General features: G+C 39.7%; 5 protein-coding genes across 7 annotated transcripts; 3 read left to right on the forward strand and 2 right to left on the reverse strand.

Moving 5' to 3' along the window:
• The first annotated feature begins 15118 nt into the window (after nt 1-15118).
• On the forward strand, nt 15119-21089 carry LOC142631361 (F-box protein At5g39450). Of its 3 annotated transcripts, none has more exons than XM_075805502.1 (2): nt 15119-17679; nt 20345-21089. In XM_075805502.1, exons 1-2 carry the CDS (start codon nt 15821-15823, stop codon nt 20397-20399), a joined length of 1914 nt encoding a protein of 637 aa, XP_075661617.1. In that variant the 5' UTR covers nt 15119-15820; the 3' UTR covers nt 20400-21089. The 3 variants fall into 3 exon arrangements, with proteins under 3 accessions (XP_075661617.1, XP_075661616.1, XP_075661618.1); XM_075805501.1 differs by having other exon boundaries at nt 15213-17679; nt 20778-21089; XM_075805503.1 differs by lacking the exon at nt 20345-21089 and adding an exon at nt 18152-19335 and having other exon boundaries at nt 15213-17679.
• Nucleotides 21090-34533: 13444 nt separating this feature from the next.
• On the forward strand, nt 34534-39542 carry LOC142630210 (farnesylcysteine lyase). Its single transcript, XM_075804176.1, has 5 exons — nt 34534-35217; nt 36756-36929; nt 37962-38321; nt 38444-38619; nt 39077-39542. The coding sequence occupies exons 1-5, from the start codon at nt 34672-34674 to the stop codon at nt 39339-39341; spliced, it is 1521 nt and encodes a 506-aa protein (XP_075660291.1). The 5' UTR covers nt 34534-34671; the 3' UTR covers nt 39342-39542.
• Nucleotides 39543-43442: 3900 nt separating this feature from the next.
• Nucleotides 43443-44267, reverse strand: LOC142632508 (uncharacterized). The gene is made up of 2 exons (XM_075806894.1): nt 43724-44267; nt 43443-43567 (listed from the first exon to the last, which is right to left on the reverse strand). Exons 1-2 carry the CDS (start codon nt 44265-44267, stop codon nt 43443-43445), a joined length of 669 nt encoding a protein of 222 aa, XP_075663009.1.
• A 2626-nt stretch (nt 44268-46893) lies between these two features.
• Nucleotides 46894-51263, forward strand: LOC142632510 (uncharacterized). Its single transcript, XM_075806895.1, has 8 exons — nt 46894-47017; nt 47131-47567; nt 47664-48003; nt 48136-48221; nt 48483-48746; nt 49077-49334; nt 49449-49835; nt 50520-51263. The coding sequence occupies exons 1-8, from the start codon at nt 46894-46896 to the stop codon at nt 51261-51263; spliced, it is 2640 nt and encodes an 879-aa protein (XP_075663010.1).
• A 2006-nt stretch (nt 51264-53269) lies between these two features.
• LOC142630339 (vacuolar protein sorting-associated protein 20 homolog 1) lies at nt 53270-57905 on the reverse strand. The gene is made up of 6 exons (XM_075804330.1): nt 57596-57905; nt 56438-56590; nt 56008-56160; nt 54820-54903; nt 53603-53762; nt 53270-53519 (listed from the first exon to the last, which is right to left on the reverse strand). Exons 1-6 carry the CDS (start codon nt 57695-57697, stop codon nt 53494-53496), a joined length of 678 nt encoding a protein of 225 aa, XP_075660445.1. The 5' UTR covers nt 57698-57905; the 3' UTR covers nt 53270-53493.
• Nucleotides 57906-60948: the final 3043 nt, after the last annotated feature.

Here is a 60948-nt window from a genome sequence, read left to right on the forward strand (position 1 = left end):
TGAGCAAAGCGCAACCGTCACAGCTATCGTGCCTTCCTGTCTTTCAGCAGATCCGTCCATCGTTCCTCGTCAGAAACCATCTCGATCCTGTAGGTATTCCAAACCTTCCTCCGTCTTTCTTTTAATTTCATTGTTTCAAATATATGCGCTTTCTTTAGATCCGTCGGTGTCTTAGGTTATACCGTCATAAATGTAGGTAATGTCTAGTGCGTCAAGTAACCAGTCGTTTGTCCGCGAGGGGGCGGGCTACGATGAAAAGTTTCCGTCAGGTCCAAGAGATCCTGACACTTCAAGCGAAGAGAGGAATTCGTCCAGTACCTCTTCTTCCCTTGATGGTGGTCTAGAGACGGAGAGTTCTGAGTCGTCCAGTAGCTTGGACGGTGTGGATCCCCCCGTCCAGTCAGTAATCGGCCCAGATGGCCTAAGAGAGTTCGTTATGCTGCCTCTTTGGATGGTGAATGATTTTAGGTCATCCATGACTGAATCTCAACTCAACACACTTAGGACAAAATACCAAATACCAGACAACATCCGTCTACGTCTTCCCGAAAAATTCAAGAAATGCTACTATAAGGGGGTAGACGGTGTTGGAATCTACGAGCAAGCTTTAAAGGCGGGGCTCAAATTCCCATTAAGTTATCTTCACCGTCAACTTCTTCAATACCTTGGCTTGTCCGTCACACAAATCTCCCCAAATGCCTGGAGGGTGTTCATTGGGGTTGAAGTTTTGTACGGGGCAATGTCTGACGGTTCCCGAAGGTTGACGGTAGAAGAATTTTTCCATTGCTATCGTCCAACAGAGATAGTCAAGTCTAAGGGGATGTATAGTTTTACGGCTAGAAGCCCATTATTGAGGCTCGTCAGTGATACTCCAGACTCGAACAGAGACTGGAAGAGTCGTTATTTCGTTTTGGAAGGAGACGAATGGATGTGTCGTCCAGGAGATATAACTAACATGCCCATCGACACAACATGGGGCATAATGCCTCCGTCGGGTATGTATCCCATTTGTTTCCATCCAGTCATTCTTCAAAGTTGGTTTATTTTTAAGGTCGAACCGTCTTTTGCTGCAGCTCGGGACCGTCCACAAGTTGACTTGGAGCAGTGGAATTTTCTGGAGAAAATTTTTAACAAAACAAAACTGCAAGAAAGGACTTGGGCTCAACTCGTCACACTCGATACTCTACACTGGTATTGTGACATACCCGAACCTTCATCCGCTGCCCGTCAATACGATAACAGAATTCGAAAACGTAAGTTCGTTGAAACTATACCCGTCTTTCATCTTTTTTTGTTTTACCATACCTTTCCTTTCTTATCCGTTTTTGATTTGTAGAGATGGACGCCGCCAAAAGGAGAGCCTTCATTGAACAACAGGCAGCAAAGAAGAAGCAGGAGGGGGGTCAAACAAAGGGGACGGTCCCACCTGTACCGTCAAGACGAACTCAACATGAAAAAATGGACCGTCCTCAAAAGAAGCAAAAGACCACCACTGAACCCGTCGTGGCCTTAGAGGCAGAGAAGACGGCTATCAAGCATGGAAAGGGGAAAGGCTTGATGAAGGGTCCCTCCGAGGAGAAACCACCCGTTCTCTTCCGAGAGGATTCAAGCTATGCCCTTAAGAAAATGTCGTCTATGCTGACAGCTGACGACTACGCAGACCTCAGCAACCATTCAACGGAGGCGATGGGTGAGACGGGCCTTTTCACCCTTGCACAGGTAAATTTGAATCCGTTTGGTATTGTTGCTAAGTTCCTTCACACCCATCATTATCATGACATTGTATTTCACTTCCAGGCCATGGTGATGATGAAAGGGCTCTTTGGCCGTTGTCTCAATCATGAGACATCCATGGACCGTCTGAGAAAGAAGAGCCAGACGATGGAGGATGAGCTACACGAGCTGAAGACCTACAAGATCAATATGGACAGAAAGCTCAAATGCTTGGAGCAGGTCAGAGAGGAGGTAGAAAAGGAGAATGGGCATCTTCGCAAGATTTTGAATGACAAGGAGAAGCAGTTGACGGAGACAATGTCCAAACTCAACAACGCAAAGGAGATAGCCATTCAAGAATATCGCGATTCTGAACTCCTTCTGACGGAGCTTGGGAGCTCCTTCGCTGACGGGTTCGATGACGCCATCCGTCAGGTGAAGTCATCGTACCCTGAGCTAGACGTATCCCATATATCCATCGACGCTCAAGGGAAAACACTTGCACAATCCGTCCGTTCAGAAAGTACAGACGAAGTGTTTGCCGTCACTGCTCCAGCTGACGAAGGCGAAGCTCCTCCTCCTCGTCAGCCAAACGACGGTCCATTGGTCGAGAACTCTTCCCCAAAAAATGAATAGGATGAAGGCGAAGCTTTTTTTTTTTTTTTTGGTAAAAAATTCTTACTGTTGTAAGAGAACTTTGTTGAACCGTCGTTTGTAATTACTAAATTTAGCTTATCAAATCTTTTATTGCATGTTGCTTGCTTACTATCCGTCATATATTGTATGCTTGTTTATCTTATTCAGATAACCTGTCTACAAAGAAAACTTTAGGTGTCTGTCCTTTATTCGGACTGGACATTCAAATGTATTTTTAAGACCCGTCCACTTAGTGAACTAGATTTTTCATCTCTTTGGGGCGATCCGTCCATTTTGTGGACCGGAAAGGTTTCTATCCCTTTGGGACAATCCGTCCACCTTGTGGACTAGTAAGTTTTCCCCCTTTGGGTGATCCATCCACTCTGTGGGCTTGTAGATTTTTCACCCTTTGGGTGATCCGTCCACTTTGTGGACTGGTAGATTTTTCACCCTTTGGGTGACCCGTCCACTTTGTGGACCTGTAGATTTTTCACCCTTTGGGTGATCCGTCCACTTTGTGGACTTGTAGATTTTTCACCCTTTGGGTGATCCGTCCACTTTGTGGACTTGTAGATTTTTAACCCTTTGGGTGATCCGTCCACTTTGTGGACTTGTAGGTTTTTTCAACAGCATGCATTCCATATAAAAATTCCTCTCATAAGTTCAATAAACCAAATTGTCAATGGAAAAGAAAACATGATTTAAAAAGTAAAAGCTATGACTGTCTAAAAATTAAATGTAAAATAAGGTAGCAGGTATCATCTTCTGACTGCTGTGCTATTGGTAGTACTTCTTCAGGTGCTCCGTGTTCCAGGGATGGCCCAACTTCCTTCCGTCTAACGTCTCCAGGTAGTACGTTCCTTTCCTGTGCCATGAGATGCTTCTGTACGGGCCTTCCCAGTTAGGACCTAGCTTTCCCAGGGATGCATCCTTCGTAGCGCCAAGCACTCTTCGTAACACAAGATCTCCAACCTTGAAGTCTCGGTGCCGGACCTTGGAGTTGTAGTGCTTCGCCATCATGTCTTGGTACCGTGCCAGTCTCTGGGCCGCTGCTGCCCTGGCTTCATCGACAAGGTCAAGCTCTAGACGTAATGCTTCAACATTCTTGCTCTCGTCATAGTTTTCCACGCAGAGGCTCGTCAATCCCACTTCTGCTGGTATGAGGGCCTCAGCACCAAACGCCAATCGAAACGGTGTCTCTCCCGTTGGCGTTCTTGCCGTTGTTTTGTACGCCCATAGAACACTTGGTAGTTCGTCCGGCCATATGCCCTTTGCCCCCTCGAGCCGGGTCTTGATAATCTTTAACAAGGACCGGTTCGTGACTTCGACTTGTCCGTTGGCCTGTGGGTGGGCGGGTGACGAGTAGTGATTCTTGATTCCCAGCTGAGAACAAAAATCTCGGAATGCATCATTGTAAAATTGCTTCCCATTGTCTGAAACGAGTACTCTCGGGATCCCATATCGGCAAATAATACTTCTCCACACAAAGTTGCGAATATTTTTCTCCGTGATAGTAGCGAGAGCTTATGCTTCCACCCACTTGGTGAAGTAGTTGATTCCAACCACCAAGAACTTCAATTGTCTTGCCGCTATCGGAAACGGACCCATGATGTCTAACCCCATTGCGCGAACGGCCATGGGGCCGTCATGGGTGTGAGTTCTTCCGTTGGCTGTCTAATAAGATTGCCAAACCGTTGACATTTATCGCAGGCTCTAACGTACATATGGGCATCCTTTTGCATTGTCGGCCAGTAGTATCCTGCTCGGAGTAGCTTGTGCACCAGAGACCTTGATCCTGAGTGGTTTCCACAAATTCCTTCGTGAACTTCCCTCATCACGTAGTCTGCTTCGTCATAGTCAAGGCATCTTAGATACGGTCGGGAGAATCCTCTTTTGTAGAGGATGCCTTTAATCAATATGAATCGTGCAGCCCTAACCTTCAATTTCCTTGCGTCTACCTTGCTGTCCGGTAGCTTGCCGTCCTTGAGGTACGCCACAATTGGAGCCGTCCAATCGTCCTTAGTGCTTAATTCCTGCATACGAACGTTATCTAATAGCGATGAACGTTGGACGAAGGACAATACCTGTTCTGGAGCGATCATGTGCTCGGCCGAAGCAGCCTTGGCGAGTCGGTCCACCTCTTGATTCTCTTCTCTTGGGATTTGAGCTATCGTGAATTGGAGGTCACTCGTTAGACCCTTCACTTCTCCGAGGTACCTTCTCATTCGTTCATTCCTGCAGTCATAGCTCCCATTAACTTGGCTGTCTACGATTTGAGAATTGGAGTAGACTACTGCCTTCCTAGCTCCAGCCGCTATCGCAAGTTCCAATCCTGCCACCAGGGCTTCATACTCCGCTTCGTTATTTGTAGTGGGGAACTCCAGACGGATCATGCATTCAACCTTATCTCCTTCCGGGGTGTGGAGTACAACTCCGACTCCTCCTGCATGCTTATTGGAGGATCCGTTTATGTGAATTCTCCATGTGGGCGTCTCTTCTGCCCCCTGCCCGTCAGGTGTAGTGAATTTCGTGATGAAGTCTGCCAGTATTTGTCCTTTCACAGCTGTTCGTGGCTGGTACTGGATATCGTATTCACTTAGCTCGATAGCCCACAAAGCCATCCGTCCGGCAGTTTCAGGATTGTTCATTGCTCTCCGCAAGGGCTGATCCGTCAGGACTATTATTGTATGTGCTTGAAAATAGGGCTTCAGTTTTTGAGCTGCAGTTAAGAGTGCGAAGGCGAGTTTCTCCATCCGTGGGTATCTCTCCTCTGCGCCTCTTAGCGCCCGGCTTACAAAGTATACGGGCTTTTGTATCTTTCCTTCCTCTCGGATGAGAGCTGCACTTACCACTGCTGATGAGATGGCAAGGTACAAGAATAATTCCTCCCCCGGTGTAGACGGACTAAGCAACGGCGGGGCGGAGAGATAAGCTTTTAACTCCTCAAATGCCCTTTTGCATTCGTCCGTCCATCGAAAGATCTTTTTAGTGTTCTGAAGAAAGGTAGACACTTGTCCGTTGCTCTCGATACGAATCTGTTTAGGGCTGCTATCTTCCCTGTCAAGCTTTGTACTTCCTTCACCGTCCTCGGAGGAGATGGCTCCACAATTGCTTTCACTTTCTCGAGGTTGACTTCAATGCCACGATGGGACACCATGAATCCTAGGAATTTTCCAGCGGTTACTCCAAATGTGCATTTGCTTGGATTCAACTTCATTTTGTACGTTCGAAGAGTGTTGAAAGTCTCCTGGAGGTCCCTCAGATGATCCGACACCTTTACGCTTTTCACCAACATGTCATCTACGTAGACTTGGACGTTCTGGCCAATTTGGTGCGCGAACATTTTGTTCATTAATCGTTGGTATGTGGCTCCTGCATTCTTGAGCCCGAATGGCATCACCTTATAGCAAAAAAGTCCTTGGCTCGTTACAAATGATGTCTTCTCTTGATCTGTTTTTTCCAACTTAATCTGATTATACCCCGAGAAGGCGTCCATGAAGCTCAACAACTCATGTCTTGCGGTGGAGTCCACTAATGCGTCAATGCGCGAGAGCGGGTAACTGTCTTTAGGGCACGCTTTATTTAGGTCCGTGAAGTCAACGCACATTCTCCACTTCCCATTTGACTTTTTGACCATTACCACATTTGCCAGCTAGTCTGGGTAGTACACCTCTCGTATGAAGTTCACTTCTCGTAGCTTCTACACTTCCTCTGCTGCGGCTTGGTCCCGTTCGGGGGCAAACACGCGCTTCTTTTGTCGAACTGGAGGGAAGGAAGGTGATACGTTCAGTTTATGAACTATGACTGCTGGATCTATTCCCGGCATGTCGTCATGGCTCCATGCAAATACGTCTTGGTTCTCTTTGAGAAATAGTAGGAGCGCATGTCGAACCGTTTGTTCGACCGAGGTCCCTATCCTGGTGGTCCGGTTGGGCCTCGAATCATCTAGTTGTACCTCTTCCAATTTCTCCACGGGTTCTGCTGTTGTTCTCTGTTCTTCGATGTTCATCGTTTGTACATGGTCATCCATCTCCATCATGGCCACGTAACATTCCCGTGCAGTCACCTGGTTTCCGCGCAGTTCTCCAACTCCGTGTTCAGTGGGGAACTTGATCATCAAATGGTAGGTCGAGGTGATGGCCTTCCATGCGTTGAGAGTGGGTCGTCCGAGTATGGCATTATACGCTGAGGAGCAATCAACCACTAGAAATGAAACATCCTTGGTTATTTGTTGTGGGTAGTCTCCTACTGTCACCGCCAATGTGACGGATCCTAAAGGATGGACCCGGGTTCCCCCAAAGCCAACGAGGGGTGTGCATGCCGGGGTCAGGCGCTCTTTTGCAATACCCATTTGCTGGAACGCGGGGTAGTAAAGGATGTCTGATGAGCTCCCGTTGTCCACTAGAACTCGATGGATGTTGAAATCTCCTACCTGTATACTAACCACGAGCGCGTCGTCGTGGGGGTGGTGAAAACGGCGGGCCTCTTCTTCAGAAAACTCGATACTAGAGCCGTTCCGTCGTATTTTTTCTAGAGAAGAGCCCGTCGACTGGACACTTTGAACCGTCCGTAAATAGGTCTTTCTGGCCTTTTTAGACGTCCCCGTTGAAGTACTGCCCCCTATTATCATCCGTATGTCTGCTACCGGTGGTTTGGGGCGTTCGTTTTCCCGTCTAGGATTCTGTTCTTGGGGTTGATCCGTTCTCTCCTTCCTCACGAACCTCTACAATCTCCCTTGTCTGATGAGGGCTTCGATCTGTTGCTTCAAGTCATAACAGTCCGTCGTATCATGGTCGTGGTCATGATGAAAGCGGCAATATCTATCTCGTGGCCTCTTGTTTGGATCTCCCTACAACTTGCCCGGGAACGTCAAGGTTCCTTCATCTTTGATTTGCATTAACACCTGGTCAATTGGGGCTGTGAGGGGGGTGAAACTTGTAAACCTCCCCGAAGGTGGTTTGGACCTCTGGTCTTCTCGTCGATCTCTGGTTTTTGCCATTTTTCGTCCATTATCTGGTTTCGTATCTTCCTATCTTTCCCTTTTTCTTGGTTTATAGTCGTCTCTGGCCAGCAAGGCATCTTCTGCGTTCATGTACTTCGTCGCCCTGTAATATACATCGGACATAGTCTTTGGTTCATTCTTACATAGGGAAAATAAGAACTTACCCTCTTGTAACCCGTTTGTGAATGCTGCTACAAGTGTCTTGTCATATGCCTCGTCTATCGAGAGGGATTCCTTGTTAAAGCGGGCTATATAAGACCTTAATGTCTCGCCTTCTCGTTGTTTAATTCCCAGTATACATGCAATAGACCTCTTGTGTCGATGACTTCCAATGAAGTGTGATACGAGCTATGCGCCTAGTTCCTTAAAAGTGCCGATGGAATTAGGCGTCAACCTGCTGTACCAATCCCTCGCAGGTCCCTTCAAGGTGGTGAGAAAAGCCCTGCACATAATTTCATCTGGTACACCCTGAAGATGCATTAGGGTTCTGAAAGACTCTAGGTGATCCAATGGGTCTTTGGATCCGTCGTAGTTTTCCATATGGGGCATGCGAAATTTTGGAGGAAGGGGACATGAATTCACCAACGCTGTGAATGGTGAATTCGTCCTATGGACGAGGTCGTCCAAGTTGCTGGATACCTGTCCTTTAAGGGCGCTCATCATCATATCCATGCGTTCCCTCATCTCCTGCAGTTCGGCGGCTATGGGAGTCGGTGCAGCGTCTAATGCCAATGGTTGATTGGTTTCTTGTCGCTCGAGTCTAGTTGGAGCGTTACTGCCCTCAGGTCTTTCCGCGTTCCTGCCTTTCGGACTAGTGCCCTCCTGGTTTTCCTGTGGTGCACTCGTGTGTGCGGTCCTTTGCCGCAACTGTTCTTCCAAATCATGGTTTTCCTTAGTGAGGCGCTCAACCGCTGCCGCGAGCGTTTGGACCTGCCTCTCTAGAGCGACGGCGCGCGGTTCATCACCTTGATTGTTGTTCGTTGCCATCGATCGGGTGAGTGCCATACAACTCTTTGTCTCAGGAATAGAGCGAGGCTAAAATAATCAGAGGATTTTCTTCTTGTGTTTTCTTTCCCACAGACGGCGCCAACTGATGATGCCGAAAAAATCACCAGTGAGTTGCAAGCACCCCTTGAGCCGAAGCAACACCTACAAAAAGAAAATAATAGACCTAGAGAGAGTACCAGTGTGGTGCCGGCCGAAAACCCTCCGAAGGTCAAGTTAGAATCTTGTTCCTTTAACCCTAGAGTGCCAGAGTTAAGAATATTGTGCGTACCTTCATATCTAGGGTTTCTGGGGTATTTATATTGAGTGGAATTACCTTTCTTTTAGGATACAACTTCCTTCTCAAGTTCCTTTCCATATGTGAGTCTTCCCAAACGTGTATCGCAAGAAGTCCAAGTATGCACGTTTGCGTGGGGATAAAGCAAAAGCCCATTTGAGACATATCAAATGACATGCAACCCGGAATCTGCAATTAATTCATACATGACGGATACTCAGCAAAATCTAACCGTCATAGTCGTGTCACCTACGGTGTCGATCCGTCTTCATTCTCTTCGTCCCTTCAAGTTTTATGAGAATACCCGTCTCCTATTTTTATCCCCTTCAGATATGTATTCAATTCATTGCTAATCTCACCTTATTTTCTATGCGAGTTGCTTTTGTGAATCACGCAAGCTTGGACTTAGGAGTTATTTTAATTTGCTATTGTGACCGCTTTGAAATAAGTGGATCATTTTTATCGGCTTGTGTACCATAGAAGACAAAACTGGGTTGGGTAGGGTGGGGTGCTAACACATACCTTCCCATGTTAGAAGCTTAGCCCTTCACCCGTGGCGGTCCTAAGAATTTTTCTTAGAGTAATTAACTAATTATTATTAAAAAAATTTGATTTAATAAAAAGAGAACTTGAAAGAGAAAAAAATAATTAATAGATTTGAAAATGCTGAGTGGAGAGAAGAGTTTAAAATAATGGAGAGAGAGAGAGAGAGAGAGAGAGAGAGAGGAATATTTCTCTTTGATTGGCAAAAACAATTAATACTAATGAATGGACTTTTGAGGTGTGTACCATATTTCTCTTTGATAGGCAAATACAATAACAAGACATTTATGGGCATTTGAATTATAGTACAAAATTACAAATAAATGATGTGCTACCACTGTTCTGATTCGTTGTATAAACCTGAGAGAGCTTAAGAAAAAAAAACACTTATTTGACTGTTCCCACGTTAGAAGTGTATCCCTTCACCCGTGGCGGTCTTAAGAATTTTTCCTAGGATAATTAACTAATTAGTAAAAAAATTTGATTTAATAAAAAGAAATCTTGAAAAAAGAACTAAAAATGCTGAGTTGCGAGTAATAAAATTAAAGAGTTTAAAATAATGGAGAGAGAGAGAGAGAGGAATATTTCTCTTTGACTGGCAAAAACAATTAATACTAATGAATGGACTTTTGAGGTTTGTACCATATTTCTCTTTGATAGGCAAAAAAAAATACCAAGACATTTATGGGCGTTTGAATTATAGAACAAAATTACAAATAAACGATGTGCTACCATTGCTTTGATTCTGTATAAACCTAAGAGAACTTAAGAAGAAAAAAACACTTATTTGATTGTTCCCATGTTAGAAGCGTAGCCCTTCACCCATGGCGGTCTCAAGAATTTTTCCTAGGGTAATTAACTAATTAGTAAAAAAAAAAATTTTGATTTAATAAAAGAAATCTTGAAAAAAGAATTGAAAATGTTGAGTTGCGAGTAATAAAATAAGAGTTTAAAATAATGGAGAGAGAGAGAGAGAGAGAGAGAGAGAGAGAGAGAGAGAGAGATATTTCTCTTTGACTAGCAAAAACAATTAATACTAATGAATGAACTTTTGTGGTGTGTACCATATTTTTCTTTGATAGGCAAAAACAATGCCAAGACATTTATGGGCATACAATACCAAGACATTTATGGGCATTTGAATTATAATACAAAATTACAAATAAATATTGTGCTACCACTGCTTTGATTCGTTGTATAAACCCGAGAGAACTTAAGGAAACAAAAATTACCACCGCGCACTCTTGACGTGGTGGTCACTTCATAAGTATAAGTGCTTGTGGGGTGTGGGGGAAAAGGGTCAGGATTCAAGTTTTCAGGAGGGGGTTTCACACACATATACACTTAGATTAGGCTAGAGTAGAAATTCTATCTTGTATAAAAAAAAAAAAAAAAACACTTATTTGATTGTTTGTGTACCTCCATTAAATTAACACTTCCTTTTTTTTTTATTTATATTAGTAATGAATTTTTTTTTATAAGAATCTCTTCACACAATTTTAACCATGATAAATAAAAAAATTAACTAATAAATTTAGAATAAAAATGTAAAATTGATAAAGTACCAAAACACATTTGCAATCACAAATCTCTTCATAACCCGTTGAAAAAAATAATAAGAAAAATTCACACTGAATATTTTTAAATACACCTTAATTAAAAATTAAAAATAATAATTTTTAATTATAAAATAAGATAATTTTGAAAATTTGCCCTTAAGCAAAGGGCATGTTAGTACACAACTTTGTTAATATTAATTTAAAAAAGTTTGGTCAATCAGATGTGAAAGTGGGAAAGCGTTTTTTTGCTTCAAATTTGAAATGGAATGTCATTTCTCTAAACCTTAAGGGAGGCAAATGTAATTACCTCTTTAAAAAATTTTATTTGACTTTGCGATCCGATCGATAACCCACTAGTTGAACTAGTGACTAAGTGACCCGACTTATAGACTGGTTCAATGTATTGGGTTTAATATCTATGGTTCAATGTAAGTAGACTTTGTCTATCCTCAAATCATTAGCTGCTCCTCAATGCTAGTTTCTGAGTTCAAACGACATAAAAATGGAGGCAATCTTCTTTGTATTTGATTTGAAATGTTTATGGCATGTTTGGATGTTTAAAAAAGGAGGGGGAGTAGAGTAGAGGGAAGGGGAGTAATTCAATTACCTTGTTTGGGAGTTTTTTAAGGAAGGAGGGGGAGAGATTTGGAGGGGTTTGGAGGGGTTTCAACTACCTCCAACCCCTCATTTTTAATTCCCCCAAATTGGAGAGATTTGGAGGTAGAGTAGAGCACATAAAATTATTTATAAAGTAAATTACCTAATTTACCCTTATTATATTTATAAAATTACAATGTTAAAAACAAGAGGAATGGCTAATTACTCCCTTCCCCCTTACTAATTATAAAAACATCCAAACAAGGTGGAGGGTAATCATTCTCCTCTACTCTCCTCTCCACTACTCCCCTCCCCTCTACTCCCCTCTACTCTCCTCCCTCTCTAAACTCCCAAACAGGCCATTAGAGAATTAACATATCAGATTGTCGAGATGATAATAAGCATTAAGACAAGCATTTGGGTTATGGAACGAGTTTGCTAATGTAAATGTGAGGGACATTGTATCAAAGGATCATAATTTTTATTTTTATTTTTGAATGAAGGGATCATAATAAAGTTGTGTTTGGAAACTTGGATTTGGATTTAGATTTGGATTTTAAATTAATAGATTTGAAATGTCTTGATTTCAAATCCATTGATTTTAGGAGTTATTTCAAATCCAAGTATTTTAAAGGTTTTAAATCCTTGGTGAATTTGTCAAACCTAAATCCATGACATTTTTTAAACTGTCCAAACAAAATATTTGGATTTCAATCACCCAAATCCAAATGTCCAAATCATGTCATCCAAGCACATTATTACAGGTTTTTTTTTTTGTTTTTATATATATATATATATATATATATAATACAAATTCTACTCTAATATAATTTAAGTGTATATGTGCGTGAAACTCTTTTCTAGAGACTTGAACTCGGCCCTTACCTCGCACACTCCATAAGCACTTGTACTTGTGGAGTGACCTGGATTTATAATATAACTTTTTGCATCGCTTTGAAAATTTGTATCAAGCATGGCCTCTTGTTTTTAATTTTTATATTTAACATTTTCTGTAATATTATGCCAATCATGCTCAAATTCTTCGTCTTGTTATGTGAACTACTTAGATGAGTATAATTGGCAATTTATCTTCTTCTTCTTTTTTTTTTTTTTTTTTCTTCAGAGCAACAGAAAAGGATACTGTATTATGGCAATCACTTTTTTTTTTTTGAGCCACTAGCAATCGCTATAAGGGATTGTTTTCCTTGTTCTTTTTTTTTTTTTGGTACTATGAGGAAGGGGCTATAATTAAAAACTCGCGTAGCTCTTGAGAAGCACAAAGGATCAACCACTATTTCCCAATACTAGCTTCATAAAATGGTCAAGAACAAAGGATATGCGGATTTTTACAGGGATTACAATTTACAACTAGATGCTAAAGAGGCTATAGAATGATTCTCCAAATGATGATTTGCTCTCCAAAAAGAAAAGGGAATTCAAAACAGAGAAAATAAAAATATCTTCAAATATTGACTTGATGGACCAATGGCGCATTATAGAGGAAATTCTTGTGAACCCTATAACATTCAAAGCATCACTCCTTCAAACTTCCAAACGCCAATAAAGTTGTCCTGACTCGGCCCCCTATAAGCTTCATGGGTCAAACACATTCATCCAAATCTTAAAAATTTCCTCCTAATGATCTCGGAAAATCCGAGAATATCATTGCCAGTGCGACTAAGGACTCCAGGAGGGACGGACTCCAAGTTTCAATGTGATTATTGGGTCAAAGATGGAAATCTCAAGATTTCCTCCTTGTAATCTCCGAAAATCATTGCTAGTGCAACAGAGGACAGAGGCTCAATGTGATAACTAATTGTTTTTTCAAAAAGTTTAAACTATTAGAAAATTGTGAGTTTAATAATTTAATTATAATTACAACATTCCCTTAATATCAAACTTTAGGATCTTCTGCTTTGATACCGTGATAAATTAGCAATTTTTATAAATAGTTAAGCTATTGGCCTATTATTTAACCATAATTCTAAAAACTTGAGATCTTCTGCTTTAATACCGTAATAAATTAGCAAATTTTCTAAAAATTTAAGCTATTAGCCTATTAAGAAATAATGAATTTAATTATTTAACTATAATTCTAACACAATGCTTAATTAAACTCCAAGGGATTCAAGGATTTACTCAATCTTGAAATCTTATGTGCTCAATCTTATGAATACTTACGAATTTGGAGAATTTGGATGGATGGTTGGCTTCATGTAAATCATGTTGGTAGCTAATGTGATGTGTTGATGTAGGTAGGGAAAATGCCATATGTATTTGTAGGGAGATGGTGTGTTAACGACCAAATAACAGATTTTGTAGGCTCAAATAATATTAGGCCAAGGATAAGAACAGACCCAACACGTAACCCCAAGATGAAAGCCTCTACAAAAGGCATATATCTCGGACCACGGATTAAAGAGGTGCATCATTATGAGTCCAACAATAAATCACCCGTGGTAAAATACCTCTATCAAGCTAACAATGTCCACTTAAGTTCCAAGCCTCAGAGAAATGATCTCAGAACAAATGGGATTATCTGAGGACACTTTTAAAAACTTCCAGATAAATCTACAATAATCCATATGACAAACTTGCATTTAATGTTGGATAACTAATCATGATAAGACAAGAAACCCCAAAAGTTTCTATTCATCATAATGATGAGGAAAGAAGAGCCCAATAGGACAGAGAACTGTCCAGTTGAACAAGGATAACTCATGCTAGAACTCATGCTGGAGAAGAAAAATAAGCAAATACAATAAAGGATAAGGATGGAGAAGGAGAGGAAGGTGAAGTATAAAAGGAAAGAAGCTTGTAGAAATAAGGGGATTTTTCAGATTCAGAGAAAAAAAGAAAAGAGAGATACAAAGTGAGAAATGTATTGAGAAAAACTTGATGAATAAAGCTTTGATCCTATGGTATATTCAAAAAATTGTTTAGTTCTTAATCAAATCTCCCATTGTGGATTATTACAAACTCATAATATAAATTTATTGTAATCATAAGCCCAAGTTAACCAACATTTGATATCACGCAACCACAATATTTATCAAGTAAATTCAAGTATATAAAATTGCCATCATGAGTTGCAGGAAACTTTTATGTCAAAACATCAACGATTAATGGTCACCTCTACTAAGAGGGTTGTAGTTCCATAGGCAACTTTTAGTATTTTAGTGGAAATGTTAAGGTTCAAATCTTCTATCCTTCGATTGTTGTAACTAATTTACTATAGTTGTGTATACTTTTATATAAATGTATACTATTTGACTTATTCTTAAAAAAATATATAAAAGTATTATTTAAATGTACTATAACTATTGTCTTTAGGATGTTCATTAACTAAAACTTTTTATTTTTTCATTAACTAATTTTTTTTCTAATACATTAACTAAAAATTTGTAAGTATAAAAGAGTAATGAAGTATTATAATCAGTTAATCACCATCTTTATTACATATTCACTGGACACACTGTACACACACTGCCACATTACCGAAGTGTGTAATAGAGTGTGTTATGTGCCCACAGTACACTGCCACAAAAACACGCACGCCCTATTTGCCGAACGTGGAAATGGTGGGCAGTTGGCCAACCCACCATCCATAATATTCCACAAAGTTTATTTAAAATTAAAAAGAGCTAATTGGTCTGCACAGTAAGACAAGAAGACTAATAAATGAGATGGCTTGTGACTTTTTTTTTCGGCTTCTACGAGTCTACCTCTCTCACTCTTTTCTTTTTTATTCTTTTGTTAAGTGTGTGAGTCATGGGCTTGGAGAATCTGGACTTTTGGGTCTTGGCCTCTACTTTTAAGCTCAATTCAAAATTGGCTGGCTGGCATACAAGTAAAAGAGGACCCCAGATAGGACAATGATAGTACCGAAGCTTAATTGGACTAGTCTTTCTTCTCTTCCATCATATGCCTTTGAGTAGAGCCACACACAGAGAGAGAAAGAGAGGGATGACTTTGATTTAGTGGTGATGACTTGACCTCACCTCTTCCTAGGTTTATCATCAGTCTCCCTTTCTTCATATTCCCTTCAACTGTGAGCTCTCTCTATATCTCTCTCTCTCTTTCTCAGGTCTGAAATAATCATAGATGCAAGATATGTTGATTGGGATAGACCCATTTGAGTTTTGGAGAATCTGAAACAAACCCATTTCATCTTTGGTCTTTTTAACTGGTATGCATGGTTCTTAGATGCAATAATTGAAGAATCTGAGGCAAACCCATTTTGGTTCCAGGTCTGATTCTGTTTACTTTACTCTTACTGAATTAAAATAAGACTGGATTTCTAAGAGTTTCAAGGGTGCCCAATTACCTTTTTTTTATTATTGTCAGTTACCAATGATTGTTCATTTTAAGATTTGGGGGTTGTGTGTGTCTATGGTGAAGTATGCAATTTAGGCAGTCAAAACATATAGAACTGTGAATCAATATTCATTTGCTTGACAAACAAAACCAATTGTTAGTCGAAATATAATGTTGTCTGAACCCTGTGGGTCCAGCTTGCTTCTATCTCTGCCTTATGATATATTTGCCATAGTTTCCTGGTCCCTCACCCCGAGGGACCTATGTAATCTCAGTTTATGTTGCCGGAGTCTGTATGCCCTCATGGCCACTGAAAAGGTCTGGCTTACACGTTGTGAAATGATGGGCATCTTGTCCCATAGAGACCTCATTGAGTGGCGAAAGGGGGTGTCGTCTTACAAGGCGCTTTGCCGCTTCCTCATTTGTGTTGAGCCATTGATTGGAATTTGGGTTCACCAGAACCCTGAGCTTGGCAACGTAGTCTATGTCATGCCCGGTTTTATTTCAGTTGTTGGATGCCGGATAATCCCCCAAGAGCTTGGTCCACTAGGCATAGAAGAAGGCCCCATCCTATGGGCACCTGTCTTTGAAGTTGTTGGTAATTCTGATGGTTCCGCCGCATTTTTTCTACATGGAAGAGACAAGGGACGTGACTTCTTTTATCCTGGTTCAGTCAAGCCTGTGGAGAGGACTTGTAATGTGCTATTGCTCGAGGTTGAGACTCGTCAACAGGAAAACGAGGATGAATTGTTGCATAGTAAGAGCTTTGCTCACCTTTTAGATAAGGATCTAAGAAAAGTTTGTAGGTCGAATAGTGGAATTTCAAGGTCTCAAAGGGTGCTTGGACAGAATGAGGTGAAGGTGCCATTCAGTCGACTGTCCTTTTGTGATAGAAGAAAGTTGTTGCATGTTGTTACCACCCAAGTTCGACAAAAGGTTCCTGAGTGGGCAAACGGGCCACTATTTCCACGGTTAAGGGATCATGAAGAGAACTTTCAGAAGGATCTGGTGCTCTTATTGGAACGGAGATCTCTGCTTATGCATATGTATAAGCATGGTGGTTGTCAAATTGATTGGAAGGCAAGTCCAGAACTGTCAACTGATCCTACCCAAATGGAATTGAGCCAGATTAGAAAGAGTCTTGATCATCCAAGTGGCTTTTGCATTCCCCATAGTGATGATGATAGTCATACACAATGCACCAAGAGAAAAGGTCTTGGTGGATACTTTAGGGATAGCCTTAAACATATCCTGGGGAAGTCTAGCTCAACAAATGGTAGCGATGCAATTTCAAAGAGTGGTTCTTCAAGCAGTGAGAATAAGCACGCACAGCTTCATGAGTTTTTGAGGTCAGATGATACAATTAGACTTGCATTGCATGCAGCCACTGTTAAACTATCTTCTTATCGAGCATGGCCAAACATGCATGAAAGTCGGTTTGCCCTTTACAAGTTGCCCATGCGGGTCCCAACAGCTGACCACGACTATGCTGGTTTGTGGGGAGGGACATTTGGTTGGCCTCCTGGGAGGCCTAGTAAAGACAAGCCTGGTAAAGCTCTCTTCTTTCTTCTGCTCTCCTATGAGGAGTCCAAAGGGCAGCGAAATCTTATTGCGACCAAAATTTTGGAAGGCACCCACTATGTTCTGCATCCTAATGGTTCAGCAATGTTTATAGTGAATATAGATGAACCTTCGCTGGATCCATTTCCATTTGAAACTGATGCAGATTCTCTTCCTGTGAATTTAAAGCATGCTTTTATAGGAGAGGGCATTGCAAATGGCTATGGATTTAGATATCCTGGCGCAAAGCCTGGTTCCCTCTTTGTTTTTCAAAATGGTCTTCTTGCCTTTATTTGGAAAGAATCCAGGGCAATCTTGACCTTGCAGAGACTTAACTTGCAAGAGTTACTTAAGAAAGGTGAACGAGTGCCTCCACTACCTCCAATTGCCAACTTTTCATATTTGACCAAGTCCTACTCAAACGTGTTTGCAGGCTTCCCAAACAACTCAACTTGTTTGTCTTCACCAAGGTTTGGCTTACCCCTTAGATGAATTCTTTTATTGCCAATCTCTCATTTCATCTTTTTTTTTCTCAGTAATTGATATTTTGTCCTTGCAATATGCATTAGTTTATTTATTTTACTTAATTTCATAGAATTTCTTTTTATGCTATATTTACTTCATAGATAATAAATGCATATTGACATTCGTGGTGGTTAGTGGTTACTTGTGAGCGTTCTTTCCTTATGCTACTGTGATGTGGATCTATACTTTGAGAAAAACTTTGAGTATTTTGTATGTGCTACAGAAGTTTGAATTAGCATGTCAGAATATATGAGAGATTATCAAATCATATTTTAGGATTAACTTTATAATATCAAAGTTTATATGTTTCTAATACACAACCTCATATTCGACAACAACATATCTGCCGTACCTTGCTAACTTTTGTCCTTTCTACTCAACTGATTTTTCTTATATGAGTGGGATCTGCTGATGCAGGACCTTTAAGGAGATATCTTCCTAATTTTGAGAGGATATGAAGTGTTATGGAACTTGTGGATCATTTATTTGATATTATAATCACTCAAAAGCGGTTCTCTATTTCTAAACGGTATTTATGTTTTGTTCTTGGTACTGATAGGACAAACTGGGGGTGGTTTTGCTATTGTGAGATGGGAATAATTCTTTTTTTTTTTTTTGATCACAAGCTTAGGTTTATCTTATCATAACTTAAGACAATTAGGTACAACTTGGCCTAGTATAGTTTACTATTTTAGTGTTTTTGTATTTATGTACTTTGAGAGCCTAAAGTGACAAGTTTATGGTGTTATGATGACTTAAAGAAGCTGAACCATTAAATGACAATGAAACCACACTTTAAATAGGTTAATTTTATTGAAAAAGTTGTGTGACTCATTAATTGTGGGCTTTCTCTATAGCTATATCATGGTTCATCGCACATAGGCCTGATCTTGGGTATTGTCCGTGCAGCATTAGTTGATACAAGTTCATCTATTAGAGAGTGGTTTGTAAAATTCAGAATTTAATTTCAAAAAAGAAAAGTTGTCACCAACCATAGTTGCAAATCTGATTTTTTAATCTTGGTTTACTTATTGATTTAGGAAATTATAGTCAATAAGCTCTAGATCATAAGGCCTTCATCTACTCCTCTCCTCCTTAATTACTTAGCAAATAATTTTTTTTTAAAGAAAATTATTTTTTACTTACACCTTTGGAAAATTTTTGGGAATCAGTCCATAAAAATCTAAGTCACAGTTTTGGGATCAATTTGAGAAATTGTCAGCAATTCTTTTGGGGAGATTGTTTAGAATCTATCATTTAAGTTAGTATTACACTAGCTGTTGATTTTTATAAACTATGTTTACTAAAAATTAACTTATCAATATATGTTTCTCATTATTATCTGCCCCCCTAGAGGAGCTTCAAGTTTTTTTGAAGTGCACAAGGGTGCTGGAAGGCCCACAAGTTAAGATGATATCCTGCAGATATGCACAAATAAGCTTATATCAAACTCCTTTTTTTTTTGGGTAAGTAATAAAATTTTATTGAAAAGAGACTACTTTATGCAAAATCAGCATAAAGTAGACTAAAGAATTACAAACAAATACCAAAGATTATATACATTGAGACTAAATAAACATTGGAATAGAATTGAGTCCCCAAGCTTGAGACCAATCAAACAAGGTACCAACAAAATGAGCTAAAAGATGGTCCCTTGTGCTCTCCAAATCGTCAAACATCCTCCTATTCCATCCTTAAATGTCCTTCTATTCCAAATATCCAACGAATGTTTACCCAACCAAACAAAAGATCTTTCACACTCACTAGTAAGACCCAGGAGATAACGAAAGATCTAAATACAAAACACCACAATTGATAAGCCTCTGTGCAATGAATCAAAAGATGATCCAGCCCCTCCCCACCTTTCCTCCTAAGATTTTCACAAGTAAGAATTTTCCCTCATGCTGCCTTCCAAACAGAAAAGACACTCTCCGTGCGGCCTTTATGCCCCAAAACCCTTCCAAGGGAAAGTGACAAAAGAGGACACTTCCTACCTATGATTGCCCCCTTTTTTTTCTTTTTTCTTTTTTTCAATAAATAATAATTTATATTTTTCAAGGAAGAGGACAAACTTTATTTACACAAGGCGTATAACTCCTACCTGTGATTATGGGGTAGTGATTCTGCCAAAAGATGTTTGGGAAATAAAAGTGCAGGTAGATTATGAGACCAGAAGAGATTATAATTTTTGGTTCTGCTTTTTGAAGCCAAACATTGTTTGATCTTTTGGCTTTTGTAAATCATGAGTCTTCCAATTTCTGGCCTTTAACATTTACACCTCTAATTCATGCTTATGACCTACCGTTGTAATTTACAGCCTTATGATTATTGTTTTCTGTTCACTTCTTGTATGAGTTTGAATCCATTAGTTTGCTATATGCTTTTGATAGGTCAAGAATAATTTGACTCAGATACAGAATTATAGGGTGTTTGAAATTTTCTAGACTTTTCTTGTATAGTCTGATTCATTAGGCTTTAATAAAGGAAAGCCAAGAGAGAGTTTCTGGTACTTTTGGTGTAAGAACAAGTTGTAGAGAGCAATTTCTTTAGCCTCTAAGATAATGAAATTGGCTTCCTAAATTTTTTTTCTTGCCTTCTTTGATTATGTAGATTCCCACAGTGCAATGACATACGGACATCACACTTGCAACAAAACATGCCTTAGCAAATTGACTATGGCACCATCCTTCTTCTAGGAGATTTTATTTCCAATATAAGGAAATGAGTTCTTGATAAATTTAAGTAGGCCTTCTGGAATCAGAGACATCTTTGCTACTTAGGCAGTAATAGGTTGCCCCTGGAATCAGAAAAATCTTTTCTTCCCAATTTGATTGATGCTACAGTGAGAATCTCAAATATAATGTGTCTCCTTTTCTCTAGAGTTACCAAATGAATGAACTTTTGAGGTGTGTACCAGGTTATTCTTTGACTGGGAAAAATGGGAAAAACTATACTAAGACAGTAAGACATTTATGGGCATTTGAATTACATACAAATAAATGATGTGCTACCGCTGCTCTGATTCCTTGTATACTTACATAAGGTTGCCTTTGGCTTCTATTGATCGTTCAATGACATTGGACCTCCCCTATTCATCAAATCATTAGCTGCTCCTCAATGCTGCTGAAGTTCAAATGACATAACGATGGAGCCAATCTTCATTGTATCTGATTTGAAATGTTCAGAGAATTTAACATTTCAGATTGTTGAGATGATAGGATAATAAGCATTAGAGATAAGCATCTGGGTCAAAAAGTAATCACCCAGTTTGCTATAATGTAAATGGGAGGGGATATTTGTATCAAGGGATCCTAATAAAGGTTCTAAATGCATTGATGATAGAACTTTTTTCTCACTTTCAAATTTTCTCTTAAGAATGGCAATATTTATATTTTATTATTTTCTGCAATGCCATGCCAGTCATTCGCATTTCAACTTTATGTAGCATGGTTACTACTTGGTCTACCAAAATGGTGGATAATGCTCGTATTCATTATTGTCTTTTTAGAAAGTTTTAGTAGATGTTGTATAGAGGCCTTAATTAATTTTTAGATTGTATCGTCATGGAATTTATGTTGTTATTTACAGTTTTAAGTTATATTCACCACTTTACTCTTTGTTTTTATTTTTGGAAAAAAAAAATAATCAAGCTTAATAATTTTACATGGTTTACTCTTCTCTTTTCTTCTTTCTAATAATTAATATATATATATATATATATATATATTTTTTTTTTTTCTGATTCATATTGAAAAAGAAGAAGCACTTTTTCCATTCTAAATAATGATGATAATAAATTGGTTTCATGCATAATAATTTTACATGGTTTATTTATATAAAAAAATGGCAAGACTTAGGTATATTACCTAGGTAATGTTTTTTAGGTTCCATTTTTAAGATTCTGTTATGCGGACTTTTTCTCATGGGATGAAAGCATTTTTTTTAGTTAACTATTCACATGGTTGAATCTTAAGAAGGGAATTTAAGGAATAACGCTTAAGGTATTGTGCTTGAGTTTTGTCCAACAAAAAAAAAACATAGTCAACTATTTTTTTTATTCTTCTCTCTAATAATTAGTAAATTTTTATTAGTTTATTTCGCATTGAAATATAATAGATTTTAAATAATTAACAAGGGCAAGGATTTTATACAACCTGGGTTGCATAAGTTCTTGCAAACACCAGGCACACTTAAAAATTAACAAGTGTCTTTGGTCATGTGAGTAGCATGTGACCAATTAAATAGATTTCGGACCCAAACAAACCCTTCTTCTTCTCTCTCCCTTACAATCCTAATTTACCTCTCCCATTAGTCCCCTATCCCTTCTTCCTCCACTAGCACCACCATCCTTGTTCTTGGGTCCTTACAACCCAATTCCAAACACAGAACCTAGCACACCCAAACTCAAAAATTTACCCAAGAACCATATCCAAAATATACTTTCCACCAAGAAAATCAAATCAAACAGAAAAAAAAGAGAAAATTAGGGTAGAGAGGACGGCGACCACCATTGGTGGTGCTAGCAATGCAAGTCTTGTTGTGGCGGGGCTTAAGACCAAGAAAACCAAGATGAGAGGGAGAGGAGGATGACAATGGAGGGGTTGTGTGGCAGTTGGGAGGATAGACTGCAGTGGCCGATAATCTCTACCATGGAGGTCGGCCATGAGATCTTCCATCATTGAGGAGGATGAAGGTTGTGCCTATGGATGGAGTCTAATTGAGGATTAGTGGTGAGAGAAATGGGTTCGGGTTGAAAGGGCAGAGAGAGAGAGAGAGAAAGGCGGGAGGAGAGTAGGGTTTGTTTGGGTTTTAACACTCATTTAATTGGTCATGTACTTCTCACATGACTAAGGACACTTGATAAATTTTTAGTGTTTTACCTAATGGTGTTTGCAGGAAATTATGCAACTTAGGTTGCATAAAATTCTTGCTCAATTAAAAAATGTGTATTTTATTAATAGAGAATCCTAGTTAGCAAGCACTTAATTTATATTATCTATAGGAGGATTCTTTTCTTTGGATTGGACTTTTATGTGGTTTAGAAATACCCCTAAAACGTTTAACATATAAAAAAATTCGAGGACAACCTAGTAAGAATATTTGTCTAACTCCACTTAAAATGCCTACAAAATAGGTCTCTCTTACTAATTCATGTCTTCAAAACAAATTTATCCAATTTTTTTTTTAAAAAGGAAAATAATGACATTAGACAAAAAAGAAAGAAAAAGAAGCCTCATTGTATACATAAAGCACGTGTGATGAGGTTAATAATATAATAATTAGATCTAGAATAGTTAACGCTTGACTTCAGTTTTTTCATTAAAAATTACTAGTAGTAGTGTGGGGAGTAAAAAGATCTTGATGAGAATATGGGCCGTTGGGTCTTGCTGAGGAGGGCCGACCTGCTCCTGGGTTTAGGGTTTGTTGGTACTACGGGTCGGCCCATACAATACGGAAGATTCAGCCAAGGATGTTTTTCCTCGGGCTGACACGAGGACCCGGGACTTCATGGTAAAGGTTAGGGAAGGACACGGTCAAAACCAATGGTTAAAGGGGTGAACCCTTGAATGTCCTAGAAGCACCGATGTTGGAAGAATGTCAAAGATAAAGGCTACCTCCACATTAAAGACCGCACCTACCACCTCGGCCGCATTAATGAAGTGACACTTGAACAACAAGGGAAACTTATGGTTACTATTCAAAGGCATTAAAAAAAGAAATATCTAGGCTAAGGGAGGAGTTGGGGCAACACGCGTACAAAGTATTAAAAAGAGGAGTATTTAAGGAGGAACCCGGGACCGAAAGATGACGAACTTTTTGTAACCTAAGAAAGAAACAGACAAAGAGAAAGATATAATATAAGAACGGCTCTCGGCTTCTGTTAGGAGGAGGCCGATTTACAATATTCCTTGTTGTTTACCGATTACTTGCAATCTTTGGTTTGTCATTTACTCCCCCACACTTCTAACCCGGGTTTCAAGCCCACACTCTACAAATTCATATTGTTTAAGGCTCATCGTCAGCCCAGATAACTTGTTCTTGGGGCAGGGTGCACTTGTGCGCACTCTCACAATGAGACTTGATGTGTAAAGTCTTCCCTCCGGCCTTGGGACTCCGTGGCTATGAGATGGTTTAATGGTCTCGGAATCGGGGTCTCGTAGGCTCATTTGGGGAGCTAACTAGAGCATTTGCTTCGCGGTTCATTACGTGGCGGTCCCCGGCCATTGGACTCGTTGCTATCCATGGCCATGAAGGAAAGGGAGACACTGAAAGCATACTCCGACCGATACTGGGAGATGTTTAATGAAATAGATGGCGACTTTGATGAGGTGGCGCTCAATACCTTTAAGGTGGGCCTCCCTACTGATCACGACCTAAGAAAGTCTTTGACGAAAAAGCCCGTCCGCAGGCGTACGCCGTCTTATGGATCGTATTGATGAGTATAAAAGGGTAGAGGAAGACCAACATAAGGGGAAAGGAAAGGAGAAGGTTATCCGGAGAGAAGGGATTTGTCTGGGGACAGATATCACAACAACAAGGAGGAGGGATTACTTCGGACATCCGGCTTGACGCACCTCGCGCTGTAAGTGCGTGTTCCGAGAACCAAGTACCGCATCATTATTAGAAAAAGTTCGTAAAGAGCCCTTCTTCGAGATGGCCCGGAAAGATGGCAGGGGACCCCGCGAGAAGAAATCAAAATCTCTTTTGTCGTACCATCGGGATGTGGGCCACGCTACCGAGATCGGACCAGTGGAACCATCTAGAGCGGCTCGTCGGTGAGGGAAAGTTAAAGGAAGCACTTGTGTCGGCCCGTGGCAGGGTTGGTCAAGTTGGTTCAAACAACCAGAGGAACAATTCATCACGGCCAGCATTGGGAACAATTAATGTTATCTTCGCTGCACTGTAGGGCAGGCTCAGTCCCACTAGTGTGATGGCGGTTTCCCTTCCTCAGGCCGAGGATGTGGGTAGCAGGCAGAAGAGGTTAAAGGGCACTTACCCGTCTTAGGTTTCTCCGAAGGAGGATAAAGTGGGGACTATCCAGCCTCACGATGATGCTCTTGTGGTTACCCTTAGGATAGGGAATTATGATGTGAGAAGAGTGATGATAGATCGTGCGTGCGGTGCATATCATGTACCCCGATCGTTTAAAGGGCTAAGGTTGGAATTGGAGGATCTAACTCCTTACGACTCCCCACTTATAAGCTTTGAAGGGAGAGCCGTTGTGCCGAAGGGCGATCCGTTTACCCGTTCAATCCGCACTGAAACGGCCGAGGTGGATTTCATTGTGGTTGACGCGTACTCTCCATATACAACATCCTCGCTAGGCCATGGCCGCACGCTGGGAGCCGTCTCCTCTACCCTACATGTTAAGGTGAAATTCCTCGGGAGCATGTTGAGGAAATCCCCTGCACGGTGGTGGCTAGGCAATGCATATCGGCTGCGGTGCTTCGTCGGTCGGAAATTGAGTCATCAACTTTACCCATCCAGAGTCATAGCAATTAACAGCCCGGAGGCACCTGGAGCGATGACAGTAGATGAGGCGGCCGTTTGTGAGGAGTTAGAGAAGTTTGTCATAACGGATGATCTGCAGAGGTTCTTCCAAGTTGGCATACTTTTGCCACACCAAGAGAAGATGGAGTTGTTGAAATTTCTTAAGGATAATTTGGATGTCTTTGCTTGGGATCCCTATGAGGCTCCAAGGTGTAGATCCGAACTTCATTTGTCATCGTTTAAACGTCAATCCTGCCATTGTTCCGAGGAGGCAGCCACCTCGGCGATCTTCCCGAGAACATCTCGAGGCCGTGAAGGAAGAGGTTCTTAAACTCAAAAGGGCGGGGGCTATCAAAGAAGTTTTCTACCCCGAATGGTTGGCTCACACAGCTGTTGTTAAAAAGAAGAACGGCAAGTGGAGAGTATATGTGGACTTTACCGGTCCGAACAAGGCATGTCCTAAAGATTCGTTCCCAATGCCACGGATTGATCCGGTGCAGATGCTACCGTCGGACATCCTCGGATGAGTTTCTTGGACGCCTTCCAGTGGTTACCACCAAATTCCTTGGCATTAGAGGATCAGAGAGAAGTGCGTTCATTACTCCAACAGGAAACTATCATTATAAGGTCATGCCATTTGGGTTAAAAAATGCCGGGGCTACTTACCAAAGAATGATGACCCGAATGTTCGAACAACTCGGGGAAAACCATAGAAGTATACGTGGATGATATGGTGGTGAAGAGTAAGACAAGGTACCTTTCGCACATGACAGATTTGGCCGACACCTTCCAGATGCTAAGGAAGTATAAGTTGCGCCTTAACGCCTCCAAGTGTTCTTTTGGCGTGGGATCCGGAAAATTCTTGGGATATATGATTACTCATAGGGGCATGAGGGTAAACTCAAGGCAGTTAAGGCTATTCGTAATTTGCAGCCGCCTAGGGAACCCAAAAGAGATTCGAAATTGACTGGAATGATTGCCGCGTTGAATAGATTTATTTCTCGGTCGCTCAAGCTGACCGGTGCCGTCCTTTCTTTCAGTTGTTGAACAAGTGGAAAGGGTTTCAATGGACCGAGGACTGCGAGTTAGCTTTCCAACAGCTTAAGCAATATCTTTCTCGGCCACCCATTTTATCTCACCCTGAGGTGGACGAGGTTTTATTCGCTTATCTGGCCGTGGCTATTCACGCGGTGAGCTTGGTCCTTATAAGGAATGAAAGCGGAGTGTAGAGACCGGTCTACTACGTTAGTAAGTCCTTGAATGAGGCCGAGGTGCGCTATCTGCCCTTGGAAAAAGCGCTTCTGGCTGTAGTCCACGCCATGCGCAAACTTCCTCATTATTTCCAATCTCATACTGTGGTTGTTTTGACCCAGTTGCCTTTCAAGGCTGTGTTGCGTAGTGCTGATTATTCTGGCAGCGTGGCAAAATGGGGAACCATTTTGGGAGCCTTTGATGTTAAGTACAATCCTCGCACTTCGGTAAAGGGACAGGTCCTCGCTGATTTGGTGGCAGAGTTTACTGAACCATTGTTAGAAGAAACTTCAAAAGAAGTACACATGGGTGAAAAATCAATTGGTGTGATCACCGCCGTATCGCCCTCGGCTTGGAGAGTTTATGTGGATGGGGCTGCGAATCAAAAAGGGTCTGGTGTTGGACTTGTTTTAATGTCCCCTGAAGGAATTGTCTTCGAAAAATATTTGAGATTGGCCTTCTCGGCTACTAACAATGAGGCCGAGTATGAAGCAGTCTTAGTGGGCATGCAGATGGTACATAAGATGGGTGGCAAGGAAATCCATGTGTTTTTCGTACTCGCCATTAGTGGTCGGCCAGGTCATGGGGACCATGGAGGCTAGAGACCCCAGAATGCAGGAATATTTGGCCCAGGTCAAACGCCAACAGGCTAAGTTCGACTTCTTTGCCCTAGCTCACGTTTCTAGGAGTGGAAACACTCATGCAGATTCCTTGGCTATGTTGGCAACATCCTCGGCTCAAGGTTTACCAAGGGTTATCCTCGTTCAAGATTTGGTAGAACCTTCTCTTGTAACTGCTAACGCGCCTCGCATCCATCTAATAAGGCCTGGTCCTAGCTGGATGGATTCAATCATATCTTTTCTTAAAAATGACATTCTTCCCGAAGACTGAAGCGGAAAAGGTACGTCGAAAAGGCGCCGCGTTTCCGGTTGTCCGAGACCAAAGCTTATACAAACGATCCTTTTCATGACCGTATTTGTTGTGTGTGCACCCTGAATCAACAGAAATATTATTGGAGGAACTGCATGAGGGAATTTGTGGGAGTCATACTGGGGGAAGATCCTTAGCCCATAGAGCCCTGACTCAGGGTTATTGGTGGCCTAATATGCAGAGGGAGGCTCAGGATTATGCCAAAAAATGCGATCAATGCCAGAGGTTCGCCCCTAATATCCACCAACCTGGAGGGGTTCTTAACCCTCTCTCCAGTCCTTGGCCTTTCGCACAATGGGGCTTGGACATTGTAGGGCCATTCGAGAGGGCAACAAAAGATGGTTGCTCGTGGGAGACTACTTTACTAAATGGGTCGAGGCCGAGCCCTTAGCCAATATCAGAGATGTTGATTCTAAGAAATTTGTATGGAAAAATATTGTTACTAGATTTGGTATACCGCATACACTTATCTCGCACAATGGCGTTCAATTTGACAAGAACGCCTTTAGGCAATATTGTGGTGACATGGGTATCACAAATAGATATTCTACCCCGGCTTATCCTCGAGGAAATGGGCAGAAGCCGAGGCAGTTAACAAGGTCATAGTCAACGGGCTAAACAAGAGGTTGGATGATGCGAAAGGCAGATGGGTGAAGAGCTCCCTCATGTCCCGTGGACGTATCGGACCACTCCGCGCAGTCCACTGGAGAAACGCCATTCTCTATGACTTATGGAGCCGAGGCGGTGATACCACCGGAATCTGGTTTTCCTACTCTAAACACAATTTCTTTTATTCCAGAGAAAATAGAGGGACTTTTAGAGAAAGATATTGATTTACTTGAGGAACGGCGTGAGGCAGCTATGGTCCAAATGGCTTATTATCAGCAGAAGCTAAAACGAGGATATGACGCCCACGTGAAGCTAAGGCCACTTGCGCTTGGTGATCTTGTATTAAGGAAAGTTGTAGGCACATCTAAGAACCCAGCTTGGGGTAAGCTGGGACCTAAACTCGGGAAGGCCCCTATCGCATTGTTTCAATAGCGTGCATAGGGTCCTATAGGCTAGCCGACCTAGACGAACGAATTGTACCACGTCCATGGAATGTAAATAATCTTAGAAGATATTATTATTAATGAAATGAGCTTTTGTCGATTAATATTTCAAAGTTATGGGTAGCTCGATGCTCGCATTTACAAGTTTTAAGAATCAAACGAAACTTGGTTAAGTGTTGTCCTCGGACCATAAACCTTGTGGAAATTGATGTCTTGTCACTTGTTAAACAAAACCTTAGTTATGCCGGGTCTTCGGACCTCCTACTTTGGGAAAAAATTAACATTTGAAGTTACCGGTTTTAAGAATCAAACAAACTTGGTTAAGTGTTGTCCTCGGACCATAAACCTTGTGGAAATTGATGTCTTGTCACTTGTTAAACGGAACCTTAGTTATGCGGGTCTCGGACCTCCTACTTTGGGAAAATTAACATTTGAAGTTACCGGTTTTAAGAATCAAACGAAACTTGGTTAAGTGTTGTCCTCGGACCATAAACCTTGTGGAAATTGATGTCTTGTCACTTGTTAAAACGTAACCTTAGTTACGGGTCTTGGACCTCCTACTTTGGGAAAATTAACATTTGAAGTTACCAGCTTTAAGAGTCGACCAGAAACTTGGTTAAGTGTTGTCCTCGGACCATAAACCTTGTGGAAATTGATGTCTTGTCACTTGTTAAAACGTAACCTTACATACGGGTCTTCGGACCTCCTACTTTGGGAAAATTAACATTTGAAGTTACCGGTTTAAGAGTCAAACAGAAACTTGGTTAAGTGTTGTCCTCGGACCATAAACCTTGTGGAAATTGATGTCTTGTCATTTGTTAAACAACCTCCAGTTATGCGGGTCTTCGGACCCTAACTTTCTTGGGAAAATTAACATTTGAAGTTACAAGTTTTAAGAATCAAACAGAAACTTGGTTATTAAGTGCCGTCCTCGGACCACAAACCTTGTGGAAATTGATGTCTTGTCACTTGTTAAACAGAACCTTAGTTATGCCGGGTCTTCGGACCTCCTACTTTGGGAAATTAACATTTGAAGTTACAATTTTTAAGAATTAAACGAAAGATTGGTTAAGACTTATCTTCGGACCACGACTTTGATTAAAGTTAACTTCTGATTATGCCTGGGTGTTAATTCGTTGCTGTTTATTAACTTGGATCTTAAGTCTTATATCCTTAAATGTCAAGCAAATTTGTGTAAGGAATGGCCCTCGGACCTTACATCCTACTAGAAAGGATGCTGTACATTACAAGGGTTTAATCCTTTTACAGGATCTTCTCTCCTTTTTTTTAATCAAAGGCACTGTTTAAATATCTCAACCATACCACCTTTTGTTAAACCCTTAATAATGTGCATATGATTATGTGGAAGTTATGATTGTGTAATCCTTGGAGTTAGATTTGTTTACTCTAAGAAATTTTTGTTATGTGCTAATGGCAATCTTTATAACAAATACAAAAAAAAAAAGGAGTAAAGTAAAACAGATACAACCCAAGTAAAAAGTAAAGTGAAATTGTTCTTCATTAATTAGCCAAATATACATTACATACATATAATTCAAACATAGAAAAAGAGAAGTCCTAAAGATAGGCCCTAAGCTTTGGTAGGGGGGTCTTGCTGAGAGGTACTAGTACCCTCGGTCTCCCTCAACTCCAGGCTGTTCAAAGGAGTCAAAACATGCTTTCCCTTATCTCGTCGTCGGTGGAAGGACGTTGGGTTCCACCGCGTCTGATTCAGCTCCTTCTCCGCATCCCCTCTTCCTTCCTTCTTCTTTGTTGGAACCAAAGGTTCTCGTCAGGATCGGGAATTCGCCGTGGGACCACCGGAGGTAGAGCGGGAAGAGTTGTCTCAGGGGTAGGAGTGGCAGCAAGAGCCTCTTCAATCTCCTGTATTTCTAGGGGAAGCCAAACGTTCTCGGACTTCCTCAAATCCGAAGATAGAGGAACTCCTGCTGCGTTTAAAGCTTCCCCCATACTTTTTGACAGTATTCCCGGCATAAAGCCGCGAACTCCTCTGTGGTTGCTACCCCTTCTTCGAAACTCGCCTGCTTGGCAGCTTGAAGAGAGAGTTGGAAGGAGCTGGCTTCTTTCTTCATCAACGCCAGTTCCTTCTTCAGATCTGAGCACTCCCTTTGAGCTTGGGAGAGCTCTTCATCTCTTTCATGAAGGAGCTTGCGCTGTCCTTCTATCTGGGTCTTCATAGTCTTCAAGTTTGACTCGACCCCATTTTTCTCTCTCCTCAGATCAGCCACCTCTGAGGTCAACTTCTCATTCTCAGCAAGGGCTGTGCCTAAGGACTTCTTAGTTTCTAGCCTGATTTCGAGCTCAGTTCTGGCTACCTTCCGAGTGTCTTCTATAAACTTCTCGGCTACGAAGACCTCTTGAATAGCCTGTAACAAAGGATGATGGAGTTAAGAATATTAAAAAACAAACTTACTTATAAGTATTGTTAAAGGTGGAATCTTCCTAAAAAAAAAAAGGGAAAAAACTTACCAGCGCTAAGTCTCTTTTTAGTGAGAGAAATAATTGTGGCTGGCCCATTTTTTCCAAGGTCTCCATGTCCTTGGGTAGCAGGAGAGGGCGTTCTAAAACCTCGGCCAAATGGTGGGCATAGCCTTGTTGAACCGCCCTTATACTGGACTGGCAGGAGATGGGTGCGCCGTCCAGTCTTAGATCGGGGGACCAGGTGGTCGGTGCTCGGCGCACTTCAGCCTCGTCCCTGAATTCCCCGATTTCAACCGAGCGGGCCCTGCCCTTGCCTTTGTCCAGCTTCTGCTGCTGGGCCGGTGGGAGTTGTTATCGTGGTTTCTTGGGGTCCTTATTAGTCGTCCCCTCGTTATCCCCCTTTCTCTTCTTCTTGGGATCCTCGGCTGGAAGTTTTGGCTCAGCTGGAGGAGGGGGAGGTGGTAAAGATGGGGGAACTTGAGACGTCCCCCTCTTTTCTCTCGCACCCAGCGGCGCTATTGGTGAGGAGACCCTCCATTCTTCCCATGTCTTCTTCAAATTCGTCCTCGGGAAGGGCAACCACAAACCCCTCCAATTCCGGAGGCCTTGGTGGCTACTTCCTACCTCGTCGGAAAGTCCACACGGCTGGTTCCCGCGAGGTCTCTCGGTGTCTTCGAGATGGAATTGATCTATCTCGTCGTCAAGTGTGTGCGAAGAAGACACCCGCTCTTCCGGAACGACAGTTGCTTGTGGAATGCACAGCAAGGGGAATCTTGCTATGGGCTGGTTGTATAAAAAGGTGTTAGGAGCGTCCGGGAGGTCGCGGTCGTCCAGAAAGTGGGGCCGAGCTACGTTTATCCTCCTTCGTCTTCTGGCCGCCCGCAATTATGGCGTTCTCTATCTCCTGGAAGTCCGAGGAAAGGGGAGTGTACCCTAGAACGAGATGAGCAGCCCGGAGTTGTAAGTCTTCGCTAACGAACACCTCGGAGCGAAGTACTCGGTTTTAGATCTCGCGACGTTCCAGTGACTCGGACGAGGACGCACGTGCTCGCTTATCCGCAAAAAAGACATCAAAACAAATAAACCTCGGTCGGATTCACACGGATATTTAACAAGTTTAAGTAAGTACGAATACGCATTTATACGTGTGTGTTAGAAGAAGTTGTGTCGTGGGGAGATTAATCCTACGGCATCGCACTGGATCCCCCCACTAACCGGCCGGGGCGAGGCCGTCGTGCTAGTTCCCGTACACGATCAAGTAGTCGTCCTTCATGCCTTTGTTGGATTTGGGCATGTGAGATTAGCCTAACGGTGCCGGACCGAGACTTAATATAATAACCTACCTTAGAAAGTTTATGGGACTCATATAGGAACACGACATCGTGCCATGTGAGGTTTAAATCCATCTGCTCGTTTAGAGCATCTACACTACCCAAAACTCTAAAAACGTTTGGGAGGCATTTGATCGGGACACAACCCGGTGGTTGCGAAGGTATTCCCTAGTTTCAGGTTTCATTGGAAGGGTCATCCCAACCTTCTAAAGGCTATCATAGGGATGATAACCTCTCCCTCTTTCCTAGAACCGGCCACGGCTTCTCCGGGCAATATTTTAACCCTACATCGGCCGGGAATATGGTATTTGGCCTAAAGCCTTCCATCCCGCGGCGGTATCAACTAGACACTTAAACCTACCCATTAGAAAAGAACGAAAGGTTAAACTCTAAAAGGGAGAACGTTTATGAAGACCGAGGACTGTATCCGAGGAGAAAAGGTTAAGAATAGAGAGAGTAAGAACTTACAAGGTTGAAGGTACAGGTTCCCACTGTTTTCTGCTGGTAAAGAATGATTGTTGGTGTTTTGATGGGATTGATCCCTGATGAATTAAATGAAGGCGCAGGTTCCTGAAGCGTCACGACGTGCGAAAAGGCGGCCTCGTAATTATATTTGTCCCGCCTAAAATTTCGTGGAGTAACGAGGATCGTTGGATGCCCATCTCACCGTTGAACATGGGAGACAAAGAGTAACTTACAGTAATAAATGCGCGCGTTTTTGAAAATAAAACCGCCAAATGGCATCTTCTGGGACGCGAAACGATTTCCACACGTGCCATCACTTGTAGAGTGTGTGGAGTGGATCCTCGTCAAATCAAAACCCTATTTTTCTCCTCGGATGTCGAAAATTAGAGTTTTGAGGGGCTATTGTGGGGAGTAAAAAGATCTTGATGAGAATATGGGCCGTTGGGTCTTGCCTAAGAGGCCGACCTGCTCCTCGGGTTTAGGGTTTGTTGGTACTACGGGTCGGCCCATACGCAGGGAGGATCCGAAGATCCACTCGATGATGTTTTTCCCCTCGAGTCGACACCTGAGGACCCGGGACTTCATGGTAAAGGTTAGGGAAGGACACCTGGCCAAAACCAATGGTTAAAGGGGGTGAACCCTGAATGTCCTAGAAGCACCGATGTTGGAAGAATGTCAAAGATAAAGGTCGCTACATCCACATTAAAGACCCCCTACCTACCCCTGGCCGCATTAATGGGGAAGTGACACTTGAACGGTGGAAGGGAAACTTATGGTTGCTACTATTCAAAGGCATTAAAAAAAGAAATATCTAGGCTAAGGGGAGGAGTTGGGGCAACACGTGTACAAAGTATTAAAAGAGGAGTATTTAAGGAGGAACCCTGGACCGAAAGATGACGGACTTTTTGTAACCTAAGAAAGAAATGCAGACAAAGAGAAAGATATAATATAAAACAATTTCGCTTAAGACTATCCGAGGAGGCCGATTTACAATATTCCTTGTTGTTTACCAGTACTTGCAATCTTTGGTTTGTCATTTACTCCCCCCACACTTCTAACCTGGGTTTCAAGCCCACACTCTACAAATTCATATTGTTTAAGGCTCATTGGCCTGGGCCCATAACTGTTCTTGGGGCCAGGTGCACTTGTGCACTTACAAGTAGTATAATAAAAATGGATTAAAATACCCTTTTGACACTGATTTCATTTTCTTGGTCATAATTCTATCTATTTATGTTAATTCGTCGGTAACATTTACCATGAAACAAGTGATATGGCTTAATGGACGCCACTTATTTAGCAGTTTATAGTTAGATTACTAATAAATAATATTGGATAACATGCCTTCAAAAAAATATTGAATAACATATACTTAAGGTTCGGTTTAGTAATTTTTAAGATCTCATGAGATCTTAGGTTTAAAACCTAAGATCAACATCTTAAGATCACCTCTAATGGTTTTAACTTCTCAAAACCTTTGACCAACATCTTAAGATCACCCCAATGATTTTTTACCATTTATTTTTTATAATAACTTGGTATTTGCGGAACTGAGACTGCACACATTCAACAAGAAAATAGTTTTTTTTTTAATAGAAATAATATATATTCTGCTAACCTTCCCTAGATCCATGCACAAACAAGCCCTTGACACAAGAAAATAGTTAAGTATATGCATAGCCTTATTCCAAATAAATAAATAAATGGCATGACTAATAATATTTAACTGTTTAAATCTCTCTCTCCCGTGTGTTAAAAATACTTAAAATTAAAAAAAAAAAAAAAACTGTCTAAATGATTTTTTTTTTTAAACATAAAGCATCAATTTTAGTCTGGTGACTCTGGTCAAGAAAATTGAAACAAGAATGGTGTGAGGATGGACTCCAATCTATCAGATCAGACAAGCTGCAAAATAAGCAAAAGCTATATAGCTCAAAGACAGAGAGAGTAACTAACTTCAGATAACAACAACAACATGGTCTCACCACTCAGCTTATCCTTTTTCACCATCCTCCTCTTCCTCTTTCTCTCTCATCCTCAAGCCCAAGCCCAATCCCAATCGGATCGCCAAAGCCCAACAAATGACCCACCAACAATCTGCATCATCGGCAGCGGCATCAGCGGCTCCTCCGTGGCCCACTTCCTCCGCCTCTACTCCTCCTCGAAATCAAACCCATTCTCCATTCACATCTTCGAGAAAAACGGCGTCGTAGGTGGCCGCATGGCCACGGTCAACGTGAGCGGCCAGACTTTCGAAGCCGGAGCCTCAATTCTCCACCCAAAGAATTACCACGCCGTGAATTACACGGAGCTGTTGGGTCTCAAAAACAAGAACCGTTCTTCGTCCTCCACTTCCGGTTCCATCTCCCTCGGCATCTGGGACGGTCAAAAGTTCGTTTTCAAGACACTCAGTTTCAGTTCCAACATTCCCTTTGTCGACAAGATTGTCTCGCTCGCTAACTCGCTTCTCATGTTCCTGCGCTACGGCTTCTCGCTCCTCAAAATGCAAACCTTCGTCGAGGTATGTTTTTTGTTCTCATATTTGCAAAAAATGTTCAATATTGTACATATTTGTTTAGTCTACAATGTGAATTTTACATGCATAACTCTTTTTAAGCTGCGTTTGGTTGGGTGTAAAATATTTTTCGGGTCTAAAATAATTTCAGCTGAAAATATTTTCGAAAAAAGAAAATATTTGTAGGTGTTTGATAACATTTTAAAAAATACCTTGAAAAATATTTTCAGGTGTTTGGTTGTCATCTTGAAAATATTATAGAAAATGCATTTTGTATTTGTTGCTCATATTTTCTCACATTTTCTCAGCTTCCAAACAAATATCATTTCCTGATATAGAACAACAAAACCCCAAAAAAAACAAAACTCATCAAATTTTCTTAATACAGCTCAACAAAACCCAAAAATAAAAAAAGCTCATCATCAATTTTTCTCAATACAAATCAACAAAACCCAAATCGGTCAGAGAAGAACGAAGACAGAGAGAGAGAGAGGCGACTGGCGATGGCGAAGGGGAGATCGCGCCGGCGCGGCGCAGCGAAGGCGAAGGCGAGATCGTGATCGGCGATAGCAAAGGCGAAGGCGCGATCGGCGAAGGCAAAGGCGCGATCGGCGAAGGCGAAGGCGCAAATCAGATCGGCGATGGCGATGGCGCGATCTCGCCGGTGCTGGGGTGTGACGAGACCGGTGCGATCTGGGGTTGGAGCCAGTGCTAGGTGCGACTCGCCGGTGCTTGGCGCGATCTTCTCTCTCTCTCTCTCTCTCTCTCTTTGCAAGTTTGTGAGCTCGGAAATGGTCTAAAGTGAAAATAAGAACGGAAATGGTTTTACAGGGTTTTGGGGCATGATTTACAGTCAACGGAAATCATTTTCTGTTTGACTGAATTTTCCAAGACAACCAAACACGCCCAGTGGTGTAAAACTTTTTCCGGAAACTATTTACTGCCGAAACAAACGCAGCCTTAATAACAACTTGTCATCTCGGCAATTATGAGATTTTTTGTAAGTCTACACTTGTTTGTTTGTTTGTTTGTTTGTTTTAGTCTTAAATAGATTGTTAGTCCTAACTCCTAAGGTTTAGTGTACGGCCATTTTTGAGAGGTAAGGTGTACGGTCATTTTAGGAAGGGAAAAATGCTAAAATACTATAAATTTTTACTGCATAACCTTTACATATACGTGGCAATGATAGGATTGGTGGATTTCGGAAACATATGAAATGAATGTATTAATTACTGTCACATTGACTTTGTAAAGGCCATGTAGTAGAGTTTATGGTATTCTAGCATTAGTTCATGATGTTTGAAGTGAATCAAGTGATCGCTTTTAGTTCCTTAAATGACATGGCCAAACTAAAAACTATAATGATCACTCTGGAGGTAAAGTTTAGGGACAATGTTTATTTTATTAAAATGCTTATGTTGATTAAAAAAGTTTGTCCGTTTGTTGGTATCTCTTTAAAGTGATTTTATTGCTCTATGTTTGAAGAAGAATAAGCTTCTCTCTCTCTCTCATTGTTGATCTAAATTCTATATTTTGTGGTGTAGAGTACTTTGAATAACTTCTTGAAGTACTATGAGAGGTCTGAATCCAGACCCGTTTTTGAGACAGTAGATGAGATGCTTAAATGGGCAGGTTTGTACGACCTCACCACCCGGACTCTACAAGAGGAGTTGATTGATGTTGGGTTGTCTCCCTTGTTGATAAAAGAGCTTGTCACTGTAAGAACTTGGACTGTTTTACTTTGATGTTTCTTTCATTAATCATCTTTACTTTTTGCATATTGGTTTATTGAGTGCAGATACAACAGAACTACTTTTTTGGTACCTGATTTGGAAGGTTGAGTGTGCTTATGCTTCTGGGTTGTTTTGGATTTCTTAAATGCTTGCATACAGATTGAGAGAACTATAAAATGATAAAATGATTTGTTATGACTTATGAAACATAAATGGACCAGTGAATATATTTACTTGTTGAGTATAGTTGAAATGAAGATTTTGAGATGGTTGACTTAAGAAACAAGAAATTCTAACATCTTAATTGAGTGAAATTGGTAAGACTTTTAATCTGCCTGCATATACTGTTAGATAGTTAAATTGTCTTTAGACATATGTGAAGAATACTGGTTGGGATAGTGATTATGGTGAGATGGTCGCATATGTGTTTGAGATACTATAGTTGGGATGGGACACTTATATATGGACCTTGAGCTATTAAAAGAAAAATTCCAGAAGAAGCCATTCGCCAATACTGAAGACCTAACTGTAGAAATTCACATAGATTTGGGAATTCACAACCTCATATCAAGCATGAAGATGTGGAAGGCTGCTTGCCCTATTGAAATTGCCCAGCTTCAAGTTTAAACATCACTTCCTTTCCATTGGCTTTTGCTTTTTGCAAAGAACATTCTGGTCTGGTGGGTGACGATGAGACAAATGTCTATTGTTGCATTTGGTTTGAGTTAGGCCATGCTATATACTTTCTTTAGAAGCTTTTATTGCAATTCTTCAAATTAGCAGTAGTTTTCTTCAACCTTTTTGTCTTTTCAGTTCTTAACTGGTGAATATATGAGGAGAAGCATTCTTCATCAGTTTTTCAGTATAAGTATCTTACTTATTCTCAGTATAATCGAAGATGATGTAATTTTGATCTGTTGAAATATAAAATTGACCTGGAACTGGATCATTTTTTTTATTTTTAATTTTAATAATTTTTCAAGATTTATCATTATTAAAATTCTGTTGATTATGCAGGTCATCACAAGAATCAATTATGGCCAAAGTGCCTTTATCAGTGGACTTGCTGGTGCAGTTTCATTGGCAGGATCTGGTGGAGGATTGTGGGCTATTGAAGGAGGGAATTGGCAGATGGCTGCTGGACTCATTAATCGTTCTGATGCTGCATTGCACCTCCATGAAGAAATAGTTTCTGTCTCTTATCTTGGAGAATATTATGAACTTAACTCCACGAAAGGAAATAGTTACAAATGTGAAGTTGCAGTGGTTGCCACTCCTCTGGATGAGTTGAATATTCAGTTTACTCCTCCAATTTCAATTCCTAAGAGAAAATTACAGCACACACATGCAACTTTTGTAAGGGGCCTTTTAAATCCGGTAAGTACCCTAGCAAATGTTAATACCATATATCAGACTTTTTGTGTGTGTGTGTGTGTGTGTGTGCATAGTCCGTACTTTGTTTTCCTTTTTCTCAAATCTTGATGTGTTGTTATGTCAAGGGTTATTTTGGCCTGGATGCTGTATCAGAAATCCCAGAACTGGTGGCCACTCTAGAGGATCCTGAACTTCCATTCACAAGCATTGCAGTTCTCAAGAAACATGATGAGAAAGATTTTACTTACAAGATATTCTCCCGGGAACCCATGGCAGATATCTTACTGGATAGCTTCTTTAGGTAATATTTTAAATTCACAATATATATATATATATATTTTTTTTTCTTCCTTCTGTTTTTGTTTCCTTTCTTTCTTCTTCTGTCTCTTTTTTCTTTCTTTTGGGATTGGATTTTTGAGACAATTTACTGTATGGGAAGTTGATTTGTATCGATGTGACAATGTCCTTGTGATCCTCTACAGAAGTTACTTGCACCTAGCAAGGTTGCTGCTAAAATCAGTTATTATGTGGGATCTGGGTTAATGTCTTGATACCTAATTAAGATGTGGGAAGTTGATTTCTGTCAGTTTGCTTACTTCTAGTTGGCAAGGCAGTAATAAAATAGGTGTAGTTGACAAGTTAAATGAATTTGATTTTCACCATTTATTGGTTATCACCATCATTGAACTATGAAAGTACTAAATACTGAACCCTTGAATGCTTAGATACTAATTGCTGTTTATTGCTGCTACTGCCAGTGTGCGGCAGGAGACCATTCGAATTGATTGGGGTGCTTACCCTCATTACAATGCTCCTGAAGAATTTGCACCATTTATCTTGGATGATCGGAATTTGTACTATGTGAATGCTTTTGAGAATGCAGCTAGCACAATGGAGACAAGTGCCGTTGCAGCCGAGAATATAGCTCGACTAATCCTATCAAGGTTTTTTAGTCAAGTACTCTTGATCTCATCTAACTTGGGCTCAAATTCTGATGGAGAGATTTTGCATGTGGATCTGTGAATTTTGTATGTAGGTATACATTTTAAGTGAAACATTTTCAGATTCTAGTTAAGCCCATGATGTAACATTTTGTACCATGTGATTAATGAAAACAAATCAAAGAATGTACAAACGCATACCAAGTAAAATAAGTAATGTACGTCTGGCAAAGAAACTTGTATGGGATATTGTTGTATAATATATGATTTTATGGGTTGGTGCCAATCTATATCTATATATTAATATTTAAAAATATAAAGTTGATGCGTAACATTTATTGTTGCTTCTGTTAATGGTTATTAGTATCTTGATCCGAATCTTATAGGATTCAAATCTAAGATCCTATATTCCTAAAACGTCCTGGATCTCTACTAAAGTAAAGATCTCAATCCGGATCTTATAGGATCCCGATCTCATAGCAATACTAAAGATTCTGTGCTATAAAGGGGAAAAAAATGTTTATTTTGGGCCTTCAAATGGAGCTAAAAGGCCCCAAACTGATAACAAAATAATAATAGATAGATTAGCCCAGTGGTCCTAGCCCAAATTGATTATAAAAAAAGCAAAAAATAAAACCTAAGGCTCACGTTAGTTGTCACCTTAACCTAATAAACAAAATCCAAGAAATCCAACGGTCACACCAGTGTGAGAGAGACCATCAATGACGAAGGTGATTTTTTATTTTTATTTTTGTATTTTGTAATTCTTCTAACAATGACGAGAATGTTGTATATAATGATCAACTATACTTTGTGGAATCCATCCAAGATAACCAAAACTTTGGTCTTGATGATTGAGTGTGTTTGTGGTGTTGTTGGAAATATTGTTATTTGCTTTGTGTTGTTTATGTGAGACATTACATATTGACATTGTTATTTGCTTTGAGTTATTTATGTGAAACATTATGTATACTTTTGAGTTGTTTAACTTAGAACTTAGTATTTGTGATTTGTAACTTTTGAACTTTAAATTTGTTTATGATGATGCGAAGAAAATCAGTAGGCTGGATGCTTCGGATTTGAAAGGATTATTAGCTATCTTGATGGTCTTGAAAAAGAAAGAATAATGATCAAAGGTGATCGGGGTTGCCGGCCAAGAACCCTCTGATGCCAAAGTTAGTTTTTCTCTCTTAAATTTTGGAATTCCAACTTTTCAGGAAATGTCAAAACGTACATTTGTCTGATTTGAATGGGCATTTATATAGTGCACCTTGGAAACAGTTATTAGACTTGTAACCTCTCCTATATTTAAGGAGGTTTGAGGGTTCAATGATAATTTCCACAACCGTTTAGGAGTTACATTTTTTCATATAATAGTCACTAGAAGTTATGCATGTGATAAGGAGTTGTAGTACTGAACTTGGATTTTACTCACGTCTTGGAACATTAGCATGTAGGCAAGTTCATGCTTGGGAATTTTCCTAAGTGTCAAGGGCTAGTCCAGGAGCCTCCCTGACGAGAGTACCTTTTTCCCACGACAGGTCGTCCTTCTATAGACGACCTTCTCATGGAAGGTTATACTTACATGGACGACCTTCTCATGGATGGTTATCCTTACACGGACAGTTATCCTCTCACGGACGGTTATCCTTTCACGGACGACCTTCTCACAGATGGTTATCCTTACATGGACGAGCTTCTTACATGGGATGTATCTTCTCTTCTAGACAGCTCCTGGACAAGATGGAGCTGAGAGTCTCTTTTGACTATTATTGATTCCGCACCTAGGGACTTAGCCAATTCCAGCCCTTTGAGTAGAGCTTCATATTTAGCTTCGTTGTTGGTGGTTTGGTATTGTAAATGGCCAGTGTACTCCAACTTGTTACCCTCTAAGGACTTTAGTATGACTCCAATCCCCCCTGCATATAGAGTGGACGATCTGTCTATATTAATAATTCACCTTTGAGACCCTTCATCTAGCTCGTCCTGACTGGGAGTGAATTCCGCGATGAAGTCTGCTAATGCTTGTGCTTTTATCGCGCTTCTTGGTTGATACCTGACACCAAACTCACTAAGCTCAACAGCCCATTGGATCAATCTTCCTGCGGCTTCTAACTTATTCATTGCCTTCTTTACGGGATGATCTGTTACTACGTTGATAACATGAGCTTGAAAATAATGCCTCAACTTCCTAGAAGCCGTGATCAAAGCAAAGGTTAGCTTCTCCATCATTGGATATTGTCCTTTCACTCCTCTCAGTGCTTGGCTCGTATAGTAAACTGGTTTCTGAATCCGCCCTTCTTCTTTGACCAACGCCGAGCTTACTGCATGTGGGGACATCACGAAATACAAATATAATTCCTTACCAGGTACAGACGGGCTCAACAACGGTGCCGTCATGAGGTAAGCTTTCAAGTCTTGGAAGGCCTTTTAACACTCGTCTGACCACTCAAATGCCTTCCTGAGAACTTTAAAGAATGGTAAACATTTGTCAGTAGATTTCGATACAAACCTATTAAGGGCGGCAACTTGTCCGGTGAGAGACTGGACTTCTTTGATGTTCTTCAGTGGTTCCATAGTTAGTATCACCTGGATTTTGTCGAGATTAGCTTCAATTCCTCTATGTGAAACCATGAACCCCAAAAACTTCCCTGACGAAACTCCAAAAGTACACTTGCTTGAATTCAATTTCATGTTATACCGCTGAAGTGTGTCAAAGATTTCTTGAAGGTCGTCCAAATGCTTCCCCTTGTCCAAACTCTTTACCAATATATCATTTACGAAAATCTCCACATTCTGTCCGATTTGAAGACGAAACATGTGGTTAACTAGTCTTTGGTAAGTCGTCCCTGCGTTCTTTAAACTGAAAGACATTACCTTGTAGCAAAATAATCCCTAGCTAGTAATGAATGAGGTCTTCTCTTGATCTACCTTGTCCATCCTTATTTGGTTGTAGCTTGAAAAGACGTCCATGAAACTTAGCAATTTATGACCCACTGTCGAATCCACTAATTGGTCGATGCGTGGCAATGGATAACTGTCCTTAGGGCAAGCCTTGTTTAGATCAGTAAAGTCCACGCACATCCTCCACTTGCCATTAGCTTTCTTGACCATAACCACGTTTGCTAACCAGTCCGGATAATAAACTTTCCAAATAAATTCCGCGGTAATAAACTTCTGGACCTCTTCTTTGATGGCATTGTCTCGCTTAGGAGCAAAAACCCTTTTCTTTTGACGCACAGGTTTGGAGTAAGGATACACATTCAGACGATGGGTAATGACACTTGGGTCAATACCCGGCATGTCCTTCTGACTCCATGTGAAGATATCCAGGCTTTTCTTCAAAAACTGGACCAGAGTATGCTTTGTCTCCCTTTCCATACTTGCCCCAATTCTAGTAAACTTCTCGGGGCTGTTCTCGTCCAACGGGACGTCTTCTAACATCTTAGTGGGCTCCGCAGTAATCCTTCTCTCGTCTATGCTCATTGTCTGCACGTGCTCGTCCATTGCCAACATGGCTAAGTAGCACTCTCTGGCGGCTAATTGATCCCATTGTACTTGACTTACTCCATGCTTGGTCGGGAATTTGACAGACAAATGGTAGGTAGAGGTTACCCCCTTCCAACTATTCAAAGTCGGCCTTTCAATAATAGCATTATATGATGATGAATAATCAACAAGAAAGTTTACCTTTTTGGTTATCTATTGCGGGTACGCTCCGACTACCACAGGTAATGTAATGGTGCCCACATGTTGCACCTTCATTCCTCCAAATCCTACTAATGAAGAATTCACTAGTTGGAGTTGATCTCATCCTAACCTCATTTGTTGGAAGGCGGGGTAACACAGGATGTTGGCTGAGCTGCCATTGTCTACCAACACCCTCCTGGTTGTATAATCGACAATGAGCAGGGTAATAACGATCGCGTCGTCGTGGGGGTGGTGAACTCTTTCAGCATCCTCGTCCGTGAATGTGATGGCTTGCTCGTCAGCTTCCCTCGTCCTGGGAGATCGTCCAGACAGCTAGACGTTTTGCACCACCTTCAAGTATGTCTTCCTTGATTTGGATGACTGAGCTGCCAAGGTTCCTCCTATAATAACTCTTATTTCCCTAAGTGGGGGTCATGATGACTTTTCCACCTTGGCCTTCAGCTTCTTGTCCAAGGAAATTCCTCAACTTCCCTTACCTAATAAGATTTTCTATCTGTTGCTTTAAATCAAAACATTCGCCTGCGTCATGCGCATGGTCTCTGTGAAAGTGACAATACTTGTTCCTATTGCGCTTATTAGGATCTTCTTTCATTTTCTCTGGCCACTTCAAGGACAGATTGTCCTTGATTTGCATAAGCACTTGCTCTAGTGGCGTATTCAAGGGAGTGTATTGTTGATTTCTCGCTAAAGAACTCGTCTTTTTACTATCTTTATCTTTTTTCTCTTATGCCCTAGCCTTCTTTGGACGAGGACCTTGATCTGGATGATGCGGGTGACCCACTTCCGAGCGCTCTGCTCTTTTCCTCTTCTTGGCTATGATCGCGTCCTTAGCATTCATGAAATTTGGGGCCGAATGGACGAGTTCAGCCATAGTTTGTGGTTCTTGCTTGTAGAGCTTATGAATGAACAAGTCAGAGTTGACCCTATTATGGAAGGCGGCCAATAACAACTTGTCGTCCATCTCATCCACCGTCAAGGCTTCTCTGTTGAACCGAGTAATGAAGGACCGTAAACTCTTATTCTCCCCTTGCTCTATAGTTAGCAAACTGGAAGAGGAACGCTTATGGCGTTGTCCTCCAATGAAATTATTGACGAACAACTTATTCAACTCCTTGAATGAGCCCACCATGTTTGGGGGTATCTTGCTGAACCACACTTGCGCTGGTCCCTTGAGGGTGGTAGGGAACGCTCTACACATAATCTTGTTCGGAACTCCTTGAAGGTGCATGGTAATCTTGAAGCCAGTTTTATGATCACACGGGTCACGAGTTCTATCATATGAATCCAAGGAAGACATTTTGAACTTCGGGGGTAGGGGATGACTATTGATGGAAGCCGTGAAAGGGGAGTCCGTTCGGTAAACTAAGTCATCCACGGGGTTCGCCCATCTCCCGTCTCATATTCTCCTTCATTTCATCCATAGCTTTTCTCATCTGGTCCATCTCCCTCTCCAAGTGTGGCACTCTTCTTGAAGCAGTACCCCTTGACTGATTCTCGAACTCAACGTTTTCTCCTCTACCCTCTTGACTCTGGGCTGCCCTTCCGCACACCTTTCATGGTGTTGCCTCCTTAAATTGATCTCCCTATTCAACTCTTGATTCTGACGAGTTAATTCCGCCATAGCGGCAACCATGGACTGTATATGTTGAATGGAAGGCGGTTGCATGACAAGCGCTGACTGACGATCACGGTGGGGATTACTAGAAGCATCCCTACTCTCTTGGTGGCTTGGGCCGGTAGTTTTTGATCTTGTCCGAACCATTCAGCCTTTTGTCTGGGAAAGACGAATCGCTGAAAACAAATAATCGAACGAAAAGAACATTGATCCCCACAAACAGTGCCAACTGATGATGCAAAGAAAATCAGTAGGTTGGATGTTTCGGATTTGAAAGGACTACTGGCTGTCTTGATGGTCCTGAAAAAGAAAGAATAATAATCAAAGGTGACCGGGGTCACCGGCCAAGAACCCTCCGATGCCAAAGTTAGTTTTTCTCTCTTAAATTTTGGAGTTCCAACTTTTCAGGAAATGTCAAAACGTACCTTTGTCTGGTCTGAATAGGCGTTTATATAGTGCACCCTAGAAACGGTTATTAGACTTGTAACCTCCCCTATATTTGAGGAGGTTTGAGGGTTCAAGGATAACTTTCACAACCGTTTAGGAGTAACATTTTTTCATATAACTGTCACTGGAAGTTATGCATGTAATAAGGAGTTGTAGTACTGAACTTGGATTTTACTCACATCCTGGAACATTAGCAAGTAGGCAAGTTCATGCTTGGGAATTTTCCTAAGTGTCAGAGGCTCGTCCAGGAGCATCCCCGACGAGCGTACCTTGTTCTTAAGGAAGGTCATCCTTCTATAGACGACCTTTCCATGGAAGGTTATACTTACATGGACGACCTTCTCACGGACGGTTATCCTTACACGGACAACCTTCTCATTGACGGTTATCCTTACATGGATGACATTCTCACGGACAGTTATCCTTACATAGACGAACTTCTTACGTGGGATGTATCTTCTCTTCTGGACAGCTCCTTTGGATGAAATGGAGTTGGTCAAATTTATAATTCACCATCAGTTTATATATTTGTAATTTAGTACTTTGTCTCTTAATAGTAATTTCACTTATATGCATCAATTTTTTTTCAATGTTTCTTCAATATATATTATGAATTATAATTATAGGTTTTTTAGTATATTTTTTTTAATCGGAAAGTAGGATCTTACGATCCTTGTGTTGATCCTACGATATGATCCTCGAACCCTCTCACTGATCCCAAGTAGGATCTCGATCCTGATAACCTTCCTCCTATTGAGCCATATTAGTATAGCATTTCGGTTCATTTAGTCTACTTTGGTCCATTCAGTTTATTTTTGACTAATTAGACCTTAAATTGATTCTTTGTAGTTGCCTTTTTAGTTTTAGGCTTAAAAATTCAATATTTTTTTCTTAAATTTTAGGTTGAAAAGCATGAAATTTTATTTTATTCTGGCCAAATTCTTTAGTTTTAGGTTTAAAAATACAAATAAAATAGACATTAGAAATTAGAGATATGGGACCTAAAAAAGTAATAAAAATATTAATATTCAAAAGAAAACCTTAAAATTCAAGTTTCAATAATAAAGACAATATGTTTATATTTTGAAAGAAAAAATTGCTATGATTCTAAACTTATATAATAATATAAACTTTTTCTCCAAAAAAAAAAAAAACTTAATCTAACATGTTACATGTGTTCTACAAAATGAGAGTGTATATATTTTTTAATATTCTTGGATATATTCAAATTAGTTAACCAATTATGATTTTTTTTTTATAAAAAAAAAATCTTTTAATTACATTTTCTCAATTTATATCAAACAATATTATAATTACATAATTCAAATCTTTTTATTAAATTAAAATTTTCATATATATATATATATGATACATTTTAGAATTGAGAATTCCTTTTTATTAAAATTAGATGCAAACTCATATGATGCGTGAGACAATGTAATGTAATTATTTTATAAGAATATAATGTAAATTTTATAGGCTTAATAGCGCATGTGTTATAATGTGTTTTTCATTCAACAACAACACACAATGATAATATGATATATATTTAGTTTCTTAATTATTGGGAAGTTAGCCCCGTTTCAATAAAATTTAGGAAGATAAAAAGACATGATTGATTTAGGGGCATCTAATTTGAACATTCTTATAGAATATGGCTGTACCATATAGGAATCTTTACCATCTTAAGACACCAACCCGTCTTATGTTAATTTGCTCGCTGTTCTTGGTTGGTTAAAAAGTTGGTTCTCTTGACTCTTTCCCAACTGTAGTATTAGGTTTCCTTTCTCTCTTGGGAAAGAAGATTTTGTTCATCGTCTGACTTTTACTGTTTCGGTTTTGTGTTGTTCTTTTGGTGCTGATGGAAGATATTACTAATCGATGGAGAAATCTTTCTCTATCGAATAAAGAGGTTAAAAAGATTGCTCTTTCAAAAGGCAAGCAGAAGGAGGATTTATGTTGGTGGCCAGATTTTTTACCAAGAGGTCGGTGAACATGGATGTAGTTGCTAAGACGTTCCGACCGTTATGGTGAGCAAGGCAGGACTTCCATATTAGCGACGCTGGGAATAATCATCTTGTGTTCATTTTTGAAACAGGGGCAGACATAGAGAAGGTTCTTTTGGGGGAACTGTGGACTTTTGATCGTCACCTCGTTGTCTTTCAACGATATGATGGTAAATCTCCCATAAAAGAATTTGATTTTGGGTTTTCTAAATTCTGGGTCCAAATTCATCAGTTGCCTTTTAACCACTTGAATCCAGAGGTAGCTATGGAGATTGGTCAAACTCTTGGTACTGTTGTCTCGTTGGAAGACACTTTGGAGATGATGGGAGGAAATTTTATGAGAGTACGTGTGGTTATAGATATCTCCCAACCTCTTTGTCGAGGAAGACAGGTTTCGTTTGATGATGGGTCTGAAGGGTGGATAGCTTTCAAGTATGAGCGCCTACCAAATGTTTGTTATTGGTGTGGGCGACTTACTCATGATGAAAAAGATTGTTCTTTGTGGCTGCAAAGTAAAGGCCCTTTGAAGGTTGAGAATCAGCCATTTGGTTAATGGCTTTGTGCCTCACAGATTACATCCTTGAAGAAATTGGTGATTGATGTCAAGGGATATGGGGTGGATTAGGTGGTACGACCTGATGCTGGTCAAACAAGCAGGCAAACATTGATGATAGTGCAAGACCAACCAAGTGCTACGATAGCGGCAGCAGTGGTATTTGAGGAAAGCAACCATATTGAACACCTTTCAGAGGGGATGCCGATGCAAGATACGGGTACTGGAGGCCAGAAGTCTGTACATTCTGAACAGGTATTGCGACCTGATGCTGGTCAGCCTAGTAGGCAATCAGCGCTAGTATTGAAAGATCAGCCAAGTGCTTCGGTGGTGACAGAAGTGGTATTTGGGGATGGCCATCAGAACAACCATTTTCCCGAGGAACTGCCAATGGAAGTTACTAGCGATGGAGGCCAGAATTCAGTTATTTTTGTAAATAGACAAAATTCAAATTTGGGAGAACCAATCCCGACTTTTGAGTAGCAACTTCAGCAGATAGATAAGGCTCTTTCCGTGGATTGTGTGTCTTCGATATTGAATGTAGGTAACCCGAATGCGGTTGGAGTGAAATTGGACTCTTCTTACTCTATTAAGTCCCACGTGGATCAGAATAAATTCACACCAAATCAGGTTAGTCACTTATTTGCAAATGTGTGTGGGCCAAACTTACATAATTTTGATGTGGGCTTTTCTGGGAATAAGTCTAAGCTACGTTCTTGGACTAGAAAAGGTGTAAGGCCAAAAAATACTAATTTAAAGCACTCGATGGTTGAGTTTGGTACAAAAAGAAAATACCCAAGCAGAGGCTCTGCTGAAAGCATGGATAAGAAGATTAAGTTGGAGGAAAAGACTAGGAAGCTTGGTGTTCTCATGGCAACAAAATTTGAATAGGCGGAGGTTGCTCAGCAACCCCGCCGGGAGGCAATGAATCTTATAAGTCGGAACTGTCGGGGGCTTGGGAACCCCCAAACAGTTAATGTTTTGAAGGTGCTTATTAGGATAGAGAAGCCCAAAATAGTATTCCTTATGGAGACCAAATTAGATAGGGAGTGGATGGAAAATATTCGTGATCAGTGTGGTTTTAAACATGGTATTATTGTGCCTAGAATACATAGGAGTAGGGGTTTGACATTATTCTGGAAAGATGATATTAAGGTTAATTTGTTGAAGTACTCCTTATCCAATATTGATGTTGAAGTGTTTGGTGGTAAGGGTAGTGGCTGGTGGCATCTTACTGGTTTTTATGGGAATCCTATAACAGCAAAGAGGATGGAATCATGGAGTCTCCTTAAACACTTAAGTGGTCTTTCCCAACTGCCTTAGCTAGTGATTGGCGATTTTAATGAGATCAAAAATCTGTCCGAAAAGGAAGGTGGTGCAGGCAGACCTGCTTAGCAGATGCAGAGATTTGTTGACACTGTAAATAGGTGTGGTTTAACAGATTTGGGCTTTATTGGACCTAAATTCACTTGGCTCTATTAGCAGAAAGATGGTCTTCAGATTCGGGAAAGGCTTGACAGAGGCTTGGCTACTATAGATTGGTTAGATAAATTTCCGTTAGCAAAACTTTATCATAGAACGTCCTCTGCATTAGATCATTGCCCTATCTCCCTACGGTTGGAGGAGCAGAAGAAATTTAAGCATCTTGGGAAACACTTTCGGTTCGAAGCAATGTGGTTGAAAGAGTCTAGCTGTGAAGCCATTGTTAATTCGGCATGGGAAGAGGGAGTTACTTCGGATACTGTTTTTCCTATTATGCAATGTCTGGATAATTGCCGTATGAAATTAGATGCCTAGAATAAAAATGTGTTTGGTTATGTGGGGCACAATTTGGATAGACTTCAAAAACGTCTACAGTGGTTGGAACTACAAAGTGCTACACTTGAGATTATTGCTTTTATGAGGGAGACTAGAGTGGAACTAAATTGTTGGAGAGACAAAGCGGAATCAATGTGGCATCAGAGGTCTAGAATCAGCTGGCTTCAATCAGGAGATAAGAATACAGGTTTTTTTCACTCTAAGGCATCTTCACGGTTTCAAACAAATTTTATTCAGGGGCATATGGATTCGAATGACACTTGGGTTGAAGATCAAAGGGATGTGAAGAATGTGATTATCAGATACTATTTAGACTTCTTTAAATCATCCTGCCCAACGGAGTTTGAAGATATTTTTTCTGCGGTTCAGCCTAAAGTTAATCCTTCTATGAATCAAAAACTTACATGTGACTTCCAAGAGAGTGAGGTATGTAAAGCTTTAAAACAGATGTATCCTCTGAAATCTCCTGGACCAGATGGGATGCCCCTTTTATTCTTCCAGCATTTTTGGCCTACTGTTGGGCAAGTTGTTACTAAAACAGTTTTGGATTTTTTAAATTTTGATATTTGTCCTCGAAAATTTAATGATACCCAAATTGTGCTAGTACCAAAAATTAAAAACCCTATGCGTGTTACGGATTATCGACCCATAAGCCTGTGCAATGTTGTCTATAAGCTAGCTTAAAATTTTTTGGCTAATAGACTTAAAAAAATCTTGCCATCTGTTATTAGTGATTGTCAAACTGCTTTTGTGCAAGGACGATTAATTACTAACAATGTATTGGTGGCTTTTGAGACAATGCATCACATTAGTCAAAAGAAGAGTGGGCAACTTGGTGAGATGGCACTCAAATTAGATATGAGTAAGGCTTATGATAGGGTGGAATGGGTTTTTTTGGACAAAATGATGGAACAGTTGGGTTTTAATTCAAGGTGGCGTGATCTTATGATGCAATGTATTTCTACTGTTACTTATTCTGTCTGTATAAATGGTGTTTCATGTGGGTGTATTGTTCCAGCTGGAGGGTTGCGTCAAGGAGACCCCTTGTCTCCTTATTTGTTCTTAATTTGTGCTGAGGGTTTATCTGCCCTAATCAAATAGTTTGTGCAGTGTGGGAATATGGAGGGAGTTGCAGTGTGTCGGGGGACCCCTAGTATTTCACATCTATTTTTTGCTGATGATAGCCTTATTTTTTATAGAGCCAGTTTGGAAGAATGTGACTCATTGCAGCTAATTCTTAAAGTGTATGAAGAGGCTTTGGGTCAGCAAATGAATAGGGCTAAAACTTCTCTCTTTTTTAGTCAAAACACAAGGGATGAAGTTAAAGAGGAGATAAAAACAAGATTTGGTGCCGAAATCATTCGTCAACATGAGAAGTATCTTGGTCTCCCTTCTTTGGTTGGTAGAAATAAAAGAAACTCCTTTAATGATATCAAAGAAAAATTGGCGAAGAAATTGGCTGGTTGGAAAGAGAAGTTGCTTTCTAAAGCAGGTAAGGAGGTGTTGATTAAGGCTGTGGCTCAGGCCATCCCAACTTATTCCATGAGTTGTTTTAAAATTCCTGATTCCCTTTGTGATGAACTGACTAGTATGGTAAGGAATTTTTGGTGGGGGAAAAAACAGGATGAACAGAAAATGGCCTGGTTAAATTGGGATAAAATGTGTGTTCCTAAAGCTTGTGGAGGAATGGGTTTTAAACATTTTAATTTGGCACTCTTAGCAAAGCAGGGTTGGCGGCTTCAAGTTGGTCATAACTCCCTAGCCTATCAAGTCTTCAAGGCAAAATATTTTCCGGATTGTGACTTTGTGCATGCATCTATAGGGAGAAAACCATCATTTGTTTGGCGAGTTTAATGGCTGCTCAAAAGATTGTTCAGAAAGGGTTATGCTGGCGTGTGGGAAATGGTAGAAATATCAAGATTTGGGAGGATAGTTGGGTACCTAGCTCCTCTACACATAAGATAATTTCGCCAAGAGGTTCGTTTCCTTTGATTTCTAGAGTCAGTGATTTAATTGATGCAGACCAGAAATGCTGGAATTTGAATAAGTTGAATAGAATTTTCCTTCCTTTTGAAGCTGATGAGATTGCAAGCATTCCTTTGAGCATTAGATTGCCGGATGACAAACAGGTTTGGGCAGCAACTTCAACTGGACTATTTTCAGTTCGAAGCGCTTATAACTTGGCTTTAAATATAGAGGAAGACGAGGGAGCTGGTTCTACTTCTGATGGTGGTCATTTGCGTAGCTTCTGGAAACAGTTATGGTCTTGCCAAATCCCTCACAAGATCAGACATTTTGCTTGGAGAGCAGCCCGGGACATTTTGCCAACTAAAGCTAATTTGGTTGCAAGGAAAATCTTAGAGGACAGCAATTGTGAGGAATGTGGGCTATGTGCAGAATCTTTTTATCATCTTTTTTGGGAGTGTTCAAAAGCTAGAGACACTTGGGCTCATTCATCCTTCCTTAGTCCATTATCTGCGGTTCCTTTTAGATGCTTTTTTGACTTTTTGTGGTATATTATTATGGAGGCAGGTTGGAGTGTAGAGGATGTGGGTCTAGCTATAACTATTGCATGGGCTTTATGGTCTAATAGGAATGAAGTGTTTCATGGGACGCCATGGAAAGCAGCTGTGAAGCTGGTTGACTGGTGCAAGAGCTATTTAGATGAATATTGGGCAGCAAATAAAGTGTCAGTGAACCCACCAACTCATTTGGAAGTAGCTTGGACTCCTCCTACTTTTCCTTCTTACAAAGTTAATGCGGATGCTGCAAGGTTTATGGCTCAAAAAGCTGTGGGTGCTGGTGTAATTATTCGAGACCATGAAGGAAATTTCATTGCAGGGTTAAGTAAGAAATTCCATGCTCCTCTGGGGACTGTTGAAGCTGAAGGAAAAGCATTTGAAGCCGGTATAATATTTGCAAAGCAGATGGGAATCAGGGACTTGGTTTTAGAAAGGGACTCATTGATTGTTGTACAGGCTTTAAAGCAAGTTTCTAATGCTCCGTCAACTGTTTCTATTTTGATATATGGGATGTTAGCCGAATGTAATGATTTTAGAAAAGTGTCTTTCTCCCATGTTAAAAGGCAAGGCAATACGCCTGCTCATTTATTGGCCAAACAAGCCCTAGGCTTGGATGATTTCTCTGTTTGGATTGAAGAGTATCCTTGTTTCTTAGAACAAGCTTTTGTTCATGACGTAACTAGTTGTTTATTATCATAAATAAAGTTTTAGTCTTCGTATCAAAAAAAAGAAAAAAAAAGACACCAACCAGTCTTAGTTTAGTTTTACCATGGCGGCAATGAAAACATACAAGTTAGATTCCCCAGTAGTAAAATGCATCATATCCTGTCGTGTGATGGCGTTCTATCATTAACCCATCTATTCATTTTTTGCTCCCGGTATTTGATTGCCGTATCAACTCCTTCCCTCTTCGTGTAGTTTATTGAACACTTATATTATATTCTCATGCCATTAGGACAATGAGTTTCAGATTTTTTTTTTTTAAAATTTACTTCATTTTATTTTTAAATTGGACATATAAGAAAGCAAAAACAAAAACAAGTAGTCTTAACGGTGGCATTTGGGGTACGGCTGCGATCAGGAACACCCTTTCGGCTAGGGCAGTGGCCGAGGGTGTGCCATTCTCCTCACTTGCCACACTAGCGTCATAGCGATTATTTATGAGAGTGAAGGACTTGCTTAAGGTCAATTCAAAAGCCCTGTGCAGTGCGCACAGTTCATTAGATGAAATTGATGCATGGAGTGGCAGAGGGGCGAGGCTTGGTGGTGGGAAATGAAGTGAATGGACGGACATTTGTATAATTCGGGCGTGATTTTGACTTTGTTGGAGGAGATCAGTATTTGCAAGACCATAATATATGAAGAACATTGTGGAGATATAGTTCTGTACAATCCAATATGGAAATATTTGTGCTGAAAAAACACACGCACCCAATTGCAAGAATCCATTAAAAAAAAATGTAGTACATGTTTAGATGCAGGTTGCCAGGAGATGGTTCATTAAAGTTAGCATCCAACTTGACATAATGGCGATGCCAATCTCAGTGGAACGTTTTTCCCAATCAGGCAGGCAATGGTTCCTCCATAACTGTTTCAAAAAATTGTCTAGCATTAGCAATTAGCAAATACAAATTGAGAGAGAGAGAGAGAGAGAGAGAGAGAGAGAGAGACCTTTTTGCTTTGTGGAAACTTCAGCATCATCTGCAACCACTACAGATGCGACTGGTGCTTTGGTCGGTACATCTGGAAGGTCCAACTTGTCATCATGTTCTTCGGGAGATTGTATTGAAGTGGGAGCATTAGGAACGTTAGGCAGATCTTGAACAGTGATCTGAACAAATGAAGGGAAATTGCCTTTTCAGATAAGACATAGCGCTACAATTTAAGGGGACAATGCCAATGTGACCATACAAAGTCAAAATCCCAAAAGATGAAGACCATAAAGAGACTAAATTGTCTGGAATGAATGTTCAAGCTACAGATGGAAATGGAATCAGTTCAAATAAATTCAATAAGCTGCACAAAGCAATAAAATTAGGAAACTCAAGCTCAGGCACAGAGTCTTCCAACATTTAGTCTTCTATTTAATTTTCTAAAGAATTCATTGCAACAACCATATAATTAGTGTGTGAATTATGAAACTCCATTTTCTTTGCAGTGAATTAAAAGATCTAATGCCAAGGGACTAATGATAACATGGGAAACTGCATGGATTAAAAGCTCATAATTCATCTTGGATTTGTTTGATGGGAATACATGAACAATTGTGGAAAGAGCTAAAACATATTTCAAATGTTGATAGCATGCAAAATACAAACTGAAAGGAACTCTTGAATCTGAAGACTTGTATAGAGCTGAGGAAAAAATAATAGTAAAAATAGTGATAACAATAATGCATACTATACCTTTTCTGGCAAAGGTGTCCAAATGCATTAGCAGGACAAGAAAAAGAAAAAGAAAATCATTAAATGCTACAGAATTTGTTACATTTTTAAGTGCTGTACACAAAATACCCCACAAGTCTGCCCCGTCCCAACTCCCAACCATGTTTGGTATGCACCAAATGCAAATTCTAGCATTTTAGATGGTAATATTGCAGGAAAATGAATAATACAACGCCACAATGCAAAGCTTTGATGGTCTTAATACAAGAATGGCTGCTACATTTAGAATTGAGAAAAAGTGAATTCCCTAAGTATAAGTTTTAATGATCAAACAGAAATAAAGATTTGAACTTAAACAACTTAAATACAGCAAAATTAGTTACATACAAGAAGACAAATACACAGGAGAAAACATTTATCACATTTAAACTGTAAACTTTATACGAATATAGACAACTTAAGGCTGGATATGAACCAGTTGTTCGAATAGAAAGATATACACACCTGACTTTCCAAGTTCTCAAATTCTGCTAAAATCTCTTCTTCATCTTCTGCTGATAATTTCTCCCCCAATATTGCATTAATTTCCTTCAAAATTGTATTTAACATGACAGCATATACATTAGAAATTAATTAAAAATTTTCAAAATATAGTAAGATACAAAGAATGGGAAATAAGTAGCTGAATAATAGAAGTAGTTATGATTCATAATTAAAGCAATCACATTAATACAAGCAAGTGCCATAAAAAGCATGGGATGAACAAATAAAAATGGTCCACTTGTAATTACAAGAAGCAGTGCAAATTGGTATGTAGATGGATCCTAAGCAAATAAAATGCACACCATAAACATGATAAGGGAATGCAAAGGGGGATTATCCACACACTTTTTTAGACATGAGGCCTAATTGGCTAAATTCACATTACAGCACAGTTGTTCGGAAAACAAAGCTGAGATATGATCATCTCTACGTCCAGCATCTTTTTTGAACAAACCAAGTTATGACATTCATGGTAAAGAGAATATCCATGTGTATTTATTTGGAGAAACTATAATAGGGAGATGCCCATCAAATTGATGGAACCACAACCTTTTTTTTGCAAATGAAAGTGAAATTTTGTTCTAATTTAGACTATTTAGGTTAAGTGTCTCTTATACACTAGATAATTGAGTGGAAACACAAATTTAACTCTTATTTTTTACTAGAGAATCAAGGCTATTTGTTTGCCCATATGTGCATCATATTCACCATACAAATAAGGGTAAAGATATAGATCACTTTATTTCACCTGACTTAAGTGAATTTTGAAAATTGTGTACCCTCATGGTTTATGGATTTGTTTGAATGGTTTAGATCAATAAATCATATGATTATTACAAATAAAAAAGGGTGCAAAGACACACCTAGAAGATGCTGCTGTTGCAATTTTATGTCAAGTGAATTTAAGAGGGAAGAGCTAAAGAATATCCTAAAATAATTAGACATACCACCTCATTGTATAACAAATATTCCTACATCTAAAAGAGCTGGGGTGGATGAAGAAACTAACGAATTCCGGAAGTTCTTTTGAGAAGACCAAAAAAATGTTTCTCATTTTAAAATTGTATTGTATCAAAATTAAGTAATATGCTAATCCCCACCATGCAGTAAAAGAGAAACAGAGAAAATAAGAGCCAGGGTGAAGCTCACATCTTGATAAGCTCTGGCTTCATCGGTGTCATCCATAAGCTTTTGAACATCCTCCAGGTTTATCTCACTTTGAATAGCTTTAATTGCATTATTACCAGACTTCAAACTGTCAAAGACAGCTTTCTGCTTGCTTGCGAGTTCAATATCTGCCAACTGAACCAAAATTTTAAGTTGGGATATGTACACGTTTTCTTAAAGAATACAATCATAAGAAGCTTGAAAGCAATTTTTTAAAACATCTGCAATAAATAAAAGCCAGTAATTCATTTCACATTGGAGAAACAAAAGTTAAGCCCATCCTATTGCAATTGAAAAGGCGCCCAAATTGGTTGAGTGCTCTTGGGTTGAACAATTGCACCAGGAAAAACAAAAGGAGAAAAAAAACTGAAAATTTTCAATAAAAGAAACAAGCTGCAAAAGGTATAATTACTTGCTGCTCGACATTAATAAGCCAGGCATCAACTTGCTTCAATAATTCTTCTTGCGTTTTTTTCTTCTTCAATGCTAACAAAGCTCTGTCCTTTCTCTTTTCACGAATCAAGTCTTTTGCAGCTTGCTTTTCTGCTTCAATGACAGCATCAAGCTACAAGAAGTAAAACACAAAAGGAAGCAACATAAGGGCTTAATCACATGAAGGTGCATATAAGGTCGCACCAGAGCACAAAACACCAATCTTTTGTAGGGTCTAAAAGAGATGTTTGGTAGGCAGCCTTACCCTTATGAAGATGCATAATAATTCAAATTAAAGTTTCATTACAACTTACCGAAATAAATAACAAATCAATTAACTTAACAAGATTTTGATCTTTCAAAAGATAAAACACACATACACGTACACAGTCTTATACTTCTAATAATTTACATCTAAAATTGTAAAAATAATGTTTCAGTAGTCTACACTTCACTTCTCACATAAGGTATATAAAACAAATTGACCGAACTGCATGAAAGCAAGAAAAGGTTTATAAACCCTTAGTGAATATCTGTTAATTAAAAGTAACAAAAACCCACATGAAATTGCAAATGACACTAATCTGGGCAGTGAAAAATCCTACACATGAATGCCAAACAAAACGATAGCACCTTCATTAAATCTGTCCCATGACGATTGCTCTTTATCATCAAGTCTCAAAAAACCAATTGGAATTTGTCATAAGCAGGATTCAAACTTAGGTCCCTTATTCGACGACCAGAAATTGAGCTAACTTAAACCCACGTCTTTGTTAAATTGTGTTTGTCTGTTAGCATGTTTACACATGATTTCACCATTTTATAGTCACATGATCAAACACCCAAATGGGTTCCAAGCAAAACTTTCATATGTTCCATTAAATTTAAGTTATCAGAGATTTTCCAAAATAAAATAGATTGCCCTTTTTCTAAAATCTATTGAAACTTCAGAATTTGAGTTGAAACTCTATCATTTGTCACGTAGTTATCAACAATTTGTGATCATTTAATTGAGTTTATCACACAAAAAAATTCCCTAAATTTCGAATAGAAAGTGGAATTGCAAAGCAATAGAATTCCCTAAACTTGAAAAAAAAAAAAAAAAAGCAAATAGAGTTAGGAGAAAATAGAGGGGCACCTGTCGTTGATAATCGGCGAGCTTGCGGCGTTGGGTCTTGAGAGAGAGAATTGCTCGATCTACTTCTGTGATCTTGGGCTTCTTCACAAATAAATTCCCCATCTAATCTATTCCTATTTGATTTTGTTTGCTTTTTTATGGGTTAATTTGATTGGGATTAGAGAGAAAAATGAATGAGAAAACAGTAACTCCTTCAGGTTTTACAGAGCTGAGAGCTCCCTTCTCCGTTCAAAACTCCTTTCCCATCTGTCCACCAAGCTTTTCCAGTTCAACAGTCCAACTCGAATATTCTAAATGTTTTTATTACTCCACCTTAAATTGTTAGTCTAGTTAGAAAATCCAAATTTCCAAACTTTTTTTTAAAATAAAATCTTATTTAATCCCAATATATTTTTAGTTAAAAAGTGTATAAGTTTCTAAAATTATCTTGGTTAATTTAAACTGGAATAAAAAAAAAATGGTATTGATTTTTAAAATAAAATAAAAGGTAAGTTATAAAATTTAGGCAAAAATTGTTTATTTCCGACATTTAACTTTCATTTCATTCAATTGAGTTCTCTAATTTATTTAATTCAAACATTTTGTCTAATTTCATTAAAATTTTTCCATTAAAAAACTATTTTTCTCACATAAAAAAAACTATAAAACTAATTAAAATGTTTTGTAAATTATTTTAGAATAATTTATAATCTTTTTTCATTAGTTAATTGTATACTTAATGTCAATTTTTCAATGGAATTAGAATTGGATGAAAAGCCTAAATAAAATAAATTTAAAATTTAAAGAATTCAATTGAATGAAAGAAAAGTTAGAAGGCAATACTGAATTTTTGTCAAATTTAAAAAGTGCGATTTGCTTTTTAACGTAAAATTTATTAATTGATTTTTCAAAGATGAGGACATCCCAAAACTAAATAAGGGATCAATAATGTATTGAAAATTCTCCTAATGTTACATATATGAAAGTCCAAGGGTTCAAGTTGGAACAAGTTTAGGATGAGGATCAAGTCGTCACTCAATATGATCTTGGGAGAAACTTTCTTACCTGTTACCGTATGATGAATTGAATGAAACCATCCAATGAAATATACGAAATCATTCGTATCTAGTCAATAGGTAAGTCGTCGGACTTGGACTGGTCATCGGTTCCAAGAAATTATTTTTTGCAAAATGAAAAATATATATAAAACAAATATGAAAATATGATATTATTTATTAGACGAAAATGAGAAATTAGCTATAACTCTCCAACTATATAATTAGTAAGTCCGGTTCCCAAATTATATTATTTAGTAACATCTCGAGTCTAAGAAGCTCGATTTTGGGCTATAAATCGAGTCTTTGAGGCTTGGTTTTTCCAATTTGATGTGGCGTTTTTTTCACGTGGCGTCCACCTGGAAATCGAGTCTCTAAGACTTGATTTATGTGACGTGGACATCTGGGTATGACGTGGTTGGATCACGTGGAAAAACAGGAAACCGAGTCTCTAAGACTCGATTTCAAGTTGGGGTTTTTTCAAAATTAACATCTCTCACACAGATCAGACACTCTCCACTCTCACTCACCCTTTCACTCTCACACCGAACCTCAGCCTTTCTCACTCACTCACCCTCTTCTCTCACTCACTGTTCTCTCACTCATTGTTCTCTCACTCAGTCTCCACTATTTCACATTCATCGCTTTCGCCAAAAGATTTCATAAAGCCACAGTAAGGTGTACAGAGCTTTGAGTTCCTTCAGTCTACGCGGTCTCTCAAAACTAAAAAAAGAGGTGAGTCGCTTTGTACAAGTTCACTGTTTGGTTGCCGAGAAACAGTGGGAAAAATCAAAGAAACTTTGGTTTCAACAAGTTTTTTCTATTTTGGTTTTTGTATTGAATTTCTAATAGAACTGTTAAAAAAGATCGAAGCTTTATTGTTTTTTGACATTTGAATTGGTTTGTGGGTTTGATTTTTTATTTTTTGTTTGGTTTTGTTTTGTGCTTTGTTTTGTTTGTGGGTTGATATTAGGCAAATTTCAAATTTCTATCTTGAACTATGCATTGTTCTGCAGTGATAATGTTAGGGTTTGTTAACTGGGTCTTTGTTAAATTAAATTGTTGATGTTAGGGTTTTGTTAAAGTTGATGATTTAGTGTTTAATTGGATTCATGTTATTGAAAGTTTGATGACTTTCTTCATGCTAAATTTGATAATGTCAGAAACGATATTCTGATTTAAGGCTATTTATTTATTGTTATTATTATTATTAGTTGTTGGTAAGTTACACATGCATCCAGGGGTTTTGAACCCAAAAATTTAACCATCCAAATTAGAATTTTAAGGCCATTATTATGGATGATTAACTTTTTTATAAGTATTATTATGGGGTATAAAAAATTAGGGGTAAGACTGCCTACCATGACCTCTCCCAAACCCCGTATAAAGTGAAAATTTTGTGCACTAGGGTAAGGCTACCCCATGGTGGTTTTAACCATTGTTTGGTTTGCTTTGTATGGAAGGTGCACGTGATTGTTGCGTGTTTTTCTTAATGGTGTAGATTGATTATTGTCGGGTTGTTATGATACTATAATAATGAAAGGATCTTTTATTACTAGGGATGTGGTTCGGTGAATCTAAGCTTCTAGGGATCCAAGATTCCCCAAACCAAATAGAGGATTATGGAGTATGCTTCTAGTTGAATTTTGGATTGAGTTTTTTCAATTCTGTGGTACTACTTTGTTAATTTATTTGATGATGTGTCTTGATTGCGGTTTTGGCTGTTTTTGTTTAGTTTGAACACGTGATTGTTGTGTGTTTTGCTTAAAGGTTTAGATTGATTGTTGTCGGGTTGTTATGACACTGTAATAATGAAATAATATTCTCTTCCTAGGAATGTGATTTGGTGAATCTAAGATTTTAGGGATCCAAGATTCCACAAACCAAACAGATGCTTCTAGTTGAATTTTGGATTGATTTTGTTCTATTTTGTGGTGCTGCTTTGTTAATTTATCTGATGATGTGTCTTAATGGCGGTTTAAACCATTTTAGTTTGGTTTTCTTTGTATGGAAGGTGCACTTGTTTGTTGCGTGTTTTGCTTAATGGCATAGATTGATTGTTGTCAGGTTGTTATTAGACTGTAAGAATGAAAAAATCTTTTACTACTATGAATGTAATTCAGAATGTGTCCTGCGGTTTTCTGCGCATTTTTGTTATAGATCTCCATTGCATAATCACTTCACACCTTACCTCAAGAGAGATCAAAAGTAATTTGTTATGTCGATTGTGGAAATATGCAACAAGTTTGCACCAAGTGAACTCAACCATTGCCGCAATGGGCCAACTGTGGGCACCTTTAAGTACCCCATTAAAGCATT

This window comes from Castanea sativa, chromosome 4 (assembly GCF_040712315.1).
Source record: "Castanea sativa cultivar Marrone di Chiusa Pesio chromosome 4, ASM4071231v1".
Classification (NCBI taxonomy): Eukaryota; Viridiplantae; Streptophyta; class Magnoliopsida; order Fagales; family Fagaceae; genus Castanea; species Castanea sativa.

Coding starts and splice junctions, on each gene's coding strand:
- LOC142631361 (XM_075805501.1), top strand. CDS start 15,821: ATGTTGTCTGAACCCTGTGGGTCCAGCTTGCTTCTATCTCTGCCTTAT. Junction 17,680..20,777: donor ACTTGTTTGTCTTCACCAAG/GTTTGGCTTACC, acceptor TACTTACATAAG/GTTGCCTTTGGCTTCTATTG.
- LOC142630210 (XM_075804176.1), top strand. CDS start 34,672: ATGGTCTCACCACTCAGCTTATCCTTTTTCACCATCCTCCTCTTCCTC. Junction 35,218..36,755: donor AAATGCAAACCTTCGTCGAG/GTATGTTTTTTG, acceptor TTTGTGGTGTAG/AGTACTTTGAATAACTTCTT. Junction 38,620..39,076: donor TTACTGGATAGCTTCTTTAG/GTAATATTTTAA, acceptor TGCTACTGCCAG/TGTGCGGCAGGAGACCATTC.
- LOC142632508 (XM_075806894.1), bottom strand. CDS start 44,267: ATGTCTTCCTTGGATTCATATGATAGAACTCGTGACCCGTGTGATCAT. Junction 43,568..43,723: donor CCCGCATCATCCAGATCAAG/GTCCTCGTCCAA, acceptor TGAAGTGGCCAG/AGAAAATGAAAGAAGATCCT.
- LOC142632510 (XM_075806895.1), top strand. CDS start 46,894: ATGGAAGATATTACTAATCGATGGAGAAATCTTTCTCTATCGAATAAA. Junction 47,568..47,663: donor AAAGTAAAGGCCCTTTGAAG/GTTGAGAATCAG, acceptor GGGGTGGATTAG/GTGGTACGACCTGATGCTGG. Junction 48,222..48,482: donor ATAAATTCACACCAAATCAG/GTTAGTCACTTA, acceptor AAATTTGAATAG/GCGGAGGTTGCTCAGCAACC.
- LOC142630339 (XM_075804330.1), bottom strand. CDS start 57,697: ATGGGGAATTTATTTGTGAAGAAGCCCAAGATCACAGAAGTAGATCGA. Junction 56,591..57,595: donor TCGCCGATTATCAACGACAG/GTGCCCCTCTAT, acceptor TACTTCTTGTAG/CTTGATGCTGTCATTGAAGC. Junction 54,904..56,007: donor AAGCCAGAGCTTATCAAGAT/GTGAGCTTCACC, acceptor ACAATTTTGAAG/GAAATTAATGCAATATTGGG.